The sequence below is a fragment of the Schistosoma haematobium genome, chromosome 2, assembly GCF_000699445.3.
Source record: "Schistosoma haematobium chromosome 2, whole genome shotgun sequence".
NCBI lineage: Eukaryota > Metazoa > Platyhelminthes > Trematoda > Strigeidida > Schistosomatidae > Schistosoma > Schistosoma haematobium.
Window position 1 is genome coordinate 7,364,716 of NC_067197.1, and position 67,584 is coordinate 7,432,299.

General features: G+C 35.3%; 2 protein-coding genes across 3 annotated transcripts in view; one reads left to right on the plus strand and one right to left on the minus strand.

The window, feature by feature from the left end:
* Positions 1-3,885: 3,885 nt before the first annotated feature.
* Positions 3,886-47,793, minus strand: EXOSC10 (Exosome component 10). Its single transcript, XM_051214225.1, has 21 exons — positions 47,734-47,793; positions 45,451-45,554; positions 45,253-45,392; positions 45,076-45,199; positions 44,894-45,022; positions 44,674-44,845; positions 44,593-44,626; positions 44,353-44,542; positions 42,041-42,184; positions 38,043-38,233; positions 34,795-34,936; positions 33,271-33,422; positions 29,657-29,822; positions 25,703-25,901; positions 24,553-24,626; positions 19,880-19,954; positions 17,709-17,844; positions 15,830-16,017; positions 13,443-13,605; positions 11,317-11,429; positions 3,886-4,964 (listed from the first exon to the last, which is right to left on the minus strand). The coding sequence occupies exons 2-21, from the start codon at positions 45,511-45,513 to the stop codon at positions 4,941-4,943; spliced, it is 2,619 nt and encodes an 872-aa protein (XP_051067372.1). The 5' UTR covers positions 45,514-45,554; positions 47,734-47,793; the 3' UTR covers positions 3,886-4,940.
* A 14,137-nt stretch (positions 47,794-61,930) lies between these two features.
* The window catches only part of MS3_00006119 (uncharacterized protein), a 7,295-nt gene continuing 1,641 nt past the window's right edge, over positions 61,931-67,584 (plus strand). Inside the window, exons 1-8 of one of the 2 annotated variants that reach the window (XM_051214226.1) lie at positions 61,931-62,170; positions 62,888-62,999; positions 63,031-63,134; positions 63,172-63,216; positions 63,245-63,312; positions 63,362-63,421; positions 63,456-63,580; positions 65,956-66,116. In XM_051214226.1, the coding sequence (XP_051067373.1) occupies positions 62,952-62,999; positions 63,031-63,134; positions 63,172-63,216; positions 63,245-63,312; positions 63,362-63,421; positions 63,456-63,580; positions 65,956-66,116 (611 nt within the window). In that variant the 5' untranslated portion in view covers positions 61,931-62,170; positions 62,888-62,951. Of the gene's footprint in view, positions 62,171-62,887; positions 63,135-63,171; positions 63,217-63,244; positions 63,313-63,361; positions 63,422-63,455; positions 63,581-65,955; positions 66,117-67,584 lie in introns of both variants that reach the window. The other variant, XM_051214227.1, reaches the window with a different exon arrangement.

The window sequence follows — 67,584 nt, forward strand, 5'->3', positions numbered from 1 at the left end:
GAGGAATGGTGAGATTGGACAACCCTGCCTAACCCCACTGCTCGAATGGAACAATGGAGAGAGGTGGTTGTATGCCCTCACTCTGCCTGAGGTGTTTGTATATAGGGCTTTTAGGATATTAATAAACTTCTCAGGCACACCCTTCTTCAATAGACAATCCCAGAGAACAGTCCTGTCCAACGAATCGAAGGCAGCCCTGATGTCAAGAAACACTACGATTGTTGGCCTTTGATAAGTATGGCGGTGTTCTAACATTTGGTGGAGGGTGAAGATATGATCAATACATCCTCGACCAGAACGAAACCCAGCCTGCTCCTCGCGAGTCAATCTTTCTCGGGTTTTGAACAACCTACGAAGTATGACGGAAGCCAATAGCTTGGACGCAATCGGAAGTAGACTTATCCCCCGATAGTTGTTACAGGAACGACGTGAACCCTTTTTAAAGATAGGGACAACTATCGACTCATTCCATGACAATGGTACACTCTCTAGTTCCCAAACCTTTGTAAACAACGTCGTCAATTCCTTAGTCAAAAAGTCACCACCATCTTTAGAAAGAGCCGGAGGTAAGTCATCTGGGCCAGGTGATTTGTAACGCTTCAAGAGTTGGAGTTCCTTGTGGACTTCCTCCTCATTTGGTGGATCAGTCGTCACCGGCCATGGGGGGCAGGACAGTCTGACCGATGTTGCCGGAGCAGCAGGCCAGTTGAACTGCCCTTCGAAAAATTCTGCCCACCGTCCAAGACGTCGATGGATGTTAGTGATTGGCATCCCATTATCCTCGCAGATTGTTTCACTCACACCAGACTTCTTGCTGCCAGTGGCTCGGATGAGCTGGAAGAGCTTCCGGTAATTACCAGATGCAGCTGCTGCTTCCAGCTCATTAGCACGCTTCGACCACCAGGCTTCTCGGTCCTTACACAAGCTTTGCCCAATTTCAGTACGTAACATCCTTCGTTTATGGTCAAACTCACGGTAACCCGAAGTAGACCGACGGGCTTCAATGAATTGTAAGGAACCAGAAGAAACCCAGTGCTTAAAAGCGGGACGTTTCGCAAACCCACAACTGACTGTTCCCGCCATTTTCATGGTGTCATGTAATTGCAACCAATGCTCATCTATACTTTTCGGTGGAGTGGTAGCTAGCCTAGAGGCTAGCTCGGTTCGATACTTACTTGCAACAGAAGTTGCAACCAGCTTGCTAACATCAATCTTTTGGTGGTGGTCACTTCGTTGGCCACTGATAAGTAAGGCAAGATTGGCGCAGACCAAGGCATGGTCAGAGTCCAAATAGGTACTCCAAAAGGAGCGGCAGTCTTGTACACAACCACGCCAGCGGTAGCTGATCGCGATGTGATCAATCTGAGTCCAGGCTTGAGATGCAGAGGGAGGACGCCAGGTGGCACATCGGCGATGACTGTGCCGAAAGTTAGTGCTAGCCAGAAACAGGTTGTGGTCTGTGCAAAGTTGCAGTAGACGGTCCCCGTTATCTGACCTGCGACCAACGAGTCCCCATCGGCCACCTAAACGACTCTCTTCTGTGCCTAGACCCCGACCTGAGCATTCAAGTCTCCGGCTAGTACTACAATATCTGTCGAACGCACTTTCTGGAGAAGAACAGATAACTGGTGGTAAAACTCGTCCTTGATTGCGTCCGGGCTACAATTTGTCGGAGCATAGGCGGAGATGACGAAAAGACATCGTTTCTCACGCTGATTTCTTCTCACTTTGATGGAACTTTCCAATCTAACAGCACATAACCGACTGTTAACGAGGATCCAATCGACTAGTGCTGCCTCAGCTCTAGCGCTTAGTGCGACACCAACGCCAGCAAGACCAGACGAAGATGCCACAGGGTCCCCGGATAAGCGCACGTAAAACAAACTTTTCGAAGCGACAGATGGAGATCGAATTTGTAGTACTTCGCCAGAGTCTTGAATACGGGTCTCGGATAGACAACAAACATCAATATTAAGACTTTCCAAAGACATAGCCAGCCCTATCTGTTGTCCGACCTGCATAAATGTGCGGACGTTGAAGGCAGCCAGTTTGAATGGTGCACGTGGTTTCAGAAAAACTACTTCAGTTCTCGTATTCGGTGGTGACATACAATTTTCAACCGGACAGTGACTCGAGAACGTTTAGATACAGTCAAATTTCCACCAAAGACGAGCCGCTGTATAAGTATAAAAGAGGGTGAATAATGTGGATAATAATAATAATAATAATAATAATAATAATAATAATAATGACAATAATGGTAATAATAATAATAGTATTAATAATGACAATAATTGTAATGATAATAATTTGAATCAATTGATTGTTTTTCGAAGCGAGAAAAATAATTTCCATAGACATAAAGAGTTCATCATTTGTGTGTGGGCTGTGATACTGCCCGGGTGCCCACACCGAAGCAGGTGGTTATCTTAGAGGGCCACACCCCGAGCCTTTGACCTAAAGGTCTAACCCACAAGGCAGTGGAGCATCGTAAGGAGATGCAATCCCATGGTAGCCGGTGACCAACGATTGGTTCATACACCATTTGTTCCCGCAGGATACTGGAGCCCATGTGCACCATTGGTTTTGAATCCGGTTAAATCGCCGGACATTCGCTTTTCGTAAACAACACCCCCGCCACGAGAAGGCAATGAGTAGGACTTCCCTGGCAGAGGCTGTATACGCGTGGCCGTGTGAGAGTATTTCGAGAGGGAGAGCGGACTCTCCCCACTCTCGGCCGTACCAAGGCATTCAGGGGGCGAATGAACAAGAATTGGATGAAATTAGAAAACAAGGCACAGGACAGAGTGGGTTGAGGAATGCTGGTCGGTGGCCTATGCTCCATTGGGAGTAACAGGCGTAAGTAAGTAAGAAATAATTGAAAAGGTAATCTATAACTGGAAATTAATGCTAAAAACTTCAAAGCGTTTATGCGAAAAATTTTACCCGTAAAATTCAAGTTACCAGGGCCAGTGTAGTGATCGAGAACTGTCATAACTTGTGATCCCAAAGTTACCATTCATTATGTTTATCAGGACCTAACAAGAACTCAGATGGAGCCAACCAATTATAATTTAATACAAAATTACAGAGTTCCTTCACCAAATGTAAAAATCATATGTTCAATACTTCATTTACAAATTCTCCATCAAAAGTCTCAAATTTCATCGTTCTTTCATTACCATAACAATTATTGTCTATTCCTATTCTCTTCTCTTCGATTTTCCCGAACTTCTACTACCAGGTCTTCTACTTCTGATAGGTGTTGTATACTACTTATGTCAACATAAGTAGCATACGCCACACTAGTAGTAAATATTAGATATATCACTAAATATTATTGACATCAATAAGCAAACGTTTGTTTACGTAGAGATTTAAAATGCACTTAAAAAGTAGGAGGTTTGAAGATCTTACATAGGAACAGTAAACTTATGAATTATTTTTACTGTGCTAAGTATAGAATAGTATTTTATTGATTGTTTTCCAAGTTTCTCAATATTTTTCTTTGATTCTTGTTTAATTACTAATCACGTTCTAATAATGTGCATTGTATATTAGTAAGAAAACTACCGATTAGCCGAAAAGCAACATCTTTGATTGTAACAGGATAAATTTCAGTTTCTATCAAGAACATAATCGATTTCAATACTTCAGAAATACCTTGATAAAGCATATCAGCTAAACAGAGACATAGGTAAAAAGCTTCACATCTTTTGACTTCAACCACGTAATAATTTTGGCTTTCAAATGAACTTACATACATTGTACAGCGACGTCCGTTATTAGCTGTTACTTAGTATAGGGAATAATTACTGGCTTGAGAGCAATGAATTTTCAAGTCAGAAAAGAAAACGTTTTCTATAATATGAAAATTTATTTCATGGACAATAAGAGCATTGATTTGCGTCGGTGTTCATATTCAACTGTTTACTGATTGTTTATTCAAATAAAATGGATTTTAGTAATTTTCTTGAAATTTTCAAATAAAGTTTCTTTGGAAACGTTAACGCTTTCAGCTATAAAAGGCATGACGGTGATGACTGGCTTATGATAAGATCACTATTATTATCATCAGTGAATATTTATCAACACATCTTCCATAACGTGAACATTGTAGGTTGTGCTATTCTACACAATAACAAAGTTTTACTCCGAAATTTGTGAGATGCATACATTATATTAATTTATTGATTGTTCCACACATATTCCTGAAGCATGAAAATTTGTATTCATTTTTATTCTGTACCAAAGACTATTGGGTTGGCAAAAATGAAGGTCATCAGATCAGCCGACATTGTGTAAAGCAGTAAACGATTTTGTATTTTTGGAAGAAAGATGTATCTGTAATACCATGATTGATCACTCTCATTATCAGTATGAGGGATGTAGAGAATTTCGAATTGAGATCACGAATTGGTCTAAGTAAGATTACCATTAAAAATATGGAAGTGCTAGACATCAGATGGTGGTTGGAGGTAGTCAATAGGAAACCCTGGACCCGGGTTTCGTGCTACTTGGCACTCGTCTACAAGGTGTACCTGTAATCTTGAGGGAACTGGTGCTCCCTGACGGATTCGATTCCGTGTCACCCAGCTTCACAGTCAGAGACGTTACCACTGGGCTATCCGAGCCGCAACCGACCTCCTGTAGGACTGAGATGTAATCACAATTGATTGATCACTGTGGTATATATATATAATATGGCTGGTGACCTTAGCGTCCATAGATAACTAACTAGCAGTAGGCTCATACAATTACAAAACTAAGTTTTTGATCTCATTCGAACAGAACAGCAACGACAAAAAACAACACGAGTCAAAATATCTTATAGTTTCTTTTTTATTTGAAGAAAAATGATACAAATATACAAAGAACAAAGCATGTACACTTGTATAGAGTAAAGAAAATTCAGCCTGTTTTGTGCAGTGTGTTCAGTGTTATTTTTGATGTTTGGGACGACTCTGTAAGAAAAAATGATAAATAGAAAAGTATAATTTAGTAAACTGGGATCAAAGAACCAATTACATGCATAGATACGTTGAATAAGTATTTAGAACTTGTGAAAATATTGTACACACAAACACTACAGAAAATTATAATTACATTAATAATGATGATTTAATTCAATTATTTACTTCAGATTTGTACAAGACCATGGATTAATTGAAGTCAGACATTAACATCTTTGGATGTCGGTTCAGTGGTCTAGAAGTTAAGCGTTCATATGCGAGATCGAAGGTCCTGTGTTCAACTTCAGAGAGTGAAATCCTGGATGGGAACTGTTGACGAGTCCCATACTAGGACGGAACGGCCGCCCTGTGTTTCCAGGTTTTCAAAGGTGGTTTAGTTTAGATCGAATCCTTAATTCAACTGTAGAAATACATATATTCGTAAGAATTTATGGAATGTAAGTGCCCTAGAAATATAAGTACGCAGTCGCGAATTGAAACGGAGAATAATAATATTAGTTTATTTTAACGACCTACAAGCAAAACTCTTATTCTTTCTTTGAGAATTGTTTTTATTTCACTTTATAGAGTGTAAAATCAAAAGTACAATAAAAGATAATTACATATTTGAATCTAAATTAATTATTTTTAATATATAAAGATAACTAATCATAAAGTAGAAAAGGGAACTTCTGTGCATGTGTATACACAGACTACAGTAATTTAATGATTAATTTAAAGGATGTGTATATTGCACAGCAGTTCATTGTACATTAAAGCTGTGAAACTTGAACTACAAAAGAAAAAGAGAAGTATCAGCTAAAGTATTTGAATTATAGATATTATCAAATGATTCCTCGAATTTTGTAGAATGAAAAAGTGGACAATGTTGTTGAGGTTAGGTGAAAATGACAAAATCAGTTAATAATCTTGTAAACCTTCATCGACTAAGGTAGTCAGAACATTTGTTACATATGTCTAATCAACGCTCACTTCGATGGGCAATATTGTCTAACATAGGAGTAAGTTGGAAGAAAGTTAGTGAAAGTCAAACTAAGATATGGTATTAGTTCATAAGTTTATTGAATTTTGGACAGAGCACTGTTGGCAGATCCAGACCAAATGGTTGTGGCTTGTGCAAGAATTGTAGTCGCAGACGTTGAGTGACATTACTCTGAATCGTTCACAATGACACAATTATATTTACTTAGTATTTTTCTTTGAATTTTCAGTTCTAGTATACCGTCAAAGATATATTTCCACTCTATCTTTTCGAACCGTACCTTCAATATTCATTAATTCTCATTATGATTGCTATTACATTATTTTGATCACTTTTGCAATTCATATTGTTAATTGCATTTCGTTGCGCTAATTGAGAAATGGCAACTTGTGTCAGCATACATTCATGTCGAACTCTAAGTTGATTAAACTTACTGACAAGAATTTCAACTGTTGGTTATATTTTAGTTGAAAGGGTTATATAGAGTGTGGTATAATTTTTAGATAACATTGAATACCAGGGAACATTTGATAGCTATTCCATTCTAGTATGCGGTTCTTAGTAGCGTGCACTTTCGACCCCTTTCTCCTGTGAGTTAATCTGTGGTGAGTGCAACTTACAAATTACCTCAATCTCCACAGAACCATCTCAACTAATAATAATCACTCAACTAGTAGAGTTTCGAAATGCTGGAGGTGAAAAAGTTATCACCAATTGTATTGGGATGATCATCGAGTTATGTCGAAAATCCATTGAAATTGACATTGTACTACTGGACACTAACTTGATGGTTTAGATGGTTAAATGTTCGCCACAAGGTTTGAAGGCTCTAGGTCCGATCTCTACTGGAGTTGTGGGTGCCAACTACTGAGTTATATACAAGGATGAAATGGCTGTTTGGTTCTACGTTTGAAAAATAGTATCCATATTTTGATCTTCGGTAGTCTAGTAAATTAGTAACACAAGTCCTTGACAAAAATAAAAACTCCAGCTTTAAATTCTATGCTTAATGAATTGTATGAGTTCAACAACTTCTCAACTTCCTATTTTTTTTCGAAGGGGAAAAACAACGTGTAGGTCAATTTATACTATGGCAATTTCAGATACATTGTTGCTATGTGATTGTGAAGCAAAATACTCCTACTGTCTATAGATAAATAAGATATTCCATTCAACAACAATTATAATCACTTATCAATCGGAAACTGAAACACATTTTAAGACCAAAACTAACTTCAAAGTACATTATATAACACATTACATATTTGACATAATAGGAAAGCCTGAAATTTACGCTTGTAACGTTTATTTATCTGGTTGAAATCACGCGCAAACGCTTAACCAACTGGACCATTGAGCCGGCATCCAATGGTGATAGTGTCTAACATCAACCAATCCACGAAATTGCGCGACCAACTTCTGTCGTACTGAGGTAGATACCTGTCTCTACCCTACATGGATTAGCTCCACAGGTCACGGCTTCTCACTAGAACTCCGAGAATTCTCTCACGAAGCTAGTCACTAGTGAGCACATGTTGATTACTAGTATAGGATTTGTAGAGATTATTAAGTTTCTGATTGAGATCATGAATCATTTTAACATTTAATAAACAAATAAAGAAAAAAAGTAGCGAAAAGGATAACTCACAAATAGAAAAAAAAATTACCGAAGCGAATAAATAATTTCAAATGAATAATAATAATAATGGCGAAAAGTAATCGACATAAAAATATCAAATTTTTGCTTTTAAACACTAAATGTCTTATAAACAGTTCACATTCGTCCTAGATATCGGAGACAAAACAAGCATTTGAGTGTAAAAAGAGAAAAATAAATGTGGCAGTAGAAAAGAAAGCTTGAAAGAGTTCGAACAAAAACCAATGACAACAAATGATAACAAGCTACTGTGTTTGTATGTGCATAGATGAGTGAGTGAGTGAGTGAGTGAGTCAAAGAGGGAAGGAGGACAATATCTAACATCTCTTTATCAAGAAATAAATATGAGCAGGCAGGTAGAAAGATATTTATGATAAACGTGCACGGCCACACAACCACAAGTATATAAGTTGTGAATAAACTGAAAATTGGACAACTCCAAGTATAAGGCTAACTCTAACCACTGATCCCTATCTTGTATGAAATAATATATTGTGTTCGAATAACAAGGCAGTAGTATTCTGACGAAACAGCGAATAGGGAGAGGAGACTGATAAAACTGATAGACAAAGAAAAAGAGAAAGAAGAAGACGGGAAATGTGAACCAATAGTGAAATGAAAGAAATACTGCCACTTTAGTTCACTTGTTATTATTACTGTTGTTCCATGGATCAAGGCCTCCCACGAACAGAAAATAAATCGACGGGTTAACCGACAAAAATGAGATGAACGAATAAAACATCAGGTTTATTCTATTTTATACTCATATGGTTTTTTTCGCTAGTCTACTCGTACGCACACACACATCAGAAAAACATCAATAACAATCGTGTTGCATAATAATGAGAAGAAATTCTCTTGTAAAAGTAAATAATAATAATGAATTGCCATACGATGAAATAATAGCAGTGGAGGGGGGTGTTAGGTGTAATTGAAGTGAGAGAATATTTTCGGTAGATGTAAATGTAACAAGAGTAGAAAAACCGTTACAGTTGTCTATTGATTATGAAACTAATTTTAAGACAAAACGTAAAACAATAAAATCGAATAAGAAGAAAATGAATGATATTAGCAGGACAACAATGACGATGACAATAATAATCAGCTTTGTTGCGTCATCATAGTGTAACCCACTATACAACTAACATGCAATTTCCTTTTGTAGTTAAGTAATGAAAAACTTAGACAAAATAATTTATTAGAAAAGTCAGTCAATAACAACGTAGAACTTCGTACGTTCGTACATCAGTTCGAGTTGCCACACCACATTAGCATAGAGATGCAGTGGTCGATTCAAATCCCGTAGTGGTAGAGGTAATAAGAGTATAAGCAGTAGTCGGGAAGATTAGTGTTTGGAGATGTTACTTAAAGAGTATAATACAGTGAAATAAATTTGAGAGGAGAAAAAGAAAAGAGAAAAGGAGGAATAAGGAAATCAAAATTTGGGAGAACACAAAGAGTAAATGCACCTGCGCCATTGTAAACGATTTTGAGCCATGTCATTCAGGGTCTCTAACCATCGGTTGCTATCATCTCGCGGTCCCCAACCAGGTAGTCTACACCTACCAACATGACTCAGACCACTTGTCAGTGACTTCATGGACTTGTGCCATGTTTTGGTCTGGCCGCCCCTAGGTTTCTTCCAACCTACTCCTATACCAATGAACATCGCACGTCGAGGCAGTCGGTTGTTGGGCATACGTAACACGTGTCCCAGCCATCTCAACAAAGACTACACCTAGTAGTCATGTCTAAATTTTGTTGAAAAATAAATAACAACACAAAAAATGTTTGCGTTTATGATAAACCCCATTACTTAAATGCTTGGACCTGACATTCTAGATACTTTCTCTAACCTTAGACTACTTCTACATGCGAATTTATACAATAGGGGAAAGATATGAAACATGAGTAAAAGCTTTACTCCAACGTTATTCGGATTTATTCATAAATTTCTAGATGACCTTTACAAACTTACTAAATATAGTTATAAAATGGGTAGATAACCCATTGAAATGTAGCATAATGTTTTGGGGGCGCATTTATTCTTGCTGATGAGCTAAAATACTTTCAACTTTTCCTGAGATTTTAAAGTCTTTGTCAAGAAATATTTCTAAATCCTGGTAAAACTATATTATACCAGTGAATCAAACAGAAGGAAGGTACCGGTTATTGGATTTTTGCGGATAATTCAAAGGCAACGATGGACGATTTGTACCTTCTTAAGAGTTGAGTAAAAATTGTTCATACTTAAGTCATAGGTTGTTTAAAATTGACAAAATAATATTTCTTATGCAATAACTTGTAATTATAACAGCGAGCACTTCTTTTTAACATAGATTTTTGCTACTTTCTGATTGGTTGCTACCATTTTTATTGTATATCCTAACATCATGTTCTGTGACTATATATACACAGAGTTATTGTGTTTCAAACTATTCTTTGTCAAATATCAAGTGTCTTCTGTGTTGCTGCCTTACTCTTGGGTTTTACCGTTGACGATTATTGTTGCACTGTTATGTGTCAGTCGTTTGCGTCTTGTCAAGTGAACAAAGAATTCCAATTGTATTTGAACTATCTCGATCGTTCCTAAGTAGAAATCAATTTAAAACTCATGTATGGAAACCTTATAATAGTTGTTTATAAAGATATAACAGCGGCACAATCAAAGAACATTCAGGATAACTCCCAAACCTTCCTTACTATTACCAAAAAATATTTTGAAAAATAATTACATTCATGAAACTGCTTTGATTGTTGTTTTAGCAGTATCCAAAATCAATAAAACTCGACAGATTGATATCAGTTTCAGAAATAAAAAAACAGAATCACCATTGCAAAAAGTCATATGAATACACTAAACTGATCATTGTGATTTTACATTATAAACTATCCATGAATGGCCAACCATGAAAAGCCAGGAAGAAATGAACAGCTATTTCATCTTAGCGTACAGCTTTTTAACGACTTCACTAAAGATCAAACTGAGTACAATTACGCCTAAAAGGAAACGCTTGACTTTCAAACTATTGTGCTGGTATTGACACTTCAGTCAATTCAGGAATTTTGAACCACTATGTAACAGGTTCAAATCTATTTTATGCCTTACGCTAAACAGGTAATTTGATAGGTGATTACACAAACAAAAGGTTATATTTAGAGTCGAACGCGTGAAACCATGCTCGATACAACATTAATAATAATAATAACGCTAGTATAATTGAAAGGGTTTTGTGGAGATTGGTTTATCGTGTAGATTATATTTATTGATATGTATATTGATATTAATGTTATTGGACTCCAACGTAGCGATACTAATGGTTAAACGTTTATTGATAGATGTAAATCTTTCGAGTTTATATTCTGGTGGTGCTATGGGCATCTATTGATGAGAATTAGTCTCATATATGAGATGCGATCAATCTGTGATGAATACAACCCATAAATAATAATAGTAACTGCATTGTACTCAGCTTTCTCTTTTTACAGCATTAATATATCTTCAAATAGAAAATATACAAATATCAGGCAAACATATTTTGTGAATCTTCTTGATGAGACAATCAAACATGACTGATTGAAATCAAATAGATATGCGCGCACAAACACAAAAATAAACCAAATTAATATTTTGAAAAATAGAATAATAAAACAAAAGAAATACGCAACATCAACATTGAATAAATATGATATTGCCAACCTACTACACGAAATTCTTTAAACTTTTTCACTGGTCGCTTTTTCTTCTTTGAAGCACCATTTGTTGAAGATTCAACAGGTGGTGTGTTGAAGAACGATGTATAGTCAGCTGAAGAATCTTTTTTTTGGTAAAATTGAGAAAAGTAAAAACAATAGATGGAAAACATATATCGCTGGGGTTAAACAAAAAAGCTAAACGCACTCTAGTGCTATGAAATGAATAAACATATAGAATGAAATTAATTGATACTGCGTTTGAGTTTCTAGAAGGGAAATATTATAGTAGAGTTATTAGACCTAATATTCTACTGCAGTAATTCCTTGATCATGTTATATATATATATATATATATATATATATATATATATATATATATATATATATATAAACATAATCAATATACCCACAGTAAGTTAGTTACCAATAATGTCTTTAAATTCTCAACAATGCGTCTAAAGAATATTTCTCTCTGTTATTATTTTGGATTGATTTAGTTATTATTGTAAATTAATTTATTTTCTGAACATTCAACTATTTTCTAACTTTTGGTTCAAGTCGCTGGTAAATTACGATGTGAATTACTCAGACAATACCAATATCTTTATTCATTTCCTGGTTCTAAGTAAAAGTTTGTGTTTATTTGATATCTATTTGACAGATAATAAAAATAATAATCAAGTGATAAGCACTGTTAATGGTTGGAGACGCGCTTTGTAACACGACTCCAGATTTCTTACAATTACTCGGGTGCATTTACTGACTATTTTAGTCTAAATCTTGAGCCACATTATTGTTTCCTACATCTCTTTTGATCCTATATTTTTAAAGGATATATTATCAATGTTTAGTTATTCTTATTATCACAACTGTCACATGATTTCGACTCGTTTACTATTTATTTTATCGATTTCATCTCGTCGTGTTAATATGGTACGGTGATTAGGATCAATCCACACTTGTACGAGACTCCATGTAAACTACGGTTGACCTGCTTTATTATTATGAACCATAAATTTTATTGCAGCAAAAGAATTCTCTGTACTAGATATGCAATATTGTGAGAGATTCCTGCCTAAGAATTCAAATACACATCTTCTAGATACTTTCTTGATAATTAGCATCTGTCATCCATAATCTTCGATCATAAAACCTTTCTATCGATTTAGCTGCAGTAACCGTTTTGTTCATTTCTCATATATATGAAGTGATTGAAGGTAATCGGCAAGAAGAACTGATAGATCTAGGTATTATGCTAGTTGGCACTTGTCAGCAAACCCTATCAAAAATATTGAGGGAACTCGTGATCTCTGTGGGATTCGAACACGAACCAAACAATTTCACAATCTCAGACGTTATCAATGAGTTATTCGGGCCTCAAGAAACCATGACAGATGTAGAAAGTATAGATTCCAGTGTGATTGCCTTTCATTTATTAAAACAGTAGACGAAAATGTAAAATAAATTGACAGTTTTAGGTATTTAACACCATAATAGACCATATTGCTTTTTTAGGATAAATGAGTGAGTACATACACGTCTAGAACTAATAACGATTCAGTTAAAATAAAACCAAAATGGGAAGATTTGTTGGGCTATTTGCACAGTTGGAGAAATAAATGGACCAAACTATTGGAGGGCTGATCCAAATAAATATTCCAATTACATGTTGGAGTTGTCGCAACGACAAATATTATACCTTACTATTATTGGGACCGTTAGAGTATACGAACATCAATTACTTTTATTAGTAACTGTGTTTTGCACTGTAATGTTTATTTATTTCGTAATATTCCCTTCGATATGAAAGTTTTTCCTAAAAATTCCCCATCTCGTTCTGGTCTCATTTGAATGGGGCTGTTATTAATTGAACAATAATTCGACCAATCAGAGTCACGTTAGATTTCACTTTCTGACTGGAAAATTTTTTCAATCGTTATCGTGTACCGAACTTTAATCAAACAAAATAATATGTCGATTCACAGCATAAATGTTTAAGCAAGCTGTTGTCACTGCCGCCTAGTATAGAGATATGAAGCTTAAATATAAACTTATGAATCTACACTGTTTATACACACTAGAATATTCATGAACTGAAAAGAAATAAGAACAAAATAAGTAAATATATACAAACCTTCTAATTGTTCAGGACTAGATTCACATTTAATTAAAATGGATACATCATCCATTTCCATATTTTTATTGGGATTGCTTTGATGACTAGAATTGCTACCCTGTCGCAGCGTTGATTTTTGTTGTTCATAAGTTTTCCTGCGTCTTTTACCCTTGGTGTTTGTCTAATGATAAATGAAAACAAAGAAAAAAGACAGATTAAAAAAATGAACACTGAAGTAGTCAATCAGCCTGTCATAGTCAACGTACAGATTGATAAAAGTGTGGATTCGTTGAAGATACCAAACCACTCATACTGAGTGAAGAGAAATGAAATTTACGAGTTGAGTAACACGGGAGTCGAAATCATTTAGAATATGGTTTGGAAAGAATGGATCATAAAGTAGGAATGAAGAAAAAAATGCTGGGATTCAACGTTTAGAGGGAGATAACGATTGAATGAATATACATTAGCATAACTGATTTCGAACCACATCATCCGACATTTTCAATCAGAGATGGTGATTATTGTTTAAACCCCAATATAGTAGTAGTCCGCACCTGTAATCATAGTCTAGATTGAAGGTTGATGATATCGTGGACTAAAAACATGTCATCGTTTATCAATCCGTAGCTTTCTTTCAACTTATTCTTACACCAGGCAACAGTGTACGTCAAAATAAGTGAAAACCATGTAATACATGTACCAACCACTTACGTTGATGAAGACTCACATCCTTATCGGGAGACTTATCATCTTTGACTAGTGATTTATACCTAAACTCATTACTGCTTTAATAGGTCGTTTCATAATTCGCGATCAATCCTTCGGCGATATCTATGATCAAAAACCTGATACTGAAGAATGTTTCCATATTTCGAGACTTTATTTGACGTACCGCTACCCCCTTCCACAAAAAAGGGAGAACTGATCGGAATTCTACCATTAAGTTAAGTGGCTTATATTGCTTATAGAATTACATAACTAACAATGTGAAGGTTGATATAATAAGGAGATGAAAACGAAACATTAAAGACCAAAACGAGACATAATATTCACTTTAAGACTAATTAGCATTGTATGACTAAATAGGAGTTTTAATACATCGAAAAGAAAATTCAGTCTAGACATTCATTTATTCATGTGAATCACTTGGTCACCACTAAAGGTCAAAGTAGATGTAAAATATTACCTTTCACCTCATTCATGGTGTCTGTTGAATTCGATCGAATTTGTGCTCGTGATATATATATATATATATATATATATATATATATATAATTCAAGAATAAGAAAATCGGTTAATAAGTATGTTGGAACTATGTTTTATTGTCAGTGTGTTGTTCATTAAAACTTGATAAACATGATGAATTATTGAATAAACAATAATTTATAATACACATTTATCGATATCAAGGGATCGTAGCTCGGAGGTTCGCAAACAAATATTTAAGGTTTCGCGTTCGATTCACTTTTACATGAAAGAAATCAAGTAGCTGATTGTGATAGAAATGGAGTTCGAAAAGAAGCTAAAGCCGGATAGAACAAGATGTGGAATCATTTCATGACTGATGTTCGTTGACATATCAGTAGGTTCAGGGTTCTTAGTTAAAGGTGAAGAAATAATTGAGGTACAGTTACTAGTATTGCTCAATACTGATGACAATGTTGAAGTTCCAATGATAATTCTTTTCTTTCTAGCTATCACTTCAAAGGTTTTCTTTCCTCGGTTTCATTTGCTGATTCTGAACTGTACTTTTCATGATTAGATTAATATATCAGTTGGAATTAATTTCCTTTCTTTTCTTCATATCGTATTAATTTTCTTTTTGTCTATAGTAAACATATGTTACGCATGTATTATGTAGCCCTAACAACTAACAATCTCAGCTGGTAATGTTGTCCGATGTAAGAGTAGGTTGACAGAAAGCTAAGAGAGACACGTGCACCAGTTCATGAAATCGTTGACTATTTGAGTGAGCCATGTAGGCAGTTACAAACTACTTGGTTGAGGTCCATATAATTATCGTAACCAGTGGTTAGAGACTGGGTGACATGACTCAGAATGTCACAGGTACAAACAAAATATGTATTTCCTAAGAACATGAGTCTCGAAATCTTGTAATACATTCCTTCTTTTATAATTAATTCGCTCTGTTACTACTGGGAAACAGTTTTATCTTGCTATACTAATATGGTATGGCAACTTGAACCGATGTAAAGATGTGTCAGATTCTACACTGAGTATGACTGACTGATTGAACTGACACATACACAATGGATATGATTATACCATGAGTATAATTTTGAATAAGGTTCTAACAAATATTCGACGGAATATGTACAGTACACTATAAGTAGATGATGGAATAAAAACACATAAACATAATCATGATGAAAATGCCTACCTTTTCATTGCACAAAAGAACCACTTCATCATCACCAAAGTTGGGTGTTGCTTTAACAATGATTTCACTGTTGTGTGATCGTTTTAATTTGTTGGAATATCCATTATCAGAAGCAATAGAATATTGACTATCATTCATACACGAACTATCTTGAGTTGTATCACCATCCACTTTGATTAGGTGTTCAGCTGAAAAGTAATAATATACCAAAAGTAATTCATGGTATCATTGGAGAAAAATTACAAACAATTCAACGAAAAAGAATCTTCTTTTCAACGATAACATTTACTCAAGTTGGCTAGTCGCATTTATTGATAACTAACAATTAAAGTAGTCGATTAAAAAAACAGAATAACGATTATACTATATCATGCATCAAAGAAAATGCCTTAACGATTGAGAATTTGAAAAAAGATAATAAGATAAAATTAAATTCTCGATTATCAAACAATTTTTTTGGGCATATGTTATGATGTAATCGTTCCCATAATTTTCAATAGACTAGTGGAATTATCAGCATGGGAATTTGTGGAGATTGTAGCATTTGCACAGTTGAATTCACTAGTCATTAACACCGTTGGATGCCGGTCCAGTGGTTTAGAGATTAAGCGTTTGCGCGCGAGATCTAAGGTCCTGGGTCAGAGTCCTACGTGCGGGATTGTGGATGCGTACCGCTGACAAGTCCCATACTAGGACGAAACGACCATCCAGTGCTTCCAGGAATTCAATGATGGTCTAGCTAAGATCTATTGGTGAACTGAACTTTGAAAAGACTAGTTTATTCGTCAATTAACAAAAAATACGAATATACAACGTGAGTTGATGATATCGTTGAAAAGAAAACTCTTTTTCGCTGAATCGTCTTTAGTTCTTCTTAACTAGTGATAAATTCATGATAATTGCTAATAAACAAAGAGAAATGAGAAACATTCAATATAACATGATACAGGGAAATAAAACTAGCGGATACTTTTTTCAATTTATGCTAAATATGTATAATAGCCATTGAGTTAGTTAGTTACCAATGTAGTATTGATTTAGTTTCATTGTGTTGATAAAATTTTAGTGATCAACTGCAAATCGACACAGTAGCCTAAATAACTGGACATCGTACGGAAACATTTGTATATTACATGGTTGCTAGCTTGACGTGTTGGTCGGGCTTGCCTATCGTGATGACCCAACCGAGGTAAATCAGAAAAATTGTATGAAAATTCAAATCTACCCGATTGCCATAGCTGTTACTTAACTGGTTAGTTCTGCTTTTAGTTTGTCATTTTTGCATTATATATCAAGGTCGCATTTGTTGCTCCATAAACAGAGCTGTTTTATTATAATGTTGACTTCTTTTGAGAACGTTAAAACACCCCTGAAAGAATTCTCTGTGTGTGTGTGTGTTATTCGCGTGTGGTTTATTAACATTGAAGTATTGTAATGTACAAGTGATTAGAAGAATCTCCCAAACATTCGTAATTCGGAATGATCGTAGCCTATCACAAAACATAACAAGGGTGTATCAACAATATTGCAGAGAAAGATACTCACTATGGGTGTCAAATTTACGTCACAGTCAGAAATATTACCACTAGGTTGTTCAGGAGGTGACTGACTTCTGTTGTCGTCTTTTTGGAGTTATTGGAATAGGGAGAAAACTAATTCTGAAAAAAAGTCAGCTTTCTGGAGACAAGAATAAAAAACACATAACTTTAAGACTTGATTCAAATGCCGATTTGTGCTTGGAAAGGTGTATTCACTAACTGCATTTGAACAGAAAATAAAATCACCTTCAGTATTTAAATTTTATACATCACAATTTTACATTAGTTAGTCAATTTAAAAAAAACATTTCACACACACAAAAATAGCATTGTACTCTTACATGTGTTTAGCGTATCAGAGGATTCTTGTAACATTGTTTGTTGTGAGACAACAGTTGGAACAGAGGTATTTGTATCTTCAGACGATTTATATTCAGTTGTAAGTGGAGAACATGGGAATTTAAGTAGTTCCAACAGCTATTTAGAGTAAAATAAAAATGAATATGCGTTGGTAATTGCCAAAATCTTTAATCATAAATATATTTACGTAATGATACCTGAAACTATGCACTAAAATACACAATGGCGATGTCAAATTTTCCTACTGAACCTCGAATACGACAGGTAAATGTCACTAGTTCGAAGTATGTAAACATTTCAATAATCAGTTGTAGGCCAGAACTTTATACCAGAAAGTAGAAAGCTCAGTCAGTTATGTACTGTTAAACAGAATGCTAGTAGTTTTCTATACTCACAGATGATTGTTTGTTAAGACCGTCTATGTATTTACTAATGAGAATATAGAAGAGATAAACAAGTCTCCATTGAGAACATTTAAACACTGAAACAAATTTGCCGTAATAACTGGTTTAACAGTCTTACAACGTTAGACTGAATATCTTACAGTTTACTAATATCCATCATCAACTTATTTGCTTGTCAGTTTTTGCACTCAAATAGTTTTTTCTATTAAACAATCCAAAAATATTACACTTGAGTTCATATCCATACATATGTTATATAGTCACGCAATAACAATACAGACAAAACAACAATCCAATAACGCAGGAGAGATAACTTTGATCATTAAGCTTTTCATCGAATCCCAGTGTTACACATCCAACTACTTTTTGCTTTAATACTAGCTAGGTTCTTATTCATTAGATGAATGAGTACCTAAAAAGTTAGTTCTGTTCAATTGTTTAAAACGTCTAAGCATGTGGATTTTGAGATATTTTGAATATAGATATGTTATTTGGTTTGTCGTCTGATTTCACTTCAATTGGAGAGTTACGTCAATGATTTTGTCACATGAACAATTAACATTTCAGTATGTTAGACAGACATCAACAACATAGAACCTGTTAAAGATGTGGGTTAATCCAAGTTTCCAGACTACATTGCTATGAGATTCAAATAACAAAAGAGATAGAAATAAGGTAGCAATAATGATAAAAGAAAAGATTAAATTTTGGAAATATAGTTTGGAAAGACTGTGAAAGTAAATATCAAGCAATACTACAATTTAAGATTGAGTGGATTATAAAGAATGAAAGCATCTGAACAATTTTAAGTCATGTCAACAAAAGTATCCAACCACTGTTTGTGGTTATCAAGCGACACCCTGACTGATTAATCTTCATTTATCAACATGGCTCAGACCTATCTTCCCTTAAACTAAGAGATTAAAATCACTTCATATCTTTTTTTCTACTAACCAATTCTTTCTTCCTGCACTGTATCCTTATATGCAATCTTTCTCCTATAGATTACCACCTTTGACCTAACCACTCCTATGAATCCTGTGTTCATCTCGATGTGCTAATGAGGTATGGCAACCTGGACCGATGTATATGTGTGCCTGGTCCTACGTTGTAGTTGACTGACTGACTGAATCACTTCATGATCTGATGTAACATACCATTCTCCTCCATTGAAAGAAATTAGTGACATGAACAACTAATCATGATAATGAAATCAATCCGATAGATGTTTATGGTTTGTAATCGAACTCAATCAGCCATCGAAAACAACTTAACCGAAGAATAATCATATCCCGGCTAGTGGCCAGTTTAATTATCAATTTCCAGACTTCCAATATCAAATTATAGACTGATGCACAATTCACAACTATGTTGATAGTTATTCAACTATTGACATTGGATAAAATAATTATTAAGATATATCACAAATTAAGTGAAGTTGGATACATAGATCAGTAGAAATTCGAGTTAGTTATTCCAAGGTAAAGTCCTGTCTTCTAATTAATGTGAATTTTCTATTGTTAGGTACTGCCTAGTAGTTCCAAACGGAAACGAACCATCTGTTCAGTTCTCTATAGTTTTCTAGTTATAATCGTTATCCACCGTCCATTAGCCCCTACGCAAAAGATCTTCAATCAGTGCATAAGTCATACGCAGATTCAAACAAAAGAAAAATGGAGTGATTAGCTTTAAAAAGATAAAACCATAAACATGACTTCAAAATAAACACACACACACACATCAGTTACCTTCATAAGTAATAAATGATTAGGATCAAGAAATTTATCCTTGAATTGTTTGTTTTCCGAAGTCTCATTCATTTCCTAGACATAATATGAAACACAAACACACAAAATAAAAAACAGTGATGAGGAGAGGTCAATTATTATAATGAATAATTCCGAACTATCTAAAACATTAAAGTATTCATCAGTTGTACAAGCCAAAAGGTTAAACAAACAAACGATAACCTGTCATTTTGTAGACTGACGCGTAAACAAATAGTGAGAATATAAAGCACTTAAAAAACTGACAACAATGAAGAAATAAACAAAAGAACTACCCCACTCTTCATCACGAAAACAAAACAGTAAATTAGTCTGAGCACGTTTCTATCGAAATATGAAATTTATAGTAATAAGAATAGAAATTTTTATATATAAAAAGTAGTCCGTTTTACAGTCATGTTGGTAAAATGCGTAAACATGTCTTCACAATTTATTTATTTACAATGAGCACACATACGCATTTTATTACAAGTGGATAAAGAGCACTAGTAATGTCAGAATATGATCCAACAACACTTTTTTAAAATACGCTAAGTGATTAACAAACGCAATATTTCACATTTTACATTATCCAAAACAATAAGGTAGTATTATTTAAAATTTAACGGATATGAAGTTCGTTACAAATATGTTTAGATTTTGACCTAAGTGGTTCAATAGGCTATGGATTTATGAAGCGTTTTTTTTGTCTAACAGGATATCATTGTTAGATGATGTTTAAGCAAACTACATTCTTCAGTTATTAGTATATCTACGACAAGGATGAACAGTAGTGATGACAGTAGGTACACAGTTATGATTACTTATACATAGAGAAGTCATACTTGCAACCAAATAAATTGTAGATTAAATCCCTGTTTCGATTATTTCAGTTCAAATAACTACTGGGTAGCGTTCTAGTCCTCCATACCAATGGAGCTTAATAATCAATTACATATACATATCCTCCGTTAACTACCCAGAGAGAATTAGGTTCGGTTGATTTTGTATTCATTGTCAAATGGTTCGAAAGATGAAAAACGGGCTACACCAATACAACTAAAGCACAAACAGATGACGTGAACGAAATTTAACAGGAAATCAACATAGTCCCGATGACAGTTATTCCTAATTTGTGAAACAATCTGGGTGCATCAAATCATAACTACAGTTTGACTGAGAAACCGCATTCAAGTAAGAACTAAAAAGTAGTTTTTATGAAACATTGATTAGTTGTTGACAGTGTAGCAGAGGCTTATTGCTTGTGAAATACAACTTCTAACAACTAACAGGTGATAAGTTCGAATTCATGTATCATCTATTTCGGATTAGACGATCAGATAGTGTAATAACACTACGATTTATACTCATTAAATTATGGTTCAAAACAAATAACAAAAATCTGTACTTGACAAACGAATCACACAACAATAATAATGACTAGAAATTACAACTTCTGCATATGGATGATATAATTGTTAGTTTTATTAATAAATAGTAGTTCTGACATTTAAGTAAGGCCTCAGTAACTATTTTACAGTCTATATTTCTGCGTTGAACATTAGTGTTATCTTAAAGATTGTTGTTTTTTTAAGCTTGTTACTTTTGCTGTGTTCCAATGTCGTATTTGCTGATATATGTGGAAAATTGTTCTATGACCATTTGAACTTCTCTGAGTATCAAGCTTTTTACTGAGTTGGTGATTTTTCTTTTTTTTCAGTCATGTAAGAAATTATTAGTTAAAGTACTCTATATGTTAGTTGTCCTATTCATCTAGTTCACATAGATTCTAGACGTATCGAAAAAAAAAGTTTCTCAATTGTTCGTAATTTAAAATGAGCTTAGTTGACGATCAAAACAGGACATTAACTGATAAACATTTAATTATCAGAAGGGGTTTTGTGAAAATTTTTAGAAATTTCACTGGTTGAAATCATGAGTCAATTGAAGCTAGGGAGCACTGGACGGCCGTTTCATCCTAGTATGGGACTCCTCAGCAGTGCGCATCCATCCCATACTAGGAAGAAACGGTCGTCCAGTGCTTCCAGGTTTTCCATGGTGGTCTAGCTTCAATTGACTCATGATTTCAACTAGTGAAACATTTAATTATTAAATTAGAATCGTGAAGTTTCCCAAACTAAAAATTCTATATTATTCTAATATAGAGCCCGTGAAACATATTGGTATCAAATATAAAGTAACAATCTAATTGTTGGACACTTTATCCAGTCTGACAAAAATAGATATAGGTTTATGTATTCGGATAACTAAGGTCATGACCGCAAGACATATAGACAATTGAAAAGAAAATAGAAAAAAAGAGGAGATAACAAGTAACAATTGATGGAATAGAGAAGAAAATAAATAGTAACGACAGAAATAATAATAACAACAACAACAACTGAGAAGTGAATCATCATCCGTATTCGTATCTACTGAAACAGCGACAACAGCGTCAGTGAGTAATCAACTACTAGTCAACAAATTAATAATAAATAAACAAACACATATCAAACAACATGCACAAACACATACAGATATACACAATTGCCAGACAAACAAGTCTAGAAATTTGTTTAGTCCAACTAACAAAGCAAACTCAATATACACAGTTAGTTGAATAATGTTCTCGCTTCTCTCTCACATTTTTATTCTATTTTCTTCGTTTATACTCTCGTCTATTCTTATCGGTACATATTTATTGTCTATTCATCAATTTTCAGTGTTACACTTGTTGTCCATAAATAAACAAGGTCAGACTAATCTCTACAGCACAAAATGGTGTCTTATATGCTAAGAAGGAAAACCGGAACACTGAACAGACATTAAATGCATGGATAATGTATGCAGTAGTTTTTAACAATGAAGTTGTATATTATCATAGAGACAGAGATAGACTGTTATGTCCAAAAAAGGGACTAAAATTGAAACAAAGTGTTTTGTAAACAAAATATTGTACTACTCAAATAAACAACAAGTAGATTGATTAGCTAACATATTATAAGGTGAACGGTTTTGTACCTAATTCAGAATTTTTTTTATTTACGATAATAATTACATATATGACATGGTATTTCCTTTGAAATGTAGTATAAGCCTATTACAGTTGACATCCTAAATTAATTCATATTAGAAAGTGAAGGTATCATCATGGGTATATGGTTTGAATAATAGATTTGCTTGAAATAATGCTATTTGATCAAGGTAGTTTGTTTGAGTAACGACAGATAAACGATGTGAGCACAAGATATTAAAGGGACATCAATCACACATAGAATATCACCTAATTATGGGTTTATTGTTTAGCAACAGGAAAATAAAACAACCACAAAAACATATACATTGGATTGAATTGAAACGGTTTGCACTTTCCTATTATATATGTTAAAGATAAGAATTAATCGTTCACTATTGGCTTGTAGGCATCCTAACCAGATTGCCCTGGCATTCGGTCATAATTCTTCAATATAGTTCGATGGTGATGAAACTTAGGAAGTGCAATCCTCCCTGTTTAAAACTTGTCAGTTGGATATACCTACACACTAATGATTGTGCTTCTGTTGAAACTCGAGCTCGTCGCTTTTCGCCTCAAAAGCCAAAATGTTATTCCTTGAGCTATTGAATCCATATAGCCACTATCTTATAGATAAAACGCTGGTATTTGATGCGAAACATACTGTTTGAGTTTCACTGTGAAATTAAGCACTGGAATCTGACAAATTCTGGACAGCATGAAAAATGTGTCCTATATTCTACTGCTAATCACTATTAAATTCTAACGAGTATATATATATATAATGATAACAACTAGATTGATCAGAATAAATATCAAAACTTGATTCATTTATTGTTGTAAATCCCTATAATTCAGCAATATTACTCTTAGTAGAAATCAGAACAACAAATGCATTATTTCAGTTAGTCAGTGTCTTAACAACTCTCAAAGAAATATCAAACCGTTTTTCGTGAAAAACTAATAATCAGTCGAAAACATAACAAAAAAATGAAATTTTCATAAATCTCCAAAAGTGATCATAATTAAAATAACAACAACTACTGGAAACTATCATTATGGGGTTGTGAAGATTGTTAAATCTCATTGAAATCATGAACCGATCAATGTTAGATTACCACTGAAAATCTGGAAGCACTGGATGATCACACAATATCACGGGTTAATTGAAGTTAGACAGTAACACTGCTGAATGCCTCTCAGTGGTCTACAGAATGAACATTCACGTACATTACCCAGCGTCTTAGATTTGTTGCAGGGGGCGGAGTCGTGAATAGAAACTGCTGATGAGTCTTATACCAGGACGAGTCAGCCAAAGTATAGCTCTCAACTTAATCCAGAGGATCCTATGAACATTGTTGGATTTGAAGTCCCACATATCATAGACTGACTTTAGTTAGATAACCACTAAAATCAGGTAACACTCACTGAACACCCATTACATCAGAGTGTCAGTTCGATCTCCAGTGAGGCTGTGGTTGAGTATTGTTAAAGGGCCCTTCACCAGGACGAAGCAATTACCCAACGATTACTGGTTTCCAATAGTTGCTTAATTATAGGGTCAGTCCGCTGAATTCATACAGTTAATGAGTTGTATTGAATCAAGACAGAGTAGATAAAACTCGAAAATCACACCAATTACCTGTTGTTCATTAACTTTAACTCCCGCTAGACAATGATTCGGTAGTAAGGCTGATGCCAACATTGAAGATTTCCCTGAAAAAAAAACCCATGAAATACAACTTTTTTCTCCATATGTTGGTGTTACAAAAAAAACGTACAACTCAGTGATTGTTGTAACCGTGACAGTACCATAATATTTGGGACTGGCAACTACTGCAATTACCACGGCACAAATATGAACACGTAAACTAAGTACACAAGATTTATTTCACCCTTCAAAACATGTCGACAGTACTGTAAGAAAATATATTTAAAATATCGTAAAACCGAACAGTTCCCTCAAAGATTTAATTACAGCTAGAAAAAAATCAACTTCGTATACCAATCTCATTGCAACCAAGTAAGTCTGTGCTCATTATATCCGTGATGAAAAATGTAACTGATTATGAAAGTACAGCCTAGAAAAATAATTCGTTATGCAATAGTCCACTACAAAAAAACTCCTGAGTCTGATAAAAAGAAACAGTGTGATTATAATTGAGCAACCGTTTAACACTAAGAATTCAACCGACTTGGAAACCATTAATTTGTAAGTTCTAATTCTAGTCCCGATATAATGGGGCAAGAATTCAAAACAGATATTTTGGGACTAATTCTATTAGAGAGTGAATGACCTATAGTTGTCATATCTTTCTATTATTTATTTCTAAAATGATTTATATTTATTATTGTGTCCAATATTTTGTATGGGACCGTGTACTTGTCTTGTCTTTTCATTTAAGTTTAATTGCGGACTGACGTCAATAATTCAGTCTAACGAACAGTTATCACTCAGTCATACTGCATTATTGTATTTCAGTTATCGATTTGAGTTGGCTTCATTCACGTTGATGCATGAAAACCCATTCATTAAATCATCAATTCCTAACTCATAACAACTCCAACTACTTCCGTCTGCTTAGTCAGATAAAATGTAGCTCGACGCTCATTTATCAAGTACAGATTAGTGTACATTATTTTAAACCACACTATGAGTGTAAGGACTTGTAATACTACTCATTTGTAGAGGAGTTCAAACCCACGACTTAGGCAGTTAAGAGTGGGACACCTAAACTATTAATCTATCATAGCATATAAACCATGTACGTTAGAAAACAGCAGTAACTTACTATTAGTTGATAACTCTATACAAGTGACATCACTATAATCTGGACTGTTTACAAGTAAATGAATTTCACGAGAATAATCATGAGGCAAAGCATATTTTAAGTTTTGCGGAGTTAGTATATTTACAGATGATCGTTTGTCATTTTCTTGTTGTAAATTTGGTTGTGTAGAAGATAATCCTGGCTCTTCAGAAGTGAGAGGCTGTTATGCAACAATAAAAAGAAAAAAAATTATTTCACAAAATGAAATAAATTCTATGCATATACTAGTTATACATTTCTTGAAAAGAGTCAGTCAGTCAGCTGCTTAAGAACGTCAACATATGGAACGAAGATATCTAGAGATCGTTTAAAGATCCCCGTCATATTAAAAGACTAGTATTTGAACGAAGAATATTCTTTTCGATAAATTCTCTTCAGGTCCTACAATTATATATCCAAATTAATAATTCGAAAAATGGACAGGTTAAGAGCAAAGTACATCCTCAAAGTACAATCCTCAATTCACATGCTTTAAACGATGTACTTTGCCCTTAACCTGGTCATTTGTCGAATTATTAATTTGGATATATAATTGTAGAACCTGAAGAGAATTTATCGAAAAGAATATTCTTTGTTCAAATATCTAGAGATTTTAAGAAACTCGTTTAAATGTTTTACTCACACCAACGTAGATGAGATAATTTTCTTCACCGAAGACAGAGGTGAATAATGACTTGACATACACAATGCATAATTCAGTATCATCACAATTTGAGGAGTTTCACAATCATATCAAATAATTAATCCTTTCTATTGTTTGGCGATGCTCATACGCTCATTCAAGCTACTCAACAATATTAATACATGAAAAATATTTATAACAGAATATCAGTTAGTATTAACAGCCCATATTTCACAAATGTCCAGTAGTTAGGAATCCTTCAAGAGGTAAATGACAATTTTTTTTAAACGAGACGTTATGTAATGTGAATTCGCACATATGTGGAAGTAATTCTTCCATTCCCTTGCTTCAAACACTCATCTCCTAATAATGTATTGATAGTAATGTTGTAATACAGTTTGGAAATTTATGATCTAATGTATACTTTGCTACACATGAATTAATTCTATACAAATTAAGAAAATCTCCAAATTATTTCTATCTCATAGCATAAAAACATAAGTGGTTAGTCAGAAAATGAGATCCACTAACGCGATTGTTAATGTTTGATTTTAGAATAAAAAGGAGCTTTTTACTGATGATTTTCAATGCTGGCTCAGTAGCCTACAAAATAAACATCCAGTCATGGAACCGAAGGTATTGTGTTCGATTCCCGAATGTGAAGTCATGGATGCACATTATCAAGACGTCTCATACTAAGACGAACCGGTTGTTTAGTGCTTCCCCGGTTTTAAATAATGATTTAGTTAAGATCAGTTGGTGATTTAAATTATTAAAGATCATGGTATAGTTTATTTTTGTTGAAAGAAAAAGTTATCTTTCTGCATAAATAATTAACTCAATCAATTACTTAGTTAAATCTTATAATTACAATCTTTGTTACTTTGGCTAGGGTTAAAATAATACTGATAAAAAAGTATTTATGGGCTCATGTGACGCTGGATATATAAATATATACGTCTGACCTACATATTATTACTATTATTATCATTAAGTGTTGATTTGTACTTTTGACGTCACGCATAAGTCTGATTCATTATAATAAATAACTACGTGTACTTTTAATGGTAAATTTAGATCATAGTTACAACTTTCTTTTGAGACATATAATTAAAGGATGAGGAGAAGACCATTATATCTTTTGTTATCTGAACTGAACAGGCATCGAATTTAGCATGTTTTTTTTTTATAAAAGAACCTAAAATCTCAAGGTTATAGACAATTTTATAGATAAATACATTTTTCCTATGTATTAGAAATAAGGCTTCTTTCGAACTTTCCGTTTTTTTTTATATTTTCTGTTCCAAGTTCAAGAGAAGATTTCTAAGTATCAGGAAACGATTACGAAGTCACTTTCCAAGATTTCACTTACAAGATGTATTATAAATCAGTAACTGAACAGAACTGGTCTGAAATACATGCTAACCATAATGTTTATCAGTAATAGTTCAATTAATTTTTATAAAAATGAACTAGGAGTTACTTTTAAGAGCCTATAGATGTGTCACTTGTTGATAACAAAACAGTCAACCAGTAATGAACATTGTAATATCTAGAACACGTGTACAACAGTTCAATTGGCTACACTTCATTCGCATAGTAAGATACAGTTGTCAAAGGAAATACTAGAAAAGTACATGTAATAACAGTTTCAGTGGTGATTCATTTTTGTATTGGTTCTTTGAATTTTTCCATTGATGTTTAGGATTGTAACTAATCAGTCTCTTATTGGGATATGTGGATCCTGCGCTGATTGCCTCAATAGTATCTTCAGTCACAACCATTATAAGCAAAGATGGATGGTGGCTAGCAGTGGTATCTAGGACGCGCGTTTCGTCCTATTTGGGACTTGTTAGCCGGATATACCAGCATCCCAGAGTTGATGTTCACTCCGGGACTCGAACCCAGTACCATTCGCTTCGAACGTCATCACGATATCCACTTAGCTACTGAGTCTAAACAGCAAAAATGAATTAAGACCTCACCCCATTGCACAAACTAAGTAGATAACGTGATGGCGTTTGAAGTGAATGGTACTGCGTTCGATTTCCGGAGTGAACATCAGCTCTGGGATGCTGGTATATCCAGCTGACGAGTCCCAAACAGGACGAAACGCGCGTCTTGGATTCCACTGCTAGCCACCATCTATCTCTGCTTAGGATTAGTGGTGGTTGAAAAAATTAGGTATCGGAGATACGATTCGAGAAGATACGGATTAGTGGAATAAGAAAACCTATAGGGTAATTTAGAAACTAGGGATCTAAGGGAAAACAAAGAGCGAATGCATCTGAATTATCGCGAACAATTCTGAGCCATATCATCCAAAGTCCCTAATAATCGATTACGATAATCACGTATACGACAATCAAGTAATCTGCACCTGCCTATATGGTTTAATTCAACAGTTAGAGTTTTCATGGACTGATACCATATTTTAGTATATCCAATCCTAGCTGTCTTCAAACCTACTTCTATACTAGACATCTTCTTCCAACCTACTGCTCAGTCAACTAGAATTTCTCGTCGAGCTATTCGGTGGATGAGCATACGTAATACATGTCCTTACCATTTGAGTCAGTAAATAATTACTATAACATTAATCGATTTGCCAAGATAAGACAAATGGTAACTGTTAAAATTCATGTAAAATCATCTAGAAAAAAATAGCCTAGAAACCAAGAAAATGTTTAAAATATTTAATTTAATTAATCAACATTTATAAAAATTTCAAATTTATTATTAATTCTATTATTTTCTTTACCAACTCTTAGATCACTCTTAAACCGATGAAATATCCTTCGCTTTTGGTTTTCATTCAATGAAGATCGTCCAAGACTAAGAATTAACTAAGCAGTAAGCAGTTAAAATGTTCGACGGACTGAACATATTAGTCACTATTATAACTTAAATGATTTCTTTTTTAAATGAAGCATTAAAAACTAAAGTAGAATTATATGTCTGAGAATGTCGTCTAGGAAATATTATCAGTCATAGTTAAGATCCAACATAAAAAAGTTAGATATGCACATCATTAGATGCTAGCTCGGTGTGGTCTGCAGATTGAGTATCCAAGTACGAGACCGAAGGTCTTGAATATGATTCATAAATGTGAGGCCGTGGATGCACACTGTTAGGGAGTCTCATACAAGAACGAAACAGTCGTCCAAAGCGTCTAGGTTTTCAAGGATTGTCTGGTTAAGATCACTTCGTGATTTGAACTATGAAAAGTCTACAGTCTTCACAAGTGCCTCCATACTAATAACAAAGAAATGTAATTTTTTGCTTCAACTTACTAAATCTGTAACAGGCAAATTTCTTGCATCCACTATGATCTTGTGCAAATCGTGCACATATTTACGCACCAGTGGAGGAATGGGATTACAACATGCAAATATACCAGAACTTTCACGTGGTAACACTTCAGCAATTACTTTTAACATATGATTTGGTAGGACATAACTGTGAAGAGATCAATGTATATACGGAAATTAATACTCAGAACAATAATCATGATAACAACAATAAAGTTTTTATCATTATTCAACAATTATATCATATCGACAGTAACAGAAACCGTAGTGGGTGTTGCTAGAATCAATGTACTGTACTGTGATGTTTACTGGTAATATTTATTTATTATTTATTTTAACACATAGATGTTGGTACAAGGAGGCACCAAATACATATGCGCCACACAAATCTCATTTGTTATGTGTGAGGGCTGTGATGCCATTCGGGTGCCCAAACCGAAGCAGGTGGTTTTCTTAGGGGGTCACACCCCGAGCCTTCGACATGAAGGTCTGATCCACAAGGCAGTGGAGCAACGTAAGGAAATGCAGTCCCATGGCAGCCGGTGACCAACAATTGGTTCATACGCCATTTGTTCCCTCAGGATCCTGGAGCCCATGTGCACCATTGGTTTGGAATCAGGGTTTTCCAACTCCCCTAGGTGGACTCTCCATGTCGACCAACTCGGTCAAAGCGCCGGACATTCACTTTTCGTCCTCTCAACTTCGTAAACAACACCCTTGCCACGAGAAGGCAGTGAGTAGAACTTCTCTGGCAGAGGCTATATATGCGTGGCCATGTGAGAGCATTTGGAGAGGGAGAGCGGACTCTCCCCACTCTTGGTCGTACCAGGGCATTTGAGGGCCAGGTAAAGAAGTTGGTTGGAAGAAAGCTGGATGAAACAAATCAAGAGATAGTGTCAGTTAGTGAGGTAAATGATTGTTCGTTTAAGTTGTGATGGTAAAGTGAAATCCATGTTAAACTTGTGAACAACGGTTAGACATGGTAGGTGATATGGTTCCGAAGCAATTACCAACTCTTCTCTTAGGTATTGAGTTTTAAGATTGTTTCATACTATTTTTCTTCCACGAACTCATTCTTTCCTCTTGAATAATATTGTCTATGTTCAATATTTCCTACTACTACTATTGATATTATTACTATTACTACTACTCTAACACTTGTTTTGACAATTTTATCTAGCTGTGTTGATGTGGTGTGACAACTTGAACCGATTCACATATGTTAAGGTTCTATGTTAGATGAATAACTTGCAGAGATCCTCTCCATTTAAAATTGGTTCGTATTAAAAACTGGCATCAGTCGTAGTAACACTGACAATTATACAACTGATTTACGATAGTAAAAAAGGGAAAGTAGGTACCCATTCATGTTAATAGATGACAATCACACAAAACTAAACGAATCAGTGTGAGGCCATTTTCGAGGCTGTAGGTCTACATTCATTGGATGAATTGAAAAAGTATGAAAAAGCTGACCAGGACGCATCTTAATTTTCAACGGTTTTCCTCTGCATACGAAATCAGTTAATGATAAATTTATCAGTGCATGGTTACGGAAACTGTTGAATCATAATGACATCATGAATTGGTCAAAGTTAGACAACCATTAGGGTACATGGAGGCATTGGATGACCGTTTTGTCACAATGTGAGACTTCTCGGCAGTATGAAACAGCCGTCTAGAGCTTCCAGGTTTTTCCACAGGTTGTCTAATTTCAATCGATTAGTGATATAAATATGAATATATATTATTTTTGAAAAACCGACATTGAAACTATAGTTTTTGTACTTAAAAGAGGTTTCACAATTGGAAATACAGTTTTTGAAGAAATTATTAGAAACTATGAGCAATAAAAACAACGGTAGATCGATATGATGAAGTAAAGCGAGCCATATATCTCCTAGACAAGCTTCCTTGTCCTTATGGTTTAAGTTATCAACAGTAAATATAGGGTAACAGCACAGTATAGGAACGAAGCGATCAGAATCGAGAAAGCGACCTTTAGGTTTCTGTGTAAAATCCAAATATCATGTGTCATATGGATTAGTAATATCCTCATACAGTGGTCAGAATGCTTAAAATAAAGAGGGAAAATCATTCTTTATCATCAAACGCTAAAAATAATAATATTAAATGTACCGAATGACTAAATTTTTTTCTGTAGATCGCGTATAACAGGCAAATAGATACTACTTCTAAAAGCTTAATCCTGAAGTAAACCTTAACTTGTTAGCACTATATTTTGTAAACGAAATAATCAGATAGGGGCTTTTGGATTTCCGTGTAACATTCATTCATTCATGTGACTAGATTATAGTTGATGTCAGTTCGTGATGAAAATCCTAACTCTAAACCCTTGATCATTACCCTGAATACAAACCCTGACTGTGAACAGTGTAAAGACTTAAAAATCTATCTGGCTCATTTTGAGAGTTAGAGAAGACGAACAATCTACATTCGTAAAAACGAATTTATGTCATTGTTTTTTCTCTAATTTACAGCTGGAGTAACCAGTAGAATACTCTAATGAATTCATTAAGTACCTAAAAACTATCTAAACTTTGTAATACGATTGTTCTTCTTTCTATGAACTAGCCATTAACAAAAGGTGTTTCTGATTGGTTAACAGGCCGGGAATTCATAGTGGTTGTTTTAAGCTCATCCCCCAAATTTAGCTTTGAAATTGCTAATAAAGATACATTTCTATAATCAGTAAAAGTACGTTTCATTCAAAACTCCAAAGGTTTTAATCTCGATGATTTAATCTAACTGATTAGATTCAAGTGAATGTACTTAATATCGAATCACATAGTCATATTAACGAGGAGATAGTGGTACATAGATTTGTAACCATGATTCATGAATTTACTGGATATTGTTTGAATGACTTATATGTTGCTAATTAATTCCAAATCACAACACGTGATACTGTTCACAATTTTACGCGTCAAAAAAGCTCAAAACAAATAAAAACATACAGCAAAATCTTGAACCAATCTAAGTTAGACCACAATTGAAAACCTAGAAAGACTGGACGGTCGTTGGATGCCGGATCAGTGGTTAAGAGTCTAAGCGTTTACGGACCAGATCGAAGGTCTTGGGTTTGATCATTGGGTGTGAGATCGTAGACACGTACTGGTGAAGAGTTTCTTACTAAAACAAAACGGCCGTCTAGTGCTTCCAGGTTTTCAATGGTGATCTAACTTAGATTGGTTCAGGATTTCAATAAAATTCAACAAACTCCACAACCCTAAACTTGTAAAAACACCTTAAATTTTGATGCTTTCCATATGACTAGATAAACAACGAAAAACGTTTGCGAACAAAACAAATCAAATATATTATTTTGTAAGTAGTATTCGGAGTCACAGATTAAGTTTATTTAGAGTAACATTAAAAACCAAGGAACACTACTCAACAATTGTTTCTTCCTAGTATTAGACTCTTCTACAGCGTGAGAATTAAACCAATCTAAACAATAACCCCTCAGAATAAAATGTTATATTTCCTAAACTAAAAACCAGAGAAACCACTTCAATTGAAAAAAAACGAATACCCAAAAAATAAAACAAAATACTAATAGTAATAATACTTACTGGAGACTTTCATCTTCTCGTCTAGCTATCGAATCACGTAAAGTATAAAGATTTTCTAAAGCATATAATTGACGATGACTGAAACTACTACTTCCAGTTTGTCTATAAAGATCCAAATAACCGAGTCTATTGAATACAGGTTTCGTATAACACTACATGGAAATTAAACATATATGTGCATACAACAATGGTAAAAAGTTTGAATAATGTACAATAAACGATAGGAAAATAATGCATTTCATACAAATAAAAAAGGGTTAACTTAAGATATAGCAATTTAAATCAGTCAACCAAACATAAACAATGCAGAATCTGACATCGATATGAGTTGGTTCAAGTTGCCACATTATAACAGTACAGTACATGGAAATTAAATTATCAAGACAAATACCAGAGTAGCAGAAGTAGTGACAATATCAATGGTACTACAAATGACCAAACATAGACAACGTGATATGAGAAAAAAAAGTGAATATGAAGAATGAAGAATATAAGTATTTCCAAACAAAAATTGAATGTATTTGAGACATTGTGACCGATTATAAACCACTTCAAATCTTGAACTAATGGTTACGATAATTGTGAAGATCACAACCAAGCAGTCGGTATCTGTTAATAAGACTCAGTTCAATAGTTAATGACTATATGGACTGATATTATGTCTTGCTTTTGTTCAACCTACTGTTACGTCAGTGAACATCCAACACCAATGTAGATGGTAGTTGGACATAAGTAATAATTTCTTTTAAATGGATACTTCTTACGAGTGTGTTATCCTAGAGGATTTTACATAGTGCATTATTTGCCAACATTAGCACTGGTTGGAAAAAAACGGAGAAGTGGTTGATTTACTATTTGACATCGTGATATGAAACAGAACTATATAGAATTGATATCTATCGACCTATTACCACTATCGGGTTGAAGTCTTGAATATGGTAAAACTAAGCTGTACGAGATACTATCCAACAAGGCTCATTAACGAAACCAGTAGCAATCGTATACATTCTCACAAATTATTCACTAAAGTTGACGGAAAAGAAGTCTTCATGATTGCATTTTTAACTGATCCGGATCTTCTATTATAAAATATTCTTGTTCAGTCCTTTCTTTATTTCTGCACAATGCATACCTATTTGTTTGCATGACATAGTTGGTGCCCAGTTACCACTCAATAAATAAAATGAAATGAAAATGTTCATACCATCTTCTCTCAGGACCTAAAATGTGACGAAAATTTTCTCATTTCTTTTCAATTCGCTGTTCTTTTTTCCTATTGTTCTTCGCTATCGATTATCACTAAATTTCTCTTTGGATTCTTTCTTACAGTGAGACCACTTGAATGAACGAAAAGACGTATAAGATTCAAGGTGTTCAGGAGTTCAACAAATATCAGACAAACTTTTGATGTTGTTTAAACTTTATGCATTTATTTATGTTTGTTGAATAGTTTAACCAATTACTGGAATTGAACTATCTCTTTTTTTTTAAGAAAAACAAGTCATATTATATTCTACAACTTACCTTAAGGCATAATTGTCTTGCTCGTTCAATAGTAACTGGCAATAGATCTCTATCTTGTAATTCTCGACACATACGACTTGCAATATGTAATAGGTAATGTGTATCTGTTCGTGCATATTCGATCAATTCATTCGGCAGGGGTCTGGTACAAAACAAATATAGATATAAATAAACAGATAACTGTGAGAAATAAGCATAGGTATAAGTTACAATACTAATTAACATAAATGAAAAGTAGCATAATTTTTAGTAAAAATACAAATAATATGTTGACACAGAGCATTAAATTTAATTTTTAATGGTTTACATTATCTCATACAATTATTTGTGACTGGATTTTGATCAGTCTCGGTTGGTATATGTGCATCCTGTACGGATTGCCTTGATATAAATATTTTGACACACGTTCATACAATAGATGAATTGTGACTAGCAGTGGGATACAGAATGCGAGTTTCACCCAATTAGGGGATCGTTGGTTGGATGTACATGGATCTCAGTAATGATTTTCACATCATGACTCTAACCCAGTACCTATCAGGCATATCAAAACAATTTGTACATGATGCATATATCCAAAAAAAGACTAATCATAACAGTGATTTATATACTGTGTTTGAAAGCGGGGGACAGCAAATCCTAAACCTAAGTTTTGTTCTCGTTGGCGCTTGTCAGTAGGGTGTTCCTGTTATTTTGAGAGAACTATTCATTCTTATAAGACGTAAACATGCATCACTCACCTTCATAGTCTGAAACGCTAACACAGCTATCGACGCCGAAAATGACTTTCGTTAAGACTGAGTTATCTACGATTGATTGATCAGCAAATAATGGCCACTGTTATGTCTGCCTAGTCCATATGTGCTGACCGGATTTCATCGACCAATGAATGAGAGAAGATAAATCTATCGGTATGCTAAACTAACCGGAAATTACCTAAGCTTTACAGAATCAGCTGTCAGTTATAAATAGCGTAGGACGTGGTTCAAATATGTATCAGCCTAAGTCCCCACACGACATTAGCACAGAAAAGTAGAATTAAGATGAACAGCAAAAGAAAATGTAATCATAGCAACAATAGTACTAGGAAAGATCAAACAAGAAGAGTATGTTCAGAGAAGAAATACTGAAATAAAATACGAAGTATGAAATTGTGTTAAAACTGAAAATCTAGAGGGGTATAAAAAATGTATTTGCGGCACTACAACCTACTCTAAGCCACATTACCCAACCTTTCCAGTCACCAATTGTAACTATCATGCCGACTATACCCAGGGAATCTGCGTCATCTAACACAGTTCAGCTCAATAGTCAAAATGATAAAGGGAACTATGTGTATGAAATAACCTCACGAGTTGATCCCATCGTTTCTAGCTTTCTTCCAACAAAGTTAAATGCCAGTCAGTAAAGAACAGTTAAGTGTACATAAATCATGACCTAGTCACCTTAGTCGACAAAGATTTATAGTCCCACCGACTATTTTTCTATGTTTAACGAGTATCCTACATCTAAGAACTGCTCATTCTAAAATACACGAGTAACACTCCGAAGATGTCTATAATCAAGTATTAGCAACGTACGAGTCCTTTTCTTTCAAAAGACAAGTTCCATAATGTTATAACTCTCTCTTCTATTACAACCCAGCTATTCCTATTGCTTAGTATTCTCGGACAACGACTCACTCGACAAGTCCCCCAAATCAGAACACGGTTGAACAGGAAAGAGAGATCTTATTTCAAATAACAAGCTTAGATGGAAGTAAGTAGTGCAATAGGGAAGACGTTAGTATATTTATAGTTTTTTCACACGAGATTTCTAGTGTTCACTATGTATTGGCTAACGCTGATTGGATAAGAATGAGCCAATCAGCGTGCGGCAACGCAAGCGTGCATTGAGCATGATTTAATCCAATCTATGTCCCGCTAACACACAATCATAAAGTAACATAGAGCACACTGTCGCATAATATGCTCCCGCCCCCAAACAAAATTTCCAAAAAGGATACCTTGCCTACAACATTTTTATATGAATCCACAAAGTGTCATTTTAGCGTAAAAAGGTTTTTAAAGAAGACTAAGGTTCATTGAAGCCTTAGCCATACGAAAATTCAAACCCCCTTTATGTGTTCAAAAACAGTTTGCTCTTACCTTAAACCTACCCTGGTAATATTGACTTATTATCCAGAGTGATTAGGTTTCAAATTGTGTTCACATTATTATTATTATTACTCTTATCATTATCCTTATCTCCTCTTACCCCGTTTCCCGTCTAGTTGACCTTTTATTTTTATATATAAATGCTCTTAACAAGTATATGTGTGACCAGATTGTTCGAAATGTATTGCGCTAATATATCACATAGTTCTGATAATCTTCGTCTTCTAATATCATTATCGAAATTTATCAAAGGGACTAATTGTTTTAAAGAAGACTACATTTGAAGTACGGATGGAACGAGAGAACAAGCAAAAAAGAAAAAGGGATTTCAAACTTTACACATAAGAATGGTGGCATTTACTGCGTTTCACTAAGCTCTTTACAGTAGTATGACATTATTATTCAAAGCAGTTTACAAATATTGCAAAACAACAATAAAATTGTCAGTGAGATATTGCGGAGATTGTTGAATTTCAGTGAATTCATATGATCGAAGTTAAAACACAACTGGAAACTTGGGAGCACTAGGCGGTCGTCTCATTCTAATATAGGACTCCTCAACAGTGATTATCTACGATTTCGCATACTGGGGGTCGAACCTAAGACCTTCGGCCTCGCGTACAAACCCTTGACCTCTAGACCACTAAACCGGCATTCAACAATGTTAATGTCTGACTTCAATCACGGAAATTCAGCCACCTCCACAACCTCATACCGACAATCATGTATTCACAAGTAACTAGCTTCGAGGGGACATTTCCGGAGTTCTAGTGAGAAGCTATGACCATTGGAGCTAAATCGTATCAGATGAGACATTTACCCATTGACAACAGTGCAAGATGACCGCACAATATCGTGAACTAATTGAAGTTAGGCTTTAACACCATCGAATGCCGGGTCAATGGTCTAGAGATTAAGCATTCCCGCGTGCAGGGTCGTGATAAGCATTGCTGCGGAATCCCATATTAGGACAAGACGGCCACCCAGTGCTTTCAGATTTCCAGTGGTGGTCTAACTCAGATCGGTGTTCATGATTTCAATGAAATAATAGAACCGTTAAACATTACATGAACAACTAAATAAGAACAGCACCTTATACGCCAATCAGCTAGTTGATATTTCTTATTCGAAGATACGCCAACAAATCGTTGTAATAGATAACTAAGTGAGAAACGGCCATATTGTAGCAGGCGAGCAGCTATGCCTGTATCGAATAAGTTGACCATATACACACCGAAATCTCGTTGTAACCACATTAAATCAGAATCGGATCCATGAAATACCTTGAGAAATGTATAATAGAGAATGTGTGGTGGAGATCAAGAGATATAAAATTTGTTACAAAAAAACATTTGCATATAGTGATCACTGAAAAGTGATGTTTCAAGCTCGATTAAATATAAATCTTATATAAACAGTTGGAAAACGGATACAAAAGAATTCCAAATCATTACACATTGAATTGCATAAGTAAGGAAATAGAAAGGGACATGAAGAATCCATAACATTAGAATTTGGGAGAACATAAAGAGTGATGCACCTGCGCCATTGCAAACGATTTTGAGCCATGTCATCCAGGGTCTCTAACAATCGATTGCCATCATTTCGTTTTCCACTTGCCCACTTGTCAACGACTCCATGGATTTGTGCCATGTTTTGGTCTGGCCGCACCTAGCTTTCTTCCAACCTACTCCTATACCATTGAGCATCACACGTCGGAGCAGTCGGTGTGTGTCCCAACCATCTCAACTGATGAAGTTTCACTACTTCATCAATTGATTTGCCATCCTCACCTAGTACCCGTTCCCTAACAACTGAATTGCTTACTCGATGGTCCTAGGATATACGAACGATGTTTCGAAGACACCTACGATCGAATACTAGTAACCCACGAATATCCTCTACTCTTACCGGCCATGTTTCACTGCCATAGAGTAGGACGGAACGAACTGCTGTGCAGTAAACATGTCCTTTGGTTGGTAGACGGATATCTCGCCTAAGCCATAAATGACGCGAGTTGACAAAAGCTAGTCGAACCTTCTGTATCCGTGCTGAGATTTTGTCACACACCAGATCACAAGGGCTGATGAAACTTCCAAGGTAAGTGAGGCGGACGACACGCTCAATTACTTCACGCCCTATCATTAGTTCGGGTGTCAATGCAACCCAATCCTGAAGCAACATTCTACATTTCGAGGGGGAGAATCGCATCCCAAACGTGCTTGCATTGTTGCTTAGAGTGGTCAGAAGACTCTGCATTTTGTCAGCGTCTTCATCAAATAAAACTATGTCATCAGCATATTCTAAGTCAACAAGTGAACCTCCCGGTACAAGTTCAATCCCTGTAAATTTAGATAAGGAGAGTGTTATCTCTAAAAGTATGTCGACCACAAAGTTGAACAAGAATGGGGAGAGTGGACAGCCCTGACGAACACCACTTGAGGTAATCAATTCTGATGACAGTTCGCCATAAGCTCTTACTCTACCAGTTGTGTTCGAGTAGAGAGCCTTTATAAGGTTAATGTACTTCTTTGGTACTCCTTTCAGTGACAAACACTGCCATAGAACCTCACGATCAACAGAGTCGAATGCCGCCTTAAGGTCGAGAAATACTACCATTGTGGGGCGTCTGAATGTGTGTCTGTGTTCTAGAACCTGACGTAGTGTGAATATCTGATCTATACAACCACGTCCAGGTCGAAAACCGGCCTGGTTTTCTCTAATCTGCTCTTCACGAGCTTTGATTAGGCGTCGAAGTGCTATTGAAACTAATATTTTAGACACTATATTAGTCAAACTGATTCCTCTGTGACTGTCACAAGAGGACTTTTGTCCCTTCTTAAAAACTGGAACAATCAGTGATTGAGACCAGTCACATGGGATTACGTCCAGTTCCCAAATCCTACCTAAAACCTCAGTTAATCTCACTGCTAATACTGGACCACCATTCTTAAAAATCTCAGGAGTAAACCTGTCAGGGCCTGCTGGTCTCCCTCGCTTCAGATTTCCTATGGCTTTTTCAACTTCGTAAAGAGACGGAGGACCTAGATTAACTTGCCATTCAGGTTGACTGGGGATCATGGGAAACCGAAGTGTGGCTGAAGGCCAGCTGAACTGGTCCCTAAAGTGTTCTGCCCATCGATCCAATCTCCTGGATTGAGAATGTATAATATGTCCATCTTTCTCTGTGAGTGTTTCGCTAAAAGTCGGTTTCCTTAACAAGTCTGAACAGTTGTCTGCTGTTACCTATTACCGCTGCCTTTCGCTACCGACCACTGTTCACGATCATTGCGTAGGCTTCTTGTCAGCTTACCCTTAAGTTGACTCCACTCTCCGTTATGTTCAGAGCCAGATGGAATGAGTTTTCGAGCATCTATCAGTGCGGTAGATACTGATGAGATCCAGTGTTTCTCTCTAACCTTGTGGTTTACCGTGCTAGCAGATATCACTGCTAGTGACTAGAGCTATCAAACCTAATGCTTACAATAAAGAACGAAAAATCACGAAATTTCTAGAGAAACAGAGATTATTAACTTGACCATTCATTTTATGGATGGAATCTTTGAAGCAATAGGAATTAGTAGCATACTGGAGTTGCCAACCTAGTTTAGAGTATATTTATTGAATGTGCTCAAATATCATATTCTCTTACTGTCCCAATTCAAATCCACGCTTTTTCTTCTATTAAAATTTGACCATGCATTTATTTGAGATTCACATCTGAGTGAACTGATTTAAATAGGGAAATAATGAAAATATTCGAAGCAAAAAACCATTTGGTAGCATATACGATTGTATATAGTATTCCATCATTGAGATATGTCATATCACTCTATTTTAACATTATTTGTACACCGTCTAGGTAATTAAACTCCATACGCCAATTGTAGTTTATTTATACTAATGTAGACAAAAATCTCTTTCATTGATACATAAATACACAAAGAAATATGAACGGTCAAAATGTAATGATTAGATCAAAATTCTCAGGAAAACCAGCCAATGGAGGTAAAAGTGCATGACCTTCAGACATTTGCACTTCTCAAAGATGAGTCACAATCCCTTATTCAAAACCTTCACTTAATTTGAATAAAATTAAATTCTGTTACGATATTAACAGAGAATTTCATTTATTATATAAAGTTTGAGTGCTTGCATATGTAATATAATCAGCCTGGAGTTTAGGGTAAAACTATACTTTAGGAAAGAGCCAATCAGTACCGAGAATTCGATGGTTAGGTTTCTGTGTGAAATTAAAATGTAATGTGTGATATTCAATAAAACTTCCTGTGTATGGAGCTCAAAACTCTTAAAGTGATAGCGTTAAGCTTATGAAATGTTCAATTCTATTTCTATATATTGTATATAACAGGCAAATCGACTCTTACTCTGAACCCTAAGCCCTTAATTGTTAAACAAACTTTAGCCCATTCGTACTCTACTTTATAGATAGATTAACCAAACAGAGACTGTCGGATGTTCGCGCAGCACTCATCCATACGAATACAGAGCACTTTGCATTAGAGCTGATATCAGTTCATGACGAAAAATCTAAACCTAAAGTTTCTAGTACTAACCCTAACTATTAACAATGTGAAGACTCCCAAAAATCTATTTAGGTCCATGAGAATATGAATAATATATGTCTGTAAAGATGAATTTGTATGTCATTGTTTTTTGGATTGACAAGAAGAATAACCTGTAGAAGACGTCAACAAATCCCCTAATTATTTAAAATCTATTTACAGTTTTCAATGTTATTGTTTTCCCGTTCCATAAACTATCCATTTACACAGGGTGTTTTCTTATTGGCCAGAAACTAGCTGGAAATTCGTCACGGTTGTTTTAATTTGGTCCCTATGTTGTACTTCTACTCAGTTCAGTTTAAATTTGTTGGAAAAATATAAGGGAATTACGAAAAAAATGTAATAAAACAACAGTTCTTAGCATAGTTTGTCATTTTCTTAAGTCGAATATTAACTAAAAGTAAAGTCCCAAACGCTTAGTCTAATTTGGAATTTACCAGCTAAATGCACAGATACAAATAATTAAATTTACGTGTTAGTAATAAAAAAGTATAATTCTCTTACCTTAACAATTTTCGGGTCAGTGAATACTTCATTCAATATTGATAAATGATCACGTAAAGCCAATGCATCGATAATGTAATCAATATCCAATGTACTCATTTGTATTAGACATGTAATGCCCAAGAAGCTTCGATAGCTATGATGCTAGAAGTGGTGGGAATTTACAAAAAGATATGTAGGAGAAATAAAAAAGCTGTTCTATACCGCTGAATCAATGGTGAACGTGCGAAGTTGTATCAAGAGCACAGCTATTCAAGAATCTTAAGATTCTAATCCTAATGTTCCTAGTACAACAAATCATTCATTTACCTTTACTGTCTCCCAGTTGTTTAAATCGGATCATCCGGAGATACAGTGTAGCTATACCGGATAAAGTTCTGGAAAACTTGAGAGACGTTCGACTAATACATGGTAATTACCACATAGACCCTACGTTGAGTCATGACTACAGAGAGAATTGAAACTACAAAGACTAGAAAACGTATTTCAAGTTGCAATATTCATAGACTTATGGAGATAGTTATCACCAACAGTAAAGTAAATTTATGTTCACGAAAATGAGGAGCAAAAACAGTATGTTATGTCAATTTCTGAATACGGTCAAATTATTTACAATTCGGGTACAATCGAACAACGATTGACTAGATTCCAAGTCAGAACTTGATCCTGCTTAGTTCTGAATCCTTTCGTACTACACCTTACACTACTTAGTAAGACTAAGTAGTAAAACCGAAAACACTAAATTTACAAGAATAAGTAATCATCAGGGCATGACTATAATTTATGGACGACCTTTGAGCGACGCTAGACTGACTTTGAGAGTGTCCACCTAATAACTAAAACCAAATGGGGGTTATAAATTAATTTGAGGAATTCAGCAGTAGTCGTTCTCTTAATTTATGAAATTTTTATAATCACACTATAAGTAAATCACAACTACAGCAATTCAAAAATTCTTAATTGTTCAAAATTTTCGATGAATATTCACCAATTAATTTATGAATGGATTATCCATTTATTAAGCTTTAATGAACGATAAAAAATTTTCTATTTTGCGTTTAGTTCAACACAACTAACTCATATTAATGTGTATTGGACTTGTATCAAAACACTTCTGTGAAAAATCAAAACTAAGACAATTTAAACAAAAATTCTAACACCTTAATCCCAATAATAAATATACTTTTTGTTATATTCCAATGCTCAATTTATTGAAAATATCAAGTCCAACCTTGGCATTGCTTGCTCATGCTTACGCCTGTTACTCCCAATAGAACATCGGCCGCCGATCGGCATTCTCTAACCCACTCTGTCCTGGGTCAACCTTGACATGGATACCTATAATCTCAGTATTAATTCAAGGATAAAGGCCAATATATTTGAAAGTTGCTTTGGATGACATAAGTTCGAGTTTTTGAGAGATCATTCATTGATTTTGAGATACTTCGGCCTAGGTAGCAGTGCTTTACTGTCAACTGATATTTCGTGTGATAATGAGCTGTGATTGGACTGTGAGTGAAGAAAAACAGACTACCCTATGTAGACTATTGTACACGTTACTATTATGTGTAAAATACTCCTTTATGCTCTGATTTTAATGTGACTACACTGTTTGTGGACTGTTAGCAGGTGAGTTAAGTAAACGTTTGTCTAACCTATAATCTGGTTCCCTTTCTTTAGTCGTGAATCATGTATCTAAGTAAAACGTGATACAGTATGTTTCTGTTTATCGATGTAATCTAATAGTATCGAACACAATACAGTTGCCATATTAGTTCTTGTACTTTATCGTTATATCTCGTAACCCATTGGCTAAGTGCTCATAAGTGGTAAGTTCCTTTATTTAAATCAACAAAGATGGCATTAACTCTGAACTTAAACAACTAGTGATATATATTGTTTTCCAAACGTCTATTTTAAGCTTGAAGCAAGAAAAGAACAAGCCGTTGTAGACAGCAAACTGAAACTTTCTTAAGTCAAAACAGTGGCGATAACTCAGAGTGGAAATATATTTCAGAACATTTGTTATACAAAGCTACAGGACAAAGTAAAACGTTAAAAATATTGGTCTCTGATCGTGATACACATATAAGCTAAATAGCGTCAATGGTTTACATAGCTAAACTTCATATTAGAACAGTACAAAAGGAAACTAACAACATAAGAAAAGCACAGCAATTAATTTCAAATGTAATGGAAATCTAAACAAAACACTTGAGATGTGGACGAAATATGTTAAAGGAGTAAAAACCGCCTGAATCCAAATGTTATGCAAAAATGTGAACGGGAAATTAAAAAAAGAGTACACTTACTTCCAAGTCAACAGCAATATATTTACACATGGAAAGGGATTTCATAATTTGTTCAAGAGTATCTGGTGTGTCAACATACTGATATGATGAATCCAAAGGTTTCACTGGAAAATCTTCCGACATCATTTCATTCAAACTAGGTAGACTATTGGCAAACGCTTCTAATTCTGCCTTGTATGGATGAGGATAACTTGGAAAACAAGGAGTTACAGTTTTTATAAATAAGGTATACACACTTACTCCGTCAACTCTCCATTATTGTTGGATAATAATTCTTAGTAAAGGTTAATTTAGAACAATTGTTAAATTAATAGAAATTACCAGGAAGTGGTTGAATACAATTTGGTTTTGATTTTATTTTCGGTCGAAACGATGAGTATGAATTGTCTGGTGGAGTGGAAAAAGATGTTTGTGGTCTGACAATATGTTTTGAGGATAAAAGTTTAAGTGAATTTTCCGAAAAATCAACTCCCTCATTAGTTTCTTCATTTGACTAAAATAATAATCATAATGTGAGAATGATGAAATGCATTGAACATACATTTTTCGTTTTTAACCATTCAAGAGATGTTGTGTTTTTTCGATGAACGGCAACCACCAGGTCTTCAGACCTTGTTTTAAGAAAGAATGCTTTACGCTGAGGATCTTCTTCAAAATCCATGGCCATCGCCTATTAATATATATGTAAAAATGACTGGTTAACTTTCGTAAATTAAAAATTACCAATTTTTCCAATATCCGATCGTTAGCATCAATAATAGAGGTGAATTTCTCGTGCATACTTTTAGTCACTGGAACATCTAAAATGTTAGCTTTCGCATCTAAAACATCGAGAATATTTTGTAGGCTAAATGAACGTAAAAAAAATGATGAGAAAATAATAGTGATAATTCTTATTACATCGAAAGAATCTTTTTAGATTGTCCAGCTGCTATAGCTTTATACTGAGGAAAGTCATTGTAGTAAATATAAGCAGGTGTGTTTGATACGGGAAGTTCTTGAGATAGTTTAACAGCCCGAGCGACAGTAGGTAGAAGTTTCTGTCACCGAAACAAAAAAACATTAGTTATTTTTCCCATCTACGGATTATATACTTACTGTGGTCAAATCCACTTTTTTACATTCTCCTACATTTTCTCCAGATTGCGTTTGAGAAGACATCGTTCGTAAATTTATTGAAACAGGAGCAATATTCAAACTAACTAATGGAAATATAGGTAATAAGAGTACAACTAAAATATTACCATTTGAATAGAAAACAACAAATACAAGCAAAATGACGCAACGGTTGTAAGCCGACTGCATGAGAGTTAATTAAGAGTCTATATACTAATTTATAGAAACATCGAGTTGACAATGAGTAAAACCTCATTGAGTTGTTCTTTTGTTGAGTCATTTAGAGTTCATGGAGTAGAAGGAAGTGAGAAAGGTAGTGATTTGTCAAGCAACCAAATAGGTACATCAGTAATTTAAAGTAAACTGAAGTGCACTGCTACACTAATTACCATTTAGTGATAAAATAAGTGATACTAGCCCCGTAAAGCTTTAGCAGGATATTAACATTAGCTTCAATTGTTAACTGAAGCTGAAGAAAAGTGTGATATATAAAAGGTTACGTTCATCTCTAAGTGTAGTACGTGGCTGAAAATCCGTGTCAATGGTACAAATGAATTCACCTTTCGCTAGATCTTCATACATATCTTTGTATCCCTTCTTTTCGAAAGATATTCTTAATGTTTATTATTTCCTACTAGCATGTCTACCAATGTTATTTTGACTATTGGTATTCCATTGTGTCAACGTGATGTAGTAACTTCAGCAAACACACACCCCAGCCTCAATTTTGATGAGACAATGTTTTTGAGTATGATGTTTTACGACGCAAAACTTTCGCTACAATGGCGGCATTAAAAATCCATGAAAACCGGTGTTTATAGATTGACGCTGCTCCCGAATATGGATGACTGGGTCTTGGTGCTGCTAACACGATATTCCCACTAGATGTTGGTGGACACGTAGCGTTCACCTAGAGGAGTTGGAAAACCCTGATTCCAAGCGAATGGTGCACATGGTCTCCAGGACCCTGAAGGAACAAATGGCGTATGGACCAATTGTTAGTCACCGACTACTATGAGACTACACTTCTTAACGTTTCTCTACTGCCTCATGGATTAGAACTCTCGATCAAAGGCTCTGGATATGGCTCCCTAAGAAAACTACCTGCAATGGTTTGGGTGCCAAGGAAGTATTTCAGCCCTCACACAAATAGAATGAAGTGTGTCGCATATATATTTTGTACTTTCTTGTACCATTGATTAAATAAACGAGTGATATGGAGACAGATATGATCGAATACAGGCGTTAAACATCCTTAGTTCGGAAGGGGTTGAATTTCACAAGCATAGAACAAAACCCATTTCACTAATACCTTGCATATACCACCGGTAAAAGTGTACAATACTTATGGCTTCAAGTGGATCAAATAGAGCGATAATAGCGGCTCGTGTATTGTGCGAAAATTAAAGCGCGATAACAAATAACTTGTATGTTATTTAGAACTAGGTGAGAACTGACAACATTTTGTTAAAAGCGCTTAAAAACTGATTTCTAAAAATATATATCATGCAAAGGAAGGGTGAATATAAGATGCTGCTTAAGATACATTACCACAAATACCTGCCCCCAATGCACGTTATGTTAAAGTACTCAATGTGATTCAGTGCATAGTCAAAATTGTTTACTGTATCTAGATAGTATTCTCACACTAACTTCAAGTTCCTCCAGTTTGCCTGCAATTGGATGACAAGGCAATCAATTATAGATTAAATCAGTTTGTGATGAGAATCCTAACCCTGATTTGTAAATTCTAGCCTAACTTCTAATACTTATTCCTGAAACTTTCGAATAATAGTTAATGTCAGTTGGTAGCACAAGTTATATACATTTAAAAACATTAGCCCGACTCCTGATATGTAAAGCTAACAGTCTTCCGTTACTGTAAGGAATACTTCAACATGTGAGAGTCAATTATTCATATCGAAGCTACTATTCCACCGTTGCTTTATTCATTAATTGTTATATAACTAGTGTCTCCTGATTTGCTGATAAGTCACTCACGGTCGGTCGTATAGTAAACTTTTACCATCCAACTGTTAACAGGCAAAATAACAGCGACGGAAAACAACCGAACCCAAAAAATATCATGTCTATGTAGCATTGTCTCCACATACACACAGCTCTGATTTCATTTCTTCAAAGCACCTAGGTGCTTATCAGAAAGCCACATGAAAAGACAATGGATCATATTGTTATTTTGGTTTAAACTGATTATTTTAGATATATGACAATAACAATGGAAGCTGAAGCCAATTACTTCCTTACAGTACTACTACAAGATTGTGGTGTGGTCAGAGTGACCTTGCAGTCAAATCCAGTAGGTATAGTCCAATCTCCAAGATAAAATAAAAGTCACCCTAAATCTCATTCTGTTATTCCTCTTACTGTCCATATAAACTTTCGACATTTTATGAGCAGACAAAGCGAGCCGGTAATTTCTTCCATTGGAAGTCGCCTCAGATAACAATGAAAAACCTATATATTTAAAATTTTTGTTACCTTAAGTAAGAATAAGAGCTAAACTAATTATAATACGGGCTACTTAAAATTAAAGTTCGGCATGTAGCGGCAAATAAATCCCCAAAATAAATAGCTCTAAGTTTTCGACATTGGATGCTGACCATATGTTTTAGTGGACTCATGTAGCTGAAGGCGCTCGGTCATGCATCCGCACCAGATCACGTGTGGTAACGCCGTGCTCAACATCAACCACAATCGCTAGCCAAATTAGATCAGAGAATTCCGATATATTGGTCATCGCCAAATATACTCTTCCGATCTCCTCGACTCTGTCTTTTGATTTCTCTGGGTGGGAACGAAATATATTAGGTGTTACTGGTAGAAGCGTTGTCAAACACTGAATACCTGTGACATCATCATTGGTGAGACCGACGTGATCTGGTACACCTAATTGCAACTGTGGGTCTGTTCCTTTTTGGGATTTTTATATATCATTGCCTTATTTTTTATTTTTTTTAAACATTGTGATTTTTTTCGTGTTTTTTCTTGGATATATATATTTTCCCCCCGTTCATTATCGTACTTCATACTTCATCATGACTGAACAGACACCTAAAGTACTCAAGCTTAAGACTTTGTCCCCGCCTTCGTTTCAACTGATGCCTTTCTGGCCCGACAACATCGAAGCCTGGTTCTGCTACGCAGAAGTCGACTTCCACGAGCACGGCGTGATCGACACACGCGCACAATTCCTCGCAGTAGTTAAGGCACTACCGCGCGAATTCAACAGGTACTTAACACCTAGTATGTTTACTAGTGATGTTTTCGATCCTTACGAAATCTTAAAACGCTCGATTCTTAAACGAGGAGACCTAACCGATCGACAAAGGTTAGATCAACTCTTCAATAACATCGACCTGCAACACGGTTCTGCGACGGACATGTTGCAACGGATGAGAGACGTTATAGGCCCAAGAACTTTCGACCAAGGTCTATTCAAACAACCCTTCTTGTCAAAACTTCCCCAACAGGTGCAGGCAGTTCTGGTCTCGTTCCAGAACAACGCCTTAGACGAGCTAGCTGCATCTGCCGACCGCATTTTAGAAATTACGAAACCTTCTCCTACCGAGGTATTTTCAGTCAAAGAAAAACCTCAAACGACTCAGAATGACATAACCGAGTTATGTCATACACTCACGCATTGTCTCAATCTTCGTACCGACCGTAAGAGATCGCGCATCCCACGTAGAAGCATTTCACGTAAGCAATCTGTCTCTAGACCACGAGAGACAGATAACCCCGACTGGTGCTGGTATCATAACCAGTATGGAAAGTTTTCCAGAAATTGCAGAAACCCCTGCAATTTTCCCAACACGAAACCGAGTGACTCGAAAAACAACTCGGGAAACTTCCAAGCAGGCACGCGTTAACGGCAACCGTAGCCGGCGAACATAGCCGTCTGTTATACGTCACAGATGTGACAACGAGAGTTCGCTACCTCGTGGACACTGGCGCAGAAGTTAGCGTTCTCCCAGCAAATCCTAACGACCGACTTCACGAATCGACCCTAAACTTACAGGCGGCAAACGGAAATCCGATCGCTACGTATGACAAAAGGTACGTTTACTTTAACGTGGGTTTACGCAAACCCATTCACTGGATTTTCGTTGTTGCAGATGTTTCTATGCCAATCATTGGTATGGACCTTCTACAACATCACAATCTGATCATCGATACGCGCAAACGAAGGCTAGCGATTGTGGTTGATGTTGAGCACGGCGTTACCACACGTGATCTGGTGCGGATGCATGACCGAGCGCCTTCAGCTACATGAGTCCACTAAAACATATGGTCAGCATCCAATGTCGAAAACTTAGAGCTATTTATTTTGGGGATTTATCTACCGCTACAGATCCAGTTTCCAAGGAATCGACCTTCTGAAACTCACCGAGCTTCAAAAAGAAGACACTGATCTTCAGCATGAGTTATCGTCCACAACACTTAAACTATGCATCAAACAGATGGGAACAGGTAAGGAAACCTTACTGTGTGACACATCTACAGGTAGGGATCGCCCAATCGTGCCGAAACATTGTCGACGCAATGTCTTCAATACATTGCACAAACTTTCTCATCCAGGTGTTCGTGCAACCATCAAGCTCATAGCAGAACGGTTTTGCTGGCCGGGCATGAATAAAGACGTGAGGGAGTGAGCACGCTTCTGTGTAAGCTGCCAAAAATCTAAGGTTATCAGACACAATAAATGTCCCTTAGGCTCATTTAAAACCCCCGATGCTCGTTTCGACCATGTTCATCTGGATTTGGTAGGACCTTTACCAGATTCAAATGGATACGCCTACCTCTTAACCTGCGTAGACCGTTTCACTCGATGGCCAGAAGCAGTACCTATCAAGGACATCACCGCTGAAACAGTGGCTCGCGCCTTCGTCGAACGATGGGTAGCAAACTTCGGCTGCCCTTCAACCATCACTACAGACCGCGGACGTCAGTTTGAATCTGAATTTTTCCGTCGTCTTACCACATTTTTAGGAATCACTCGCTTCCGAACGACCGCCTACCATCCACAAGCATACGGGTTGGTAGAACGCTTTCACCGACAACTAAAAGCTTCACTATCAGCTGCAAACGTTTCACAGTGGACCGATGCTCTTCCACTCGTCTTACTAGGTATCCGCAATGCAGTGAAAGCTGACATTGGATACACTGCGGCTCAACTCGTTTATGGAACGACACTTCGACTTCCAGGAGAATTCGTGGATCCTTCGTCCTCTTCAATGAACATGGATCTAACCTCCTACACGAACAGGCTTACAAACGCAATGCGTTCAGTTAAACCTGCTTCCACTCGACCACAATCAATCGATGTTTTCGTTCAACCTGACTTACGACATAGTACACACGTTTTCGTTCGCCGAGACTCGCATCGACGACCATTCGAATCAGCATACGAAGGACCCTTCAAAGTTCTTCAACGCGAATCTAAGTACTATATAGTCGACAAGAACGGAACAAATGATAGCATCAGCATCGATCGCTTAAAAGTAGCGTATTTAGAAGGAAATCCTATTCACGTCGATTTTCCTTCGGTACAATCGCACAACACGACTCCTACACTAATAATTCCTCAACCGACAACCAACACTAGCAATGATACTCCGAATGTATCTGAAAATAAACTTAAAACGACGCGTTCTGGAAGAAGAGTAAGATTTCCAGAACATTTAAACGACTACTGCACGTAAGGCACTACTCGACATTTTATATTATCTCGACCATAATGAAATTTGAGGAAAGCAATAACTTGTTAAACAAAGAACAACATGGTTTCAGAAAAAGTTTATCTTGCACAACAATTTTCCTTATAGCAAGGGAGTATTGGATAAAGGCGCTAGAAAACAGAAACTCAGTAAATGTTGTCTACATAGAATTCAATAAGACACTTTACAAGGTGCCAATAAATAGAATGCTATTGAAGTTAGAAAATCTTGGTATTGCCTGGCTTCTTTTAAAATGGCTTAAGAATCACCCAGTAGGTCGAGGAAAGAAAGTAAGAGTAAATTCCAAGTGCTCCACGTGGAGATCAACACTTAGTGGAGTACCTCAAGGTTCTGTCTTAGGTCTTTTGCTTTTTATACTGTATGTAAGTGATCTCCTAGGTTTAGTACAGTCCCTACTGTTATTGTACTCTGACAATGTAAAAATCTGGTAAGTAATAATGGGAGACGTAGGTATATGCACACATCAGACAGACTGAAATAATGTGATTGACTGGTCTAAGTCTAAAAAAAATTAGGAGTCCTGGTGCCATACGATTTAAAGTCTTACGCTAACTTTGACAACAATGCCTTCCGAGCAAACCTTGCACTGGTAACATTGAAGCGCACTTTTGGCCAGTTTGACGGAAGAACCTTCCATATAATCTTCACTAGTTTTATCCGTCCCCATTTAGAGCACGGAAACATAGTATTTCCCCCCTCATTCCAAAAGGATAAGGACACTGTGGAGCGTATCCAATGGCGAGCCACGAAATCAGTTCGAGGACTCAAATTTAAACCTTACGAAGAGCGCCTCCGTCCACTTAACCTTTACCCATTAGAGTAAAGACGTCTTAGAGGTGACCTTCTGATGGCTTATAGTGTCCTTAACACTTCTGGACATCCTCTCAAACACTTACTTAAGCTTGGTTCCAACACTAACCTAGGAGGTAACACCCAAAAACTGGAGACACAACATAGCAGAACGGACTGTAGACACAACTTCTACTCCTTAAGAGTTGTCAACTACTGGAATTCGCTGCCAGCCGAGCTAGTCCAAGCGACTTCTCAGGAGTCCTTCAAGAAGCAACTTGACCTATTCTTAAGGACTAAGGATTGTATCACACTATGATTTACTAATTTCTTTTCCTCTTTTATTGTTAACATACCTAGGTTCCCGCCTGGAGGATTTGGTGATCCCTTGCTACTAGACACGGAAGCCTGTTAAGCGAAAGCTTCTTCTATTCCGTCCACAACCATTCGAACCATTTATTTAAAGAGTGGCTAGTGCCTGTCAACGCGGTAAAGTGTGTCTGCATGCACTTTGGGGATACAAAGGTTATCAGGTACAACATAGGGGAAGTGCCTACACCCGTGAACCGATCTCATAAGAATCTTGAGGTGACAGTGCGTCATGATCGTAAGACGACGGCCGATTGCTGGCTGGTCGCAGCTAAGAGATTTAAAACCCTATGGGCTTTAAGATGGACATTCACCAAGTCAGATACTGCCATGTTCACTACATTATACGCAATCTTATTGCGAACTAAGCTTGAGAAATGTATTCAGACTGCTAGCCCCTGTTTAAAAAGTGACATCCTGAAAAACGTACAGTGGGCAGCTACTCGTGCAATTCCAGATCTCCAGTGTTTACCATGCAAAGGGTGGCTTGAAAAGCTAGACCTCTTTACTCTTTCCTATCGCAGATCAAGGGGTGATCTCATTTTGATTTATAGAATACTAAGAAATGATTTTGGACCTAACATATTCCCTATTTTAATTCCCACTAGATCAGAACATCCCAGAGAACATAGCAGTGAGTAGAAAATGCAGTAACAAACAAAATACAGGTTTTCACACCGAGTCATCAATTCTTTGGATCTTTTATCCGAAGACGTGGCGTCCTCACCTACAATTGACTCGTTCAAGAGAAGACTGGACACCCATAAAGGCATACTAGGAAGGGAATAACATAAGTTGTAGGCCTTCTGTCCTTACTACACAAATCTGAATCTGAACGAAGGCTTATGGTTCTTTTACGAAAATTCTGTTTATAAAGAAATCTCCACTTACACGTGGTTGTGATTTATTTTTTCTGATTACTTCAGTTGTCCAGTTCATTGATATTTTGATTTTGTTTGACATGGCACTGTGCATACTTTGTTGTAATTTCTGTTTTCATCATATCTTCACTGAATTTCCATGTTTTTCATTAACTACATCTATGTTGTTTTAGTTGATATTTGATTGTGGCGACTGCCATATTGACTTACTCTCGTTTTTGTTGGTGTTGCTTGAAGTGACCACAATAGTGTATATTTGATTGTGCATGAAGGTACTCTTCCAGTATTGGAAACACTTCATGTTATGAAAGCTCCACGACCAAACCATCCAGCTCAGAGAACAGAACTCCATCCAAATTATCTACTTGAGCTACAGTTCTCCAACATTTCCTGGTTATAACAAAAATAAATGTTATATTCCAAACATTTATTCGTGATCTATCCAGAAATGATAGAATAAAATTTCTATGTTGATTGGAAGATTTATTTGCTGCACTTTATTTGACTACCGGATGAACAATTATTGGTTAAATAATTGAGTGGCAATATTTGTCTGGAACACCGCGGAGGTTAAGCCATGGGTTCGTGCGCACATATTGCTTGTAATCAGTTGTGAATACCATTTCTGCCGTCCTAAGTCAATTTTCGTAGTGTTCATGCTTGTTATATAGCTTGTATTACATTAAGTAATGATTTGGCCTAGTTGTGGTTCACTATGTGGGTGAATGTTAGCCCAAATTGCATGTGGTTACATGTATCAATCTAGATTCAAGCAAGTGAAGTGCACTATTTACCGAGTCAGAGATAGATTATTTAAACATAAATCGACTCTAAAAACCTTCAGCATATGATTTACCACTTTAAACGATGTTGATAAACAAGGATGACTAGTATATGTTTCCTTAATTCAGGTTGAGTCAATTCTACGTTAAATAATTTTTCGATATCATATAGGTTTCTAGTATACAACCATACGCAATTCTAACCACCTTAGGTATCAGTGTTATTAACAGAACTGACATATTATTATGTAAGAAATATGAGAGAAATTATATGAATAATGATTGACGTTGACAGCTGTTCCTGACCGCTTTCTGCATACATACAGCGACTGGATATAGCACCGCTGGGAAAGCCTCATTATTCAGTCACACGTTATTCATAAGTAAAACTATATATGTTTGTTTTGAGCATGGTAAGTGAATTATGCTATTAGTGAATGCAAACTTATGTTTATAACAGGTATTGCAAATCAACTCCTGTATATTGCACCTGCACCACAACAAGCAATAATAATAATTTATTCTTAAATAACATTTTTTATGTGAGGCATACCAGTTTACAGGCAAGATCAAATTGTTACAAACGATACAGTCATCATTGTGATGAGTTACTCAGTTAGTTTGATATTTTATAAGGTACATTGATCGTAAAAGTATGTAGGATAATACTTCGCACATATGAATGCAAATAATCTTAGTAAGATCCGTATTGCCAGTGTGACAGTTGGCGAGCTTTATGGAGGTTGCGTTGCGATGTGCAGCAGACAGCAGGGAGTAAATACATTTAAATTCGAAAGTTTCTATAAACTGTGACTTTATATCCCTTTGGAACATCAAAGGAATTATTGATGACGCAGGACAAAGTTACCCATACTGAAAGGGCTGAAAAAGAGGATAATAAAAGACAGAACGAGAGGCAAAACATACAATGTCCATGCATAATGAAACTGAGTCATTTGTAGTGAAATAATGAGGGTATGACTACTTAGTCTAATTTTGTATTATTAGGGTACTTTTAAAACAATAGCATTCTAGTAGGTTAAAGAAAACGAACATAAAAATGGAGGTAGTTCAAAAAGAAGCTGAAAATATAGGATTATGTGAAGTCTTGAAATACAGTACTGAAAACGGTATTCTGATGCATAAATGGCTATCTCCCTTTTTTTCGGAGCTGTTTAAGCTCACTTTTATTTTTACTTATTTTAAAGAGTCATGAGCACGCTTAGACTTTAGCAAAGTTTTTAGTTTTGCTTGTAATATAATTACTCGGTAGGAAATAAAACCAATTCAGCGTCACAAACACGAGGTATTTTGTTTAGTAATTTAGCACTAATACCATTGGTTCGTGGCATCCCACATGACAATAAGGAAACAGAATTTAACAAAATATTATGTTTTACAGACATGGGTGGATCTTAAGCAAGTCCTCACAGATCAAATTCCGGTTCTATCCTGTTGGGGATATTCCTGTTGGTGTTCAGAAATTCGACAGCTGTATTCAGTAGTCACCTTTTACAATACGGTAAGTCGTCAGAACAAGAGAAACTTTGGGTCACATAGTCCCTAGTATTCAGTGTTGAGGAATATCACGATTTTTATTTGATTTTTCATTGGTATACATTCCCATAAATACTTACTAATAGATAAGTAAGTGATTGTTGTACATGATTGGCTGGAAGAACTATCTTACTACATGTACAATCCACTCATTTCCGTCCGTAATAATGTCTGAGAAAATCTGTCTATATTTTTCTTGTTGATTGTAATTTTCTTCGCTCTTCACGTGTATTGCTCATTTTTTTGTCGACAATATCAATGCATATTTCGTTTCCTCTTTTGGTTTATTTGCAATTATTATGTATGATTTATAAAGTATGGCCAAGTCTTGGGTGTTGCTAGCGTTCGGACTATTGTCTCACTCTGGTTTCACCTAACATTTTTAAAAATTCTGGCTACAGTTGTTTTGAGAACCATACATTTCTATCAAATCTATCCGATTGATTGCTTTCTCCTATTCTTGTCGGAAGAAAATTGTGTTGTCTTATTTATAGGGAATAAGCACTACTTAATATAGCAACTGCTTGTTATTCGAAACATGTTAATATTATCTCTCTTCAGGCAAAATCTTGTTTTGATTTTCAAGAAACCTATTTTCTCCTTATCAAACTAACACGTATGCAGTTGTTTTACCTTCTGACTTTTGTTGTCAGTGAGAAAACCATTCAGTACGAAAACCAATGCCACTTTTGTACGATTTTATATCAGAAATAATGGTCGATCTCTTCTTTTAAATACTTGAGCTGGAATTCACGACTGAATAATTCTTTGAACTGAACTGTAGAGTTTATTGCGGCTTCCGAGTTTAACACTGTGTATAAATTAACCTAATAGAACAGATTCTAATTTTGTTAGTTCGTTTCATAAATTCAAGACCAAACGATGAATTTCAGTCGATACACTGATAAAAATGTATTTTCAGGTTGTTGGTGCGAGGCTTGCATCAAATGCGTTTTTCTTCCACATATATTTTATTCATACCAGACAGGGTTTCTGATTAAAAATACGGATTTTAAATTATACTTACTGAAACAATTCGACTTTTTAGGTTCATCTTATATCCATCACGTTTATATGGTTCATACAAAATGATACGTAGATTTATGACTCCAAACGATATAAGCACGTTTATCTTTGTTGCCATAATAGTGGACCTAATCCCAAAATTGTAGATTTATCATGATGCGACTACATAATCTTTAAGATCTTATGTGGAAGTCCTACTATTGTCTGCACCAAATAATCTTATCATAACGATCAGCAATATGACGTTCAGCACTTCCGGGGAACACATTTGAGCTGTGGAAAAAGTAATTTATTGAATACAAAAAGTAATAGGTTGTAAAGTGTGGCCACCCTTTCAAGACTGAAAGATGTCATTTCAATCAATCATTTCTGAGTTCACTATCTTTGACCATCTCTCCGTGTTACATGTTGAATGTGAAGCTTCTCGATAATCATATGTTCACCTTCTAGGATCATGTGTTGATGAACCGAGCAAATTGCTTGGGTATGCTATACAACGATAGAACCTGAAAAACACTTCCAATCTCAAAGCAATTTTAGCTAGTTGAGCAAGTATCTTGTATAATGTTTCGAGTTATTTGAATTATAGTACGAACTAAGAGTCCTAGAAATAACGCAATCGGATCAAGAAGTACTCGATAAGCAGGAACGACTGTATTGTAATTAGAATTCGAAATCAAGCATTCAACAAGTACAAAGGAATGATTATTTCATTCAAACATCACATCCGCCATAGCTTAAATTAGAGTCTAAGTGTCTGTAATCGATTGTACGCCTTCTTAAGTTCATCCATTGTCTGTCCGACAGTGTATTGCATAAAAACTCGGTATTATCTAGAATGGGCTCATTAATATTGGAATTAACAACCGAAATCGGAACAGACTCACCTGGAATTGTATACAATCAGCATGTTGGTTTTGTAATGAAATCATTAATATTTAGAATTCGAACCATATATTTTTCAACACTATCCTCCCCCACGAAATAATGTTGGATCTTTATATCCCCAAGTTATGAATGATGTGGCTTCAATTCAAACATATTTGGCCACAAAGTCTTGTGAGTTTCTCAATGTTTTATTTTTCTCACCCTAAAATCTTTTTCTTTTTTTCTACAATTTTATACCCTCTCATATCTTTTGATTTACTATTAATCCTTACTTCTTTAAACCATTAGTTATTTTCATAGCAGTGTGATATACTATATGGACATCTAACCCATAAAACAGAATTTTTAAATATCTGATTTGCTTGTAACATGGACCTAGTAGAGACAGTGTATTCCAACTATGTGCTTTGATTAAAGCAGTATTCATACTTACCACAAACGTAAGAGAGCCTAACATCACAAAAGGAGGGAGGGTGGCGTTACTGACCAGCAAACATGAAGGTGGGGAGATAAATTCAATCCACTCATGTCTGTAGGGCAGAACATTTTGTTTAATTACGGCTCCTTATGGTTTAGTGAGATGTCACGGACTTACGGTATTGAAGCTGATTTATCACGCAAAATACCTCTTTAAATCGTGTTACGAACGCTGAATTGGTTTCACTTCCTACTCAGAAATCCTATTACAAGCAAACTAGACAATTCGCTAATATACGAAGCCTACTCAAGACCCTATAAAACCTGAAAAAAAAACAAATAAAAAACGAAAGGGGCTCTAATAGCTTCGATAATAAAAGGAAGATAGCCAGTTGTATTTCACAATACTGTTTCTAGCACTATATTTTATTTTATAATCACACATAATCTTATACTCTCAGCTCTTTTCCGAATCGCCTCCATTTGTCAGTTGTATGTCCACTCACACCTTGCTAACACTTATTTTCTTTAACCTATTAAAATGCTCTTTCTTAACAAATACCTTAATAAAAGAAAATTAGACTGAGTAATCATACCTTAAACATTCCTTCATGAATATTGGCTACTCTGCCTCTCGTGTTTTCTTTTACTTGCTCCCTCTTTCAGCCCCCTTGAGATATGGAACGGGTTACTTCATCCTGCACCATCCTTAAAGCCCTGGATATCCCAAAGGGACATAAGGTTGCGATTTCTAGAAGCTCATACCTTTAATGGACCTATCCTTGACCATCAGTCGCACATTCGCAACGCAACTCTCGTGAAGCGCGCCAACTGTAGTACTGATTAAAACCATCTACATTCATGTCTTATAAATTATCAACCCAGCTATGTAATTTAATACAGTGTATATTGTATCATTTGTATCAATTTGATCTTGCCTGTAAACTGGCATGCCTCATGTAACAAATTGTTATTTGAGAATAAATTATTATTATTATTATTATATTTCTAACATTGGTTAGAGTAAACATCAGAAGTGACTTTGCGATAAGGATGAACAGCATTTGATATGAAATCATCCGAATTGTAATTAAAATCGAGCTCATTTAGTACTTGTGCTTCGGATTGAACAAGTTTCCCACAAGAAACAAATGCATTATGAGGACAAATAATATTTGATAGATCATCACGATTTGATTCTTCTGAAATAGTTTCCTCGCATTTATTAAGAATGTCATTGCAGAGTAAAGGATCATTAGAAAAATTAACATCTATAAAAACTACATCAGGTTTTCTATCATAATCATGTTCACTCAACATATTTTCATCAGATTTGTAAGAAATTCCATCAGAAAAATGTGAATCATTAGGAAAAGCCATAATTGGTACAATAACATGAGAAATCTGATAAATCGATTGGTTAGAAACTGTTGTCTCGCAAGAATTGTGAGTTTTATTTAACTCTGAACTGCCATATGACTCTGTAACAGCTCAGGTTGGTTGGTTAAGAGTTGACCCCAAACAACCAAGCATATGCTAAAACAGTATTGTTCAAGTATTCATTCACTTCCTTATTTTTTATAAGCGTTATATTCCCTATTATCTTATATTTAATGTTGAGAGCCCTTGTTTGTCTGAACAGATAATCACACACTCCACTGTGACTGCGCGAAGATCGAAATAAAGACCTATTCACTACTTCTCTGGTTTCTTCTATCAATAGCACGAGGGTTACCTTAAGGCACGAAAACTCTACACTGTCTTTTGAAATCGTTGATAAAAATAAGTGATCATTATAAATACTCAACTTAATAGAATCAGAATTACAAGACTTAATATTAGTTGCAGCAAGATGGGCACGGTTTAAACGTTAGATCCTTTCGAATGTGCCCGCCCTTTCGTCTCAAGGACCTTGAACGGCCCGACTAGAGGCGGTCATTCCGTATTTCAGTTGCTGTGGGTTGGTTAGATTGAATGAGTACCAACTTTTTTCATATATAAGTCATCCTATGCTGCATAAAAAAGCACGAAGTCGATACCAAAAGCATTAATTTAGCATTCTCTGTTTTGTAGTGTAAACTTTGGCATTAACTACAGATTTACTTAGGTGATGAGCAAGAAATACGTCAAACTGCTTTTAAACTGCAATAAAAACTATATTGCAAGCACAAACATTACGGAAATTCACGTGTGATGGAAAAAAGGCTGTTAATGGCTGATAAATAACGACACAAAAATCCACGACAATGTGTTACATTTGCACGAAAACTCGTGACTTAACACGCATAGTGTGCCGCAAGATGAACAGTAGTATTACAAACTGACTGAATATGTTCAATATCACCACATTTAAAGCACTTAGGAGTACGAAATTTACATGAATTAAAAGAGTGGAACTTGCCACACTACAAGCATTGACCAACCTTATGCCCATTTTCGTGAACTGCGTCGCAACTCCTCAATGAATTATCTGCATAACCTTGAGTATACACTGGGTTGGGATGATGTAATGCAGTGGAATTTTTTATATCCTGATGAATCATTTTACGACATCTTCCTCCTTTACCTCATTCGAAATTTGTATACTTAACATAGTCTAGCAGTAGTTCCTTGAGAGTTGTATGAGTAAGCGAAATGGGCTTTTCCGGTAAAGCCAGAGTTTTTAATAAGCTATATGCTTCTTTTCCGATGAATATGAGGAAATGTGCTACAATAATAACATCCTCATCATCTTCCTTGGTCATAGCCCAGATTTCGAACCTTTACAAATAATCCTCAAAAGCTTCAGAAGTTGCATGAATATCTAACTTTTCCATCACAGGCTCCATCGCGACCTCAATATAATGTTTCGAATTATTTGAATTATAGTACGAACTAAGAGTCCCAGAAATAACGCAATTGAAGCAAGAAGTACTAGACAAGCACGAACGAATGTATTGTATTTGGAATTCGAAATCAAGCATTCAACAAGTACAAAGGTATCATTAGTTAATTCAAACACCACACTTCGCTTGAATCATCTAACCTATCCGTAAGCCCTGTTTTTCAAAGTGTGTATTCTGTAGTTGATGCAACTAGAAACAGAACAGTTGATTGAATCATCCAGATCTACCTCACGGTGGTTCATACTTGATAAGATTAGGTGTAACGACCGAACTGCCAGTATTTGGTTTGAACGCAGGACTGATGAACCAAAATGTATTCCAGTAGACCATACTAATCCTAAAAATTGTGCGAAATTAAGAAAAAGTGACGTAAAACAATTACCAAATAATTTTATGTTAATTTTATCCACATGCTTGATATATTATTGAGGACTCAGAACAACATATTGTTCTGACTTAATAATGTTTCACTTTTCTCGGTTTATTTTGTAGGTCTGTATTGCTATTAGGCGCGGAAATACAATGTTTATTCTGTGCCGCTTACAGTCATTTGGGCAATTTGAAATCAAATAAACTAAACTTATTCACACTGTCATGTATAAAAACTAGAAATTATTTAGCCAAGATCTTTAAGTTATTTAGTTGTGATCTTTAAATGCCCCACATTTCCTATGTTCTAAAAAGCAGAAATCATTATAACGCTCCAAGAATGGTTACAATCACAGAATCAGTTACTCGTCAAATCACCATCGGCTTTCCTATCGAACCATCTAACAGTTAGACTTCTTGCCTCAAAGCATGTTTCAAGCCACGTTTATCAACTCATTTAAGTGTTAGTTGGATTAACTAAGAGATTCATGTTGTAGCGTGGTGTCGAGTTGAGGTTAACTATGAACACCGCTACCAAAAAACACGTCCCAAGTAAATCAGAAGGTGAAGGTTGAACGTAACCAAATAAATCCATAAAATCCCCGAGAAGCCAAATATCAGAAGACAGTTAATGGACCAAGCCGAGATATATTTGCTGGCGATCTCGTGGTATCGAAAGGATACCGAGATCGTGCCAGGATACAAGGTTGGTTACAGAACGTAACCGAATTCGCGCGAAGACAAAATCAAAGTGTAAGAATAAGAATGGGATAACAATAGAGCTGTCATTAGCACAGTCAAACAAAAGCACATTAAAATAAACACTGGTACAGTTGGCTATAATAATGATTGTTTTATTAAACCAGTCGTGTTCTCGTGATAAATGTGAGTCACTACAATGTAATTAGATATAACATAAACCATTCATTTGTTCCTTGCAAAACTGAAACTGAAATTAAATATGCGGGCGAGTTGAACGAGTACGTAACGTCTGTTTTCATTATATTTTTTTGATATTAGGATTCTCAATGAAGTTTTGTCCTTGGCAATATAAAATAAAACTGAAAACAGAAGTGACTTTTTCCGCTCTTAAAAATATTGGGAAATGTCCCTCAGGTTTTTGTTTGGTGATGCAAGATAAATAATGAAAATTGATGTTTCCCTCAAGTAACCGATGTGAAGGGAAAAAATCGACATCTCCCCTTTATTTACGCCTTCTTCCGCTTTGTTCTTTATGTGTTTATTTTTGTTTTCCATTTATTGGTTGATTGGGAAGATCCCAAAGCACCTCTGTTTTAGCTAGGAAATTGTTTCATTTGGTAGTCAGTTTTGATGATAATTACAAGAAAGCACCTAATATTAAAACCCAAGGGTCTTTATCTGTCAAATGAAAGAGGATTCTCGCTGACCAGTGTAGTAATATGTTTGACTCCATTTTGATCTTTAAAAAATCGACTAGCGTATAAGTCTTCCACAGAAGAGATCAAAACACAACTGGTATATTACAGGATAAACAGAGGTGTACGAAAGTTTTCTGGGTCTTAGCGTGATTTTGTGAGATTTTATGACCCGTAGTTTATTGATATGAGCCTCATTAAGAATCAGATGTGATAATCAGTGTGTTGCAATCATGAACTCAATAACCAGTTCTTTATATTCAATGGTTCATGCTTTTCACTGTCTTGAATTTTCTCTAGAGACCTGCTCAATTTACGCGTTAAAAGCTATTGTAAAGACGGTGAACCACCTTTATTCTTCAATATGTTTTGTGAGTTATGTAGAGTTGAGTTTTCATCATTGAATAAAAAGGTATTCAAAAATTAATTTAAATAGTCAGCAGAAATCCTGTAAAATATGTGGCTCAGTACAGTGTTCGAGTTGTTTGAGGTTTAAACTTAAAAAAATCAAACCAGTATGTTTGGATTGTTATTATGATAAAAAAAGGTAATTTGTTTGCTAATTTTTTAAAATAAGCTATTAGTGTGAATGACCCTGAAGAAAAACTTTGCTCATTCGCTTCTTCAAGGTATTCCTGCTTTCGGTTAATGTACCAGTCGTGCATTTATTGTAGCATCAAATCTAAAACCTAATAAAACTAATCAAAAAGTTCGCTCACGCAATGGTATAAAAATTTCTTAAGACATTTTTATTTTAGGTATAAACTCTTTCAGATCCGAAGACTGATGAACTTGTTAAAAGGTTTGAGAACCTTAAGAAGAATCAAGTCAAAGGTAAAAGCTATGTTTCTAAGCATTTTGGTTATAGCAGAAGATGTTTCTCTTTTAGAACATCGATTTCGACAGCTTAAAGGACTGACTGAGGAAAAACCTGCTTCTTCTGAAAACTCTTCATTGTCAACGACCGATCAAGTTTCTAAACTTGTGGAACGGGTTAGTTATACCTTCAATCGTACTTTCAGTTACAGTTGGTCTTCATATTTCCCGACTTAATCTGACTGAGTTTTTAATTGATGATGGACAATGTATCGTTTATAAGTTCTTTGGTTATGGTGTATTACTTGGTTTTTATTGAGTTGAAACCGAGAAACAACATGTTCTGAATACCTTGTATCGTATATTTGTCCATCATACTAATTATTAGGAAGCTTTATGTGCTTGAAAACTATCACAGTATTATATACTAAAGAACAATTAAGTAATTAGAAAATATATCGAGTTCTGAGTCAGGGAATTATAAAATTAATACAAATGTATCTCATCAACTAAACATGTTAAGTTCCATACAAAAGAATCATTAAAAATAAACAAATAAGCTGTTGGAGAAATATATTTTTATAAGAATTAGAGATGCTATACTAAACTGCTGTAAAGTTTGCAGATATTTATTTAGAAAAAAAGCGGTCATTCACTGGGTTTTTAATGCATAAATTATATTTCTTGGATGAAATAATAGAAAATTATGAATCGATTATCAATATGATATTTGTGAAAGGAATTTCCTGATCGCATGTTATTACTCTTTGGAGCATGTCAAGGGATAATAATTCAGTATATGGTACCGTGCCGTATCAAATAATCAACTTTGCTTAAAATAGAATTGATTCAAATTTTTTAGTGCTAGAAAATTTGAACTTGTTATTTGTATAAACTCGCGCCTAAATAACATGCCAAATTAACTAGTTGTTGTTATTCATGGATCGATTATGGCTAAACTCACTTGTTTTTATCTCTTAAACCAAGCTACCGCTGTATACTTAGTGTGAAATTTTGATTTGCGAATTAAACAGTATTGTGGTACTTCACAAGATGTTAGAATATACTTTTGCTCAATAAAATGTCAAGTATGGCTTAACATCTACACAGTTTCATTGTTTTAAATCTAAATCATATACTCTAATAGTTAATATATAATACTGAATTATTTAAAAAGACATATTACTGAATCGTTTTCTGAGTTTTAGGTAACATAGCTTGCTAGAACACTGGAGACCGACTGCATTACGTTAATCAAATTCCTTATCTTAAACATATGTTATTAATTCGATGTCCAGTTCAACTCATAAATTCAATAAAACAAAGGGCGAGTTTAATCCACAGCAGTTTGCTCTATTTTACTTCATGCTTATTAAAAGTAGTCTTTAAAAGTAGAGGACACTTGTAGGTTAAGAACGTTTGTTTATTATTGTCTTCAAAACAGTGCTTTCGTATTGTGGGAATATTGATCAAGTATTCAGTAAAGATGATGTATCGGTCGATAATATTGTAAATCCTCATCGACTGACGTTATCAGGACATGCGTTACATATGCCCAACTTCTTGCTTCGATACTTGATGTTGGCTAGAATAGGAGTAAGTTGGAAGAAAGCTAAGGGCTGTCAAGACATGGCATCAGTCCATAAAGTCACTGACTGTTGGTCTAAGCCATTTTGGTAAGTTCAGACATCCCTGTTGTCGTCGACGTTATTGTTTTGACCAATGGCCATGATTATTTGTCTTAATAATATCATCTCTACACTGAAGTGTTGCGATAATTCGAGCTGGTGCATATATTTATCAGATTGTAAGTTGTTTGTAACTAACTGGCTGTTTGAACTCAGCCAAAGATGAACTTGGTAAAAAGCGTATAGTAGATGATCTTATAAATCATTTGCTTTGTTTCGTAAAATCGATTCATTTGAGATTTAGAAGAATCCGTCTCGTAATCAAATTTTCATTTCAAATCTCGGTCATTTCAATATTTTACCAAATGGACCGAGTTGTTGCATCACTAAATGTGAATATAAATTGTAGTTCGTACTATGGTAAAACTTAAACCTAGCTTTTATATTGAGGAAGCGGTCGGAAACTTGAAGTTTACGAATTCATCTGTAATACTTGAAACAGTATAAATTTCACAAACTGATCAGTAAATACCATCATTTTTTATAAGTTGAAATTTCCGAAATAATAGACTTCACTCATACAAAAATTAAACATCTAGAACACACTGTAATATGGTTAATCTACAGTTAATCAACCAGAAATAGGCGGCCAATACGAGTTTTGTATTAAGAATCCTGCTCGTAAAGACTGTTGTTCAAAACAACCAATTTTTCAAATGGGGTTACTTTCGATTAGTAAAGATACATTCAATACAACAATTTAATATGTAGTCTGGGGAATAATTGCAAAGTAGGCAGTGATCAAAGTACTAACCTCATAACTAGTCTTTCTTTACGTTTGAAGTCATCTTACTGGCACATTCTGATTAGTTTTCTCACTAAGGCCGACTGCCTTATTGTTTATATTACACTTTACATTTTTAGTACATTGAAGAAGCACGGATTGATTCAAAATGTAGCGTTGATTTTGGTCTGGATGATGATCCTACTGAAAAGGAAAATTTTCCTTCGTGCTATATGTGTGATGGAGTTGCTGAATTTTCGTGCAGAGAATGTGACGATAATTTTTGCAAACGGTGTTTCAAGTAAGTTGTATACATATAACCTAAGATTGTTGGTTATAAATATAATTAAATAGACCAACAGTCATATTTTAAAGAGAGGAGGAACAAAGCTTTTAGCAGAATAGCATGAATTCAATTTATTTTGCTTGGTTCTCGTCAGCTGCTTACAACCTGCGATATTTAAAGGTCACAATAACAAAATGTTTTGAAAATACACACTTATTGTCTGCAATAGTAAACAGCATGTAATCCGCCTGTTAGGACTCTTCAATAATGCTCATCCCGACATATAATTTACTATGGAACACGAAAAGGACGACATGTTCCACTTTCTTGATATTGCCATACAATGGAGGGAAGACGAGAAAATCCAACATTCGGTTTATCGAAAAAGTACTTGTAATGGTCTTCACTCGAATCTCAATGGTTTTTGTCTAGTCAGTTACAAGAAAGTATTGGTCAAACACTATTTTATAGAGTAAAAAAGATATGAACCACCGACGGTCTAGAAGAAGGATTAAAAATACCTAAGAGACAACTGACACCCACAGAAATTTGTTGACAAATATAAAAATCCTAGAGAAAACAAGACGGGTGTGAATACATTCAATAAAAAGTCAATATTTACAAATCTCAACTTCAAAGGTGATGACGTCGCAAGCACAATCATCAGAAGGCTTAGCACTGCATTGGCCAAGACTTACGCAGCAGCTAAACTGTAAATTATGTATAAAACAACATGTTCAATAACCCAATCAAAGGTCGACAAGCACCCGTTTCATGTTACTGCCAACGTCTTTTTATTTCTACTGTCTTCTAGGTTAGTAACTGAGCTTTACTCATTTTATTCTTATTAGCGTTTACTCTAGCCTTTTGAACTCTTGTTACAGTCAAGGCTGCAGAATATTCTTTTACGTAAGATATGTCCATTAAATTTATTTACATCTTTTCTATACTACACTGATGTGTCTTCAACATAACTTCCAACTAAACTCCTTCATGTAAGTAAGTTGAACTCATTTTGTAATTATGATTGTTAAATATCACAAGTTGTAAACAACTGACGGTAACCAAACGAAATAAAATGAATTCATGATATTCTGCTCAAATCTTTGTTCCTGCTCATTTCAAGGTAATAAAGAGAAATTTGTGTATAAAACCATGTTTTATCAAAACACGTAGCATTGTAAATCAATCTGATTACAAGAACCAGCCTTCATCCAGCTAAATACCTATGAAAACAGTAATTTCCCTATTTTATCCAATAAATACAAGAAATAAGGTTATAGAAACTTCACGGAATTCAAGATAGTACGATCACCGCGATAAACCACCTTATATACTCACCAAACTGAACCTTTTGTTATTTATATTTGTTTCTGAAATGCAAAATGATTATTTAGTTTTAGAACCTCAACAATCTGAACAAATTCAGTAGGTAGAATCAGAGGGCAGCTGGAACGCTTCACATCTGTTAGCCTCTTGATGA

Bases quoted from the DNA above. Each gene is read 5' to 3' on its own strand.
- EXOSC10 (XM_051214225.1), bottom strand. From the start codon at position 45,513: ATGTCTTCTCAAACGCAATCTGGAGAAAATGTAGGAGAATGTAAAAAA. The intron at 25,902-29,656 runs GTAAGTTGAAGC...GTTGCATAACAG, and splicing joins ATTTGCCTGTTACAGATTTA to CCTCTCACTTCTGAAGAGCC. The intron at 16,018-17,708 runs GTAAGAGTACAA...ATTACTTTTCAG, and splicing joins CTCTGATACGCTAAACACAT to CTGAACACCTAATCAAAGTG.